Here is a 72,089-nt window from a genome sequence, read left to right on the forward strand (position 1 = left end):
GTATTTCTTTATATTGTAGGGGTTCGGCATAATTTTGTGTGTAGCGTATTTGGGCTTGCAATTATAGGTATATACTTTAACTAACTTTTTCTTATTATATAATTAATGATTAATGCATGTTAGTTGAGTTTGAATATCTTAAATATTCATCCGTAGTGAAGTAGGTTCTGCGAATACATGTACTGCGGTCGGATGGGTGGATAAATTTTGTATTGTTTATCTGTTTTGTTTGTTATTTTAGGCACTTGTAAAAATTTTGGGAACGTCCAATTACAGCCGTTATGCTGCCGAAATTTCGGTAGAATTAGGATAAATCTTACTAAAACCATTAATAATATTTACATAACACAAATAACTAGTTAATTATAACATAGTGATAACAAGTTAGGTCACATAAAAAATAATAATATTCACATTTATGTAAACTTTTTAATTTTACCAACATTCTAATCAACTAAACAACCTAATCACATGAACTAATCTAAAACGAAAATTTGAGTAATTTATAAATTAATATGAATAAATTGTGTGAGAAACTTAGTTAGTTACATTGTGTAATTAGTAACTGGCTATAATTAGTTACTAAATACATTAACAAAATAAACATATAAAATCCTTCTTTTTTTCTTTTTTCTTTCTTTCATTTGAGAGGTTCAATGTGGATTTTTATTTTTCAAAGAAAATAAAGAGCAAAAGTTAATTAAAAGGGGAAAATATTAGTTAATACCCTTATTGCTTTACCAAAAACTTTTCCCCTCAACTTTTTTTATTAAAAATATTTAACATTTTACCAACATTTTAATCAACAAAACAACTCAATAATATGAACTAATCTAAAACGAGAATTTGAGTAATTTATAAATTAATATGAATAAATTGTGAGAAACTTAGTTAGTTACATTGTGTAATTAGTAACTAGCTATAATTAGTTACTAAATACTGATTTTTTTATGGATAGGATTTTGTTATGGATAAATCATGGATGCGTGAGGAGAGTGACACACTGCGATTTCAAGTAGGGTTCGATGCATTTTTAGAGTTTGCCTTAAAGAATTCTAAAAATCACGATCGTATTCATTGTCCGTGTGTAGATTGTTGTAATGTATCTAAAGGGAATATTACAATGATTAAGGACCATGTGTATTTACGAGGTTTCAATAGAAGTTATACTAATTGGTATTACCATGGCGAACATTTACCTAATGATCCATATCCATTAAGAAAGCGAGGGGTAGATGATATCGAGGGTAATGATTTCAATGATTATCCATTGGACTTGCTTAACGAAGCACAGGAGGAATTTCTTAATGATCTTGAGAAATTCGATAATTTTCTTAGTGATGCTGATGAACCTCTGTTCGATAGTTGTAAAAAACTAAGATTACCAACAATGGTAAAGTTTTACAACATAAAAGCAGAAAATGGAGTGAGCGATAAATGTTTTACTCAATTTTTAGCTGCTTTTAAAGATATCTTACCATTTGGCAACTGCTTCCCGGAATCTACTTATGAAGTGAAAAAAACGTTAAATTCTATAGGATTGAAGTATGAAAAAATTAATGCATGTCCGAACGATTGCATTTTATATCGTAAGGAATATGCAGACATGAATTATTGCCCGACTTGCGGTTTATCCCGCCATAAAGTAAACAAGAGTAAGGAGAATAGGAAAGTTATCCCCCAGAAAGTGATGTGGTACATGCCTTTGATTCCGCGACTGAAACGATTATATCGTAGTGCAGAACATTCTGAAAATTTGATTTGGCATGAGACCAAGAGAGTGAAAGATGGAAAACTCACACATCCTGCAGATTCCCAAGCTTGGAAAAAAGTAAACTACATAAATCCTGAATTCAAATCTGAACCAAGACACATTCGTCTCGGTCTGTCTGCGGATGGAGTAAATCCACATAGATCTCTAAGTAGTCGTCATAGTTCATGGCCTATCTTCCTAGTTATGTACAATCTTCCTCCCTGGTTAGTGATGAAGAGGAAATTTAACATGCTTTCTTTAATGATATCAGGCCCGCAACAACCTGGACATAATATCGATGTATATTTGGAACCATTGATTGACGATTTAATAGAATTGTATGAGAACGGGGTTCAGGTCTATGATGGTTTTAAAAAAGAATTCTTTAATCTGAAAGCTGTGTTGTTGTGGACTGTCAGTGATTTCCCTGCTTATAGTAATTTATCAGGCTTAAGCACAAAAGGTTACGAAGGTTGTCCGATTTGTTGCACTAACACATCGGCTCGTCGCTTGGAAAATGGACACAAGATGTGTTATATGGGTCACAGACGGTACTTGCCTGCAAATCATCCTGATAGACGGAAGAAGAAAGCATTCGATGGTACTGAAGAGGGTGATATGGCTCCTTTGCCACTGTCTGGGGAACAAATTCTCCAACAAGTTCAACTTGTAGATTTTAAGTATGGAAAGACGCAAAAAAATAAAAAAACTAATGGTTGTTTTCAAAGAAAGTCAATCTTCTTTCGTCTTCCATATTGGAAAAGTCTACTAGTTCGACATTGTTTGGATGTCATGCATATTGGAAAAAATGTGTGTGAGAGTATTATTGGTACCTTACTTGATATTCCCGGTAAAACTAAGGACGGTCTAAATAGTCGTTTAGATCTCGTTGAAATGGGTATACGACAATTTCTGGCACCTGAGAAGAAAGGTGAACGTTTATATTTGCCTCCTGCTTGTTTCACTTTGTCCAAAAAAGAGAAACAAACAGTTTGCAAATCACTTGCAAATATGAAAGTACCCGATGGTTACTCGTCTAACATCAAAAACTTGGTGAATGACACTGAATTGAAACTAATGGGTCTGAAATCACATGACTGTCATGCGTTAATGCAACATCTACTTCCAATTGCCATTAGATCAGTCTTGCCAAAAAATGTTCGAGAGTGTTTGATACATGTTTGCATTTTCTTTAATAGGCTGTGCGGGAAGGAATTAGAATTGGATAAGTTAGATGCATTACATGAACATGTAGTCAAAACATTGTGCAACCGGGAAAAGGGCTTAAAAACCGACGCCATAGGGGTACATATGACGTCGGTTCTTTAGCGTCGCCCTGATCAGCGTCGGTAGCGAATTTCACGAAAATCGACGCTGAAAGGGCTAAAAAACCACCTCTAAAGGGGGTTTTTGTAGTAGTGATACACTTCTTAATGGGTAATAACCATTGATGGGAACTAAAAAAATTAATAAGGTAATAATCTAATAACCTTTTTATGGCAAGTTTCTAAAAATAATTTTTTATAAAATTGAAAATAATAATTACAACTAATATATAATTTGAAAAAAAATTATAAATTATTTTTAAAAATTAATTAAAATTACTACTTTATTATTTTATGAAATTATGAGTTTATTAATAATTTATTATTGTAAAACTAAAAATCATTTACATGTATATTAATGTGTTTTTTTTTATTAGAAGAATAAGAGCTTGATTATGGAATCCAATTGTCTTAATATTATTCATATTCTTAAAAATAAAACGCTACAATACTTCTTAGTTCTTACTTAGGCTATCATTGTTAGAAAAATATTATTACCATCCAATGATTTTTTTGATATTACCATGAATCATTCTCCTAGAATAAATAATGAGGTGTTGTTCATTATTTATATTTTTAAGATTGGAAGATGATAATCTTGTCTAGGGGTCAAATATAATTTTTTGTGCTGAAATTCTTGTATTGGCAATTGCCATTATTCAATATAATATTTATGACACTTTTTTCTTCCTTCATTTTTTTTTTGTTAAAATTTTCTTCATTGGTTTTGTTCTTATAGATTTGGTAAGCTCGAGTATTTTAAAAAAAAATAAAAACATATAAATAATTGTTAATTATTATAAAATTAAAAATCTTAGGTTTAAAAAAAAATCTTATACATTTTATGTGTATTACAGTTTAAAGTTTAAAATTATTATTTTTTTTATTTTCAGTAATGCAATTTAGAATTCTAGTATGAAGAAATTTTATAAAAAGATAAATATACACTTTTTTTTTTCTTTTTAATCTTTAAAATGATTTTTATTAAAAAAATAGTTTGTTAATTTTTTTAGTGTGTTTTATTTTTTAAATAACAATTCCATTTATAAATTTTTCTATTTCTATTAATAGTTTTATCTATTTTAGGAATATAGAGAATAACAAAATAGGAAACATTAATTTTTTAATATTTAATTAATAATTATAAATATCAACCATTAGATATTTGATCCAATGGTCAACAATAAAATATCCATACATGGGTAATACCCATTAAGAGCATACCCATATATATATATATATATATCGACATCTATAAAAGTTTTTTAGTCTAATCATTTTTTTTCTTTATGATCGTGTATGTTGTAGCTATTTAGAACTACATATAAATTTTTAAAAATTTTCGAGTAGTTTAAACAACTACTTACTACACACATAAAAACATAGATACGTGTGTAACAAAATATTTAAACTTTATTTTCTGTATTGTAAACTATTTAAAGAAATTTAAAATTGTTTACAAGTAGTCTTAAATAATTATAACGTACTTAATTGTTAAAAAACATAAATTAATAAAAAAGCTCTCTTCGATGCCGCAATAAATAGGAAGTATACTCAAATATCATTTAGAGGCTGTTATATGTATTTATCCTAAGAATATATTTTCTTTGAAAAATCAACATTGATCCATTATTTCAATAATTTTTTATTCATTTTTTTTTAAATATTTTTATTTATTTTTATATCAAAATAAATATATTTTATAAACAGTTTTCCTTAATATTTTATTATCGGTAGTTTCTATATATATTTTTTTGAAATCAGAAAAATAAAATTTTAATAAAAAAAAATAACCACAAAACCAAACAAACAACAACAACAAACTTACAAAGGCTTTACATTTGGCTTAAAATCTCAATTCTTACTTGATCCCTAGGACTCAAAGTATCACTTTTATGGCACATTTACTATAAACTGTAACTGGAATCAGAATAATCAATGTGAATTATGAATTAATTTAAATTGAAACATAATCAGAAATAATATTTTATCATACTTTTTACTAACCTGTCCGGAACAAAAACCAAAATCATATTATTTTGTTTACATAACTAGAAAAAATAATCGAAATGCTTTAATTTGAAAAAATTACAATTATTAGAGCATGTAATTATTTTTTATTTATAGATTTTTAAAAGACATATTTGTCTTTTTTATTTTAATTAATAAAATTAAAATTAAAATAAAATAAGTGAGGAAAGGAAAAGGAATTCCCTATCAAAATGGGGGGAGAACCTTTCTCTTTATTCTCTCCCTAATTTGTGTGGGCTCACTACTTTCTCTCTTTCCAAAATTTAGTAAACAATTGTATGAGAATTAATATCATACCATTGATTCCCATCCCTTTAAGTAAACATGCCTTTTCTTATCAAAGCTCTAGCTTTAACATCTCTCTGAATCTTCTTATTTACAAATTAAACTGAATTATGTCTGATATCCGAATTTTTATCCGCTTGACGTGGGATGTCCACATAGGCAAAATAGAGGTCATGTGAAATACAACATGTCAATAGATGATCAAAGTCACCATGCACAATATGTCAATTAACAAGAGTTCCAAATAATCAGACAAGGCCAAATTGAAGGAAATGGCCAGCCAAGGAGGTCTTGCTAGACTATACACTGGCTAGCCAATGAAGTCTATGTGCCAACGAGGCCTTAGTAAAAGGGTAGGCCGACTAGCACAAGTAGAGAGCATCAAGGGGGAGTCTAATTGAATGGTGGGGTCCACAAATATCTTTCTAGACAGTTCACAATTTGGTTTCAGTTAGTAGACAACTCCAACAACCCACAAAGTTAAGAATTCAACCTCATATTATCTACCTATCTTTCATGGATATTACTGAGTTATTTTTGTAAGTTAAATATATGATAAAGGAGTTGTTTTCCCTATTTTGAAGGGATATTTACTTATTTGAATACTGATCTTTTGTAAGCCCTAAAATTATACAAAGGGTCTTAAGCATTTAGAAAAGGGGGACTTGAATTATGATCTCTTAAGCTCTATAGCTCTCTCACTGCCTCTCTCTCATGTCACTTTCTCTTCATTAGACACTCAGTCTATTTTCTCATCTCATTTATTTAGAATTTGTAATACATCGGTTCTCACAAGTATAACATTCAAAGAGAGCCATAACTATAAATTACAAGGTTTAAGCCTGTAATCTACATGGTATTATCTCTAAAATTAATACAACTAAAAAGAGAGTAGGTCATTACTCGCTAAACAAGGGGGTCAAACCTCTATAAATTGCCGTGCCAATTTTATTATTTTCTTTTACACTTTACACGTGGTGATTATTAGTAATAAATAAGGCTCCGTTGTGAATTGACCAAATCCAAGGTCAACTTAGTGGTTCAGTCAGATCACAGTCTGCTTAGTCCACTGTTGCAAGGGTTTTCTATCTTATTTATTTCATGTTGGATAACTCATTTATATACAAAGAAAGTGTTCTTTGATTACACAGAGATTGACTTAATTATCAATTCGTTTTTACATTGAACATCAATTAAATGAAGAACAATTTCGGCCCAATTCACTAACTACAGCAATGTATGCAATCTTTGTAGTGCGAGTTGTCTGTTCATATTCCCACATAAGGTCGTAGGCTCAAGATGTGTACAAGAATAATCGGGTCTCACATGCATGCATAAGATATCTACATCCTGTTCGAGTCACATATACTGATATCTTGTAAAAGGTCGATAACTTAGGACATGCGAGTCCTTATCGGGTTATCGAGCACGTTTGGTAATCCGGACCAGCTCGCTGAGTAAGAATTGATCTTTACTAACTCGCAGGAAGATCTTTATAGTTCTCGCATATATCCCGGTATATGCGAGTCTTAAATCCGATCTTCAATCCTGCATCATGCGAGGCATAATAATGGGACTAGACTCTGTCAGGGTAACATCATCCCGTTGAGTCTGGTTCAGGCGAGGTTTACACTCAAGAGATCTCCTTTGTGACATCTCAGCCCTCCTCGAGGAGAGTGAGTCTACATGTCACATTTATGGGAGCCTGGTCTCAAGTTTCTAGGTGAAAAATTCACACTATAACATTTTCAAAATTTTAAATACCTACATTTAAAAAAAATTAAATGCATATCGATTTTTTTCTAAAAAAAATAATTATTAAAATAAAATAAAATATATTTTGAAAATTATTCTAATTCAAGTTGATATGAAATTAAAAAATTTCTAAATTAAATATAATTTTCTATTTAATAAAATGTATAAAAATAGAAACAAATGATTAAGTATCTTGAATAAAATTAAATTAATTATTAATTCTAGTTGAATATCTAAGAAAAATATTCTAATTAAAGTTGGTCTAAAATTTTTAAAATTAATTTTCAACGTTAATATATTTTTCTACTTAATTATTTTTTTTAAAAAAAAATTAGTTTTCTAAAAATTACTATCTAGAATTTATTTCATTAAACTAAGTTTATTTTTCTAAATTAATTTTAAAATAATCTAATGAAAATTAATTTCATTTATTTTAAAATTAATTATGTTGCTAATCAGTTAAACTAATATAATTAATTAGCCTAATACAATTATTTAAATGAGATAAATGAGCCTTTACTGGTGGTTCATGTAATTGGACCTAAATAAAACTATCATAATGATTAATATTATTTTGCTTATTACGATTAGATCAATATATTTTTTTTTTTTTTTTTTAGTTATTTTTTTGTTGTTTTATAGTTATTCTCTTGTTGTTTGTTAAGTTATTCTAATTTTGTTTTCTAGTTATTTATTTATTTTTTTTTATTTTACTTATATACAGTATTTTTGTAATTTTAAAATTTTAACATAGTGTTTTTATAAACTTAGTACAGTAAGAATATAAAAATCTGTCCCAATAATTTTGTAAATTTTTCTCCATTTTATGTATGAATTTTATAAGTCCCTAGGTATAACTCCTCATGAGTCATATTATGATTGGGACTCATTAAATTATTATTTTATAGAATATTACATCATGAAAACCCATTCCATGATCAATTTTCCTACTACTGAATAACTTCATTGACAGTACACTGTAAAGATTTAACAGTAACCATATACATTCCCTCTAGAATCTCACAACATAAACCATAATATCTATACAAGTTATTTTTGTCTATTTTATATATTTCACATGTTAATTAGTCACCTTGGGTAATGAAACTACTTACTGTTTGTGTTTTCTCAAGGTTCAGCGAATTGGACGATGAGGATATGCATGCATAGAGTCGCGTTGATATGATATGCAACTCACTAGGTTGAATGAGTATGTATGTTTCGATCCCTTTTCCCCATATATATGTATTGAATAATATTATTATATGATCAAGATCCAAAGCAATATTCTACTTAATTGGTTTATTATTAACTACTCCCATGCACATCATACGTGCCTGATATATTATGTTAATTATAGAAACGTTCCAGGCATAGATTGTAAAAAATTGTGCTTTCTTGATTTCAGTTTATACACTTGTTGGTACAAGGAATACAAAGAGAAATTGCTAAAAGCCAAAGTAGGAGAAAATCATTCTTTTAGGGCTCGTTTGGATCCCTGTATAAGGGTTCTGTATTGTATTAAATTATAAGAGTACAATGTTTGGGTAGGACCTTGTATTGTAATAGATATTACAGTCTTAATTTTTAATACAATCTATCCTGTATTATTCTATGCTGAATAAAAACAGTGTATAAGATTGTATTGTATTATTTTGGACGGTGTTAGCCAGTACTCTCCCTCTCACCCAAACTTCTTCGTTTTCCCGTTCAGCCATCGATTCTCTGGCCGATTTAGCCTGGATTTCTCGGTGAAGAGGTTCTCCGGCAGATCGATCTCTCAGATTCATTTCTCAGTGAAAAGCAACTTCATCTTCTCTAGCATATCAATGGCTCAGATTCATTTGGTATTCTCTCTCTCTCTCTCTCTCTCTCTCTCTCTCTCTCTCTCTCTCTCTCTCTCTCTCTCTAATTCTTCTGGTATGTGTGTGTATCTCTTTCCCTAATTTACCATTGTCATCATTCCCTTTTCCCCTTCATAGACCAGGTGTGCTGTCCGCTGCTAGCACTCAATTCTTCTCTGTACAACCCAGAAAGAGCCGAGGTTCTGCTATTTTGCTTTAGGTGAGTTATCAATTTTTCGTATTTGTAGTTTATTCTACTTTTGATATTTCATTGTATTAATTGTAATGTTGTTGGGACTTGTTTCAATTTTGTTCTGGTTTTCTCTTTGACCCAAAGCCATATTATTAATTAGCCAATCTAAGCCTTAGTGGGTTTGAATTTGACTATACTGTTCAAATTTCGTATGAATCTCAGATTTCGTAGTTTGTGAATTCATCTTCTTTTTCCTACGGTTTTGATATCTGATTTGATAGAGTTTGAAATTGAATCCCTTTTATTTATTTATTTATTTTTTGGGAATCAAACTATTTATATGGGAGTGTCTAGAACCATAGAAATTATCTCTGTTGTCATGTTGGCTATGCTATTAGTACACATCCTTTTGAACCTTAATTAAATAAGGTCACTCTGAGTTTGAACATATTTGTGCTAAATCTCCTGCACTGCAGTCAATCTAGAGTAAGAATGAAAATGGTAATAATCTATTTTCCATCCAAGTAATGTGGTTTTCTAAGGGCTCAGTAATAATAACTTTATTATTTGGTGTAATTTATTTAATAGAGTTTGGGTTCTCCTATCCTGTAATAGCTAGTTGTTAATCTATTCTTTTTTGTTGTTTATTGTTTACTTCAAACAAAAGGTGGGTTGGGTTGGGCAATGCCATGTCAGTATTTGTCCCCAAAAGCTTTTTTTAGCTTTTGGTTATGGTAATTAGAGGTTAAGTTTGATCATTTTTAGAGGGTAAAATGTTGTTCCCTGGTATTTATTGTAAAGGGGCTTACTACTGGCTTTGTAGGAGAATGAATGGGGTTATGAGAAATAGGTTAATGATTCTTTGTTTTGAGATGTGTGATGAGAAATTTGGTGTTATATCAATACCAATACCATGTTCCAATGAAGAAGAGTTTATATTGGGAGAATGGAATGAATCAGTTGTAATGTTCATGTAAGAAAAATTGAGCCTGAAAGATGTGAGCCTAAATCTCCATTGGCCATATATTCATAGATAAGTGCCAATTCGTTCCCTTCGTTGAAATAACCAACAAGGCTAGTCAAGTTTCTGTGATAAACTTTCATAACAAGTTGAACCAACAATGAAAGTGGTCGATGTTGATGGTGTTTATGTCAAACCTTTTGAAACTGATGTTGTTATCATAGCCTCAGGACAATCCACAAATGTTATTCTCAACACCAAATTTGAGTACCCAAATGCCACATTCCTCATGATTATTAGGCTATTTTCACCAGGTCACCCTTTTGACAATACCACATCTGCAGGAATCTTAGAATATGAATTTACTAACCCAAACCTTACAATCCCATGGCAGAAACTTCAACTCATGAATCCATCAGTCTTGCATGACCAAAATGACACTTCATTCGCAACAAAATTTAGCAATAAACTTCGTAGTTTAGCCAATTCACAGTTCCCAACTAATGTACCTAAAAAAATTGATAAATATTTTCTCTTCACAGTTGGGCTTGGAACTAGTCCATGTTAACATAACAAAACATGTCAAGGCCCAAATGGGGCCAAATTTGCTTCATCAGTGAATAATATTTCTTTTGTACTCCCAACCACTACTTCACTCCTTCAAGCTCATTTTTTAGGTCAATCTAAAGGGGTTTATAGTCCTGATTTTCCTAGTGTTCCCCTTTTCCCATTTAATTATACAGGAAATCCACCAAGTACTGATGCTAAAATTGGAACAATACTCCTCTTTTTCTTCTCCGTATTCTCACACTTAGATGAGACACATAGATGTGGATTTTCTCCCACACTATAGATTATTATAATATTAATGTAGAAAAATTAATAATAAACTATATAGTATTGTAGTTCTAGCTCATTATTCATACACTAATGATACATCTTATTGTTTGCTAATAAACTGTATAGTACTGTAATTTTTCATGATAATATAGTTTTTGCTTTAGTGTCTATGGTTGTTATATGACATTTTATATGTACATGGAATGCTATTAATAGATATGGATATGCAACATTAACTTGGAGTTGGCTAAGGAGTTGAAATCGATGGGACTTTCGGTTGATGATCAACTTGATGCATTGACGTACATGTTGAAGAAGCCAGAATATGTAGCAACCTTCAAGTCAATAGATGGAGAAATTCGAGAGCCTTTTGTGACAAGAGTTCTCAGAGAAGTTAGATCAAGTCGTTGATAGAGAACTTTGGTTTTATTGGTTGAACTTTAATGTGGTCGGTTGAACTTTGATTTGGTCGGTTGAACTTTAGTTTTATTGGTTGAACTTTGATTTGGTCAGTTGAACTTTGGTTTTATTGGTTGAACTTTGATTTGGTCGGTTGAACTTTGACGGTGCTACAAGGTTTATTTTAGTTATGTAAACTTTATTTTTTTAAAAAAAAAAAATTGGTTACTTTTTTATGACAATTTATTTAGAATTGACATTAATATTCGGGTTATAATCACGTTTTTTTTTTTTAAAAAAAAAGTTAATATTTTTAGTTGATTTATTTTTTTTTTAATTTTTTTCAATATTTCAACATTTTTAATTTCTTTTTTTTTTTTTGAAAAAAATAGTGTCTTTAATTTTTTTTTAGTTATTAATTTTTTTTTTTAAGTTCTTATTTGATTTTTTTAAGTTTTGCAAAATTTTTAACTAATACAATACAATACAAATGTGATCCAAACATTGTATAATTTAATACAACACTAATACAATTCAATGCCAAACATAGTATTGTATTAAAATTATACAATCCAATCCAATGCAATACAACCCAATACATTACAATACAATACAATACGGCGTACCAAACGAGCCCTTATTGAATAATTTTGGATTGGTTACAAGAGTGTTACTTATACACACTGGGAAACCAGGCTCCTCTTTAAGGAGGGCCAATTATAAAGTTTTTTTTTACAAAAAAAAATAATTTGGTATGTATTGTACACCTATATTTTGAGTGGTCCTTTATCTTTTTTAACATTCAAAAAAAATGTTTTAGTCTATTTTTTTTTTCAATAATAATATACGTTCTAGTTATTTACAACTACCAATAAATATTTAGAAATTGAATAGTTTATAATCATGACGATGATAAAGTTTGAATATTTTACTGCAATCATGATAATTTTTTCATATATACGTAGTAAACAATTGTTTGAACAATATTTTTGACAATATAAATAATTTAAATTTTTTAAAATTTATAAATAATCCTAAATAACTACAACATACACAATTATAAAAAAAAAAAAAACTACAACGTACAACTAATCCTAAATAACTACAACATATCCAGTTAAAATCTACCAAGTAGTAAAATTTTAGAAAATATAAAGTAAGTACTTCAAATAATTAACTTTTAAATATATGTATAATAATCAATACCATATATATTTTTTACCAGAAAAATACTATATATAAACCACAAATTAAGTTACAAGTATGCAAGTGGCAAGAACTAGTAACTAGTTGTAAGATTCAACTATCTCTTATGACAACAAAAACTAGTTCGTGTATTCAATTGTAACTAACAACTAAAATTTAACTAACTCTTATAACAACCGAAATCATTTTAGCTTAATTATTTTGATTCTCTCTCTCAAGATGAAGTGTATATACTTTGCAACCCCATTAAAAAATTATATTTTTGCATATATAATTTTATTTCTTTAAAATCTGCAATAAAAATGCGATTGTAGCGACTTCGAGCAACAGATTAAAAACTTGTTACTGTAGAACACAGACTTGCTGTAAAAGAACAAAATAAAAATAAACTATGCAGAATTTAAAACTTGACACAAGAAATTATACGTGATATTACGGGGCCATGCCTACAGAGTATAATCAATTAGTAAAGTATCAAATATTACAAAAGCAACTATCTTGAATAAAATTAAACTTTGTCTTACACTACAAGAAAAGACATTTTTACCGGCGCAGTTCGTCAAATGCGCCGGTAAAGGTTGTCGAGATAAAACAAAATCTGAAATCTCACTTCCATTTAGGCTTTACTTTTGCCGGCGCATTATTGCGCCGGTAAAAGTCTGGTTTTACCGGCGCAATACTGAATATGCGCCGGTAAAAGTTACCAAATGAAGCGCCAACAGGCGCGAGAAGTTTGCCGCCTTTCATTCATTTATTGTGGCGTTTGTTTACTTTTACCGGCGCATAATTGCGCCGGTAAAAGTCTCAAAAAAAGAGAGGGAAACTTCCCGCGTGGATTTCCTTGGTAGGTGGGAATCCTTTTACCGGCGCACCATTGCGCCGGTAAAAGTGTTAAAGGAAACGTGTGGATTTTGATGTGATAAGTGAGAATACTTTTAGCGGCGCAATTGTGCGCCGGTAAAAGTATTTATTGCGCCGGTAAAAGTATTTACTTAAACGCTCGTTTTTGGCTACTTAGGTCAGATTTTAAAAACACTTTTACCGGCGCAATTGGATGCGCCGGTAAAAGTATATATATGAATCAGGAGCACGAAGCCCCCTTCTTCTCCTCCATTTTTCATCTTTTTGCCTAGGTTTTCTCTGAAAACCTCTCAGCCCCCCTCTCTCAATCTCTCTTTGATTCTCTCTCATTCTCTATCAATCTCTCTCAATTTCTAACCCCCCCTCTCAATCCCTCTCAATCCCTCTCTTTTTCTCTTCAAAAAAACCACCACCACCACCTCCAACACCACCACCACCGTCGGCCACCACCACCATCGACGGCGGCGGAGCTACGCCAGCCACTACCGCAGACCACCAAGCCCCACCTCCTCCAATTTATTTAAGGTATTTTTAATTTTTTTTTTAATGTTTATATGTATAGATTTGTGTATGTATGTGTGTATTAGTATATGTATGTGTATATGTATGTATTTCTGTATGTATGTGTATGTATATTTATGTGGGTATAAATGTATGTATGTGTATAAATACATGTATGTATGTATATGTATGTGTATGTGGGATTATGTATATATATGTGTATGTATGTGTATGTGGGTGTGTATATATATATGTGTATATGTATGTATGTATGTATGTATGTATGTATGTATGTATGTATGTATGTATGTGTGTATGTATTTATGTGTATGTGTATGTGTATGTGGGTGTGGGTGTGTATATATAAGTATGCATGTATTTGTATGTGTATATTGGTGTATGTATATATATATATATGTATGTATGTATATATATATGTATGTATGTAAATAAGTATGCATATATATGTGTGTGTATGTATGTAAATATATATGTATATGTGTGTGTATAAGTGTATGTGAGTGTGTGTGAGTGTATGTGTATGTGTATGTGTATGTGTATGTGTATGTATATGTGTATGTGTATGTGTATGTGTAGGGTAATGGATATGTGATAAAATTTTTAAATTTTTATAGGTATTAAATTTTTAATTTGGTTTTACTTTTTTATGGAATTAGGTCCGTGTTCGACCGCTCGGGATTACCGCTAGCTGCCTGCAGTTGTCATTTTTGCACTCGATTCAGGTATGTTTTTTTGCTTTCGCTTAGTATACGTAGCAGTGTTTGTTATTAGTTAATATGTATATGCATGTTAGAGAAGTAGGTTCTGTGATAAAATTGACTGCTGTTGGATGGGTGGATTATTTGTTTGTGTATATATTGTATGGAAATATTTGTTTGTGTTATTTATAGGTATTAAAAATTTTGGGTTTACACTTTTAAGCTGTTATGCTGCCGAAATTTTAGTAGGAAAAATGTAAAATTAATTGAATGTTGAAATTGAAATTGAAAATATGTAATTAAAAAGTTTGTAAAATAATAATTTTTTTAGGTATTAAAAAAAAACATTTTCAATTTAAATAATAAATAATTAAGAAAATATTTAATTATTAAATGTAATATATAATTTTAAATATAATAAAATGATATTATTAGTTTTAATAAGTTAGTAATTTTAATTTAAATAAAAAATAATTAAAAATTCATAAATGATTGAAAAAAAATTAAAAAATGTAATATATAATTTAAAATGTAATAAAGTGGTATTAATTTTTTTAAAAAAGTTAGTAATTTTAATTTAAATAAAAAATGATTTAAAAAATAATAAAAGTGAAAAATGTAATATATAATTTAAAATATGATAAAGTGATATTATAAATTTGAAAAAGTTAGTAATTTTAATTTAATAATAAATTATTAAAAAAATAATAAAAGTGAAAAATGTAATATATAATTTAAAATATAATAAAATGATATAATAAATTTTAAGAAGTTTGTAATTTTAATTTAAATAATATAGGATTAAACAAATAATAAAAGTGAAAAATGTAATATATAATTTAAAATATAATAAAGTGATATAATAAATTTTAAGAAGTTTGTAATTTTAATTTAAATAATAAAAGTGAAAATGTAATAAAATGATATTATAATAAGTATAAATGAGCATAAGATATTGTAAAGTATATGATAAGATATTGTAAAATAGCATAAAATTAAATTTGTATTATCTTTTCTTGATCTCTTTGGTTATACACCAAAGATAGGATTTAACAAATGTATTTGTATTATCACATAGTGATAATTTTTTTAAAAATTTTACACATGCACGAAATACCTTAGACCCGTTTAGAGAGGCGGAGTCAGTAAGGACTCTTAAAAACGCTTCTCCAAATTATAATAAAGTGTTGTATATGTAGTATGTCTACACCAGGTGGCAGCAGTTCGAAAAAGAAAGGGGTCGGAGGTAAATACAAAGGCAAGAATGTTGAGGAGGAGCTCTCCAAAACACAATCTGCCAAGTTACAGATTGAGCTGCACGCAGAGACTGGCACCCCCGTCGGCAAAAACGGAAAAAAATTCAACAATATGGCAAAATGGATGACTCGGATGTCTATCCCCATTAATAAATTCAAATGGGAAGATGTCAGTAGAGCTGACATCAATGCCCTCTGGGATAGACTTGAGGTATGTCTTAATAATTTTTTTAATTTCTAAATTACTATACTCTTATTAAATTGTAATTAATGTATTAATGTGTAACTTTTTGCAGACCAAGTTTGTCCTCCCACGAGATAACCCTACATTCGTAGACTACGGTGAGTACGAGATGTCAAAGGGTTTACGTGACTGGAGGGCAGACTGCAAGAAAAAGTGGATACAAAATATTGAGGAGCTTGGACAGGAGAGGGCCGACATGTCACCTCCTGAGGGAGTAACTCAAGAGGTGTGGAGTGACTGCATCGCTTATTGGAGCACAGACAAACAAAAGGTATATTTTTTTTTAAAATTTCTAATTTTAGTAATGTTTAATTTATATAGTCAATAATAAATAATTAATTGTTAGAAAAATTATTAATTTCAGGCGAGAGCAGCGAAAAATAAAGAAAGTCGGGGTAAGATGAAATTTCTAGGAGGCTGGGGCTCCAAGCCTATTGTTTCACATGTTGTCGAGGGGGTAAGTTTATATTTAACTATCATTCATTTAAATTTTTCTAGTAAAATAACAATACTAATATATTTTCTCTTGAAAATAGGCTAACCCCGACACAGGAGAACTGCCAACTGCGGTGGAAACTTTTCAAAAGTTTCACCATAAAGGCAACAATTGGCGCAACGAGTACGCACAACAAGCTTACGTAAGTTTACATTTTAATTCAATTTTTATTTATTTCTTTCAATTTATTTTGTATTAAAATTAACTATTTAACTTATTTGTTTGTTTTAGGAGCAAAGGGTTGAAATAGCGGCAACTCAACCAGCACCCACTGAAGATGAGCCCGATGAGCCTGCTGTCGATCCTACACAGTACCCCCGAGACTTACCTGTTATGACGCAAGTACTCGGGGAACGATCTCGACATCTTAGAGGCTTTGGCCATCTCCCCAGACTGAAGGGAGTTGGGGCCAAAAGAGCACCTGCCACGCATCCTTCAGCCCCACCGACTGTTACAATGGAACAGTACGAGGCTTTACAGAAAAAAGTGGAGGAAGCGGAGCAGACAACTCAACATACGAGGCAGCAGTATGAGACACAACAACTCTACCTCAGACGATTCCAAGATCAGTTTGAGTATCTTTCTCGAGCTGTGTCGGGTTTCAACTTGCCTCCCATGGATCTTCCACCATTGCCCACTCCTGGTGCTGGATCGTCGGCTGCTCCTGGTGTTGGATCGTCATCGCAGCCTCCCGAGACTCAGAGAAACAACGATGACGACATTACCCGCCTATAGAACTGTACTTTTTTTTATTATCCGGTTCGAACATTTAACATTTTGTTTATATACTGATTTTAGTAGAACATAATATAATTAATGTTCGTTTATCTTTTAATGTAAATTATGTTGGTTTTTTTGTTAATATAATATTATAATTATTTAAAAAAATTAATTAATTATATTTAATTAATTAATATTATAATTAATTAAATGTAATTAATTAATTTTTTTTAAAAATATATATTAATACTTTTGCCGGCGCATTTCTGCGCCGGTAAAAGTAGCCAAAAACTATTGGCGCCAACCGTCAGATTGGCGCCAATAGTTTTGCCGGCGCACTATTGCGCCGACAAAACTTTATCAAAGCAGGTTCATAGCGGATAAGGGCATTTTTTAACACCGGCGCTTATTTTTTACCGGCGTGATTTCTCGCCGGTAAAAGGAAGTTTTACCGGCGCATTTACTCTACGCGCCGGTAAAAAGTTTTTTACCGACCAAGCTTCCCAGATAAGCTTTGCCGGCGCAGTTAGTGTACTTTTGCCGGCGCAAAAATGCGCCGGCAAAAGTTGGTTTTCTTGTAGTGTTACTATTTGTTGCAGCCTTTTGTAGTTCACCTTGCTAATATTGATCTCTGAAACACACGAAGTAGTGAACTTCCTTAAGCTATTAATGCATCCTCACTTCCTCCCGAAATAAGTCTTTGACAAATCTTCTCACGAAGATATATGCTCACTTCCTCCCGAAATGAGACTAAGAAAAGTCTTCTTTTAAGACCCACACTTATTTAAAGCTTCTCTTCAACCTATTCTATGAAAACTAAAACCTAGTTGAATGCTCTAGGTTTTTACAAAAGAAACACTCTTCTCAATAAATTAAGATATAAAAATATGAGACTAGACTAGAAGGGATGAGGACATTCGGCTGCTCTGTATGTCCTATTTATAACATATACAAACCTAAAGACAACCACAACTCGTACTTTTATACCTACACAAAACTTTCCTAAAATATACCTTGATTTGCAATGACAGAATCTCGCTTTTCAGTGACAAATTGAGAAAATTTTCAAATAAGTCCAAGATAATGATTTGGACTTTAATACTTGTCATGTAAAGATTATACAATATTCTACATTCATAGCAAAACCGAAAAGAGCGACTAGCAAAAGGGAAAGTATATTTTTCTAAAAATAACTCATTTAATCAAATTTTTCATAAAAATGTTACTTTTCTTTTATGAAGACTTTTCTAAATTAAAAGGACAACCATAAAAACGAAATTACACAAAAGAAAAAAAAAATTTACTTCACAATAAATTAATTAATATTTTGAAAACTAAATTACTAAAAAAGGACCATATTTGGTACTTTAGATAATCAAAATATGTTTGAATTTTTAAATATCTGCAAAATAAAGTTAGCAAGATCATAGAAATAGACTCCCCCTAGAAAGCACAATTAACATATAATACAATGCTAACTTTAACAAAAATTTAACACATAAACCAAACTCAACTCTCCCTGAAAAAATGGCCCAGAGTTGAACACACAAACCAAAAAATTAAAACCTTTACTACCACCCCTTTTAGTTTATCTCAAAGGCCAAAGAACTCAAAGATAAAAGAAATAGAACATGTTATTATCCAATCAGCTGCAAAGCAAACCACCTCTTTTAAAGAACATGTTATCAACATGAATTTACTCAATTTGGAGTAGCTGAATATCAACTCAATTAAACTCAAAAGAACTATTTCCAAGCAAGTTAAGATAAACTGCACCTTTCAGGATGGAAAAAGTTCAGCTCAGCCGAGTCACTTGAGAATTGTATTTTTGATTTTTGAACGGCTTGCCAATGGAGTTAAAGATTTCCAAGTAGATCCAAAATTATTAAACTAAGCTTTATAAAGGAGAAGAAAAAAAACATTTCGAAAAAAACAAAAAATTTGGGAAGAAATTACCTAAAAAAATTGGTGAACACCTAAAGAACACTAGAAAGATTGATGAAGAAAGATTCTCAAGCTCTCAATCTCTATTTTGGGAGTGTTAAGCCGTGTGAAAAGAGAATAGAAGAGTTCTGTAATGCCCTGATACTTAGGCGCGCTAGAGTGATTTTTAAATAATTGTCCTCAATTTTGCTAATCAAAGGGTTTTCTTAAAAATCGTGCAAAATTAAGATTTTTATTTATACTTTTAAACTTTATAAACACACATATATATATATTAATCGGGATCCCGTGTTTAAACTTTACAATCATATTCAAAATAACTTATTACAAACATGTCGCACAACGACTACAAAATATAGCCCAACTCGTCCCGAGACCGAACTCTCTGGGTCGCACCGTTTCGATTTGTACAATCATCCCTTGAGCTCAGAAGTCACTACTTTTCATCTTTGACCTTTCCTTGACCTACACATGAAAGTAATATCTGTGTGTCAACAGACTCAGTAAGAAAAGTATTATAATATACAATATATTATCGACTTGTATCTAGGTGTCCATATACCTATCCACAAGGCTTAATAGATGAGTAAGAATATTCTTTACTAAGGTACGACCACTGTACCACATGCATTACGTACCGCTACTATATGAGTGTTGGTAGGGTTTACACAGTACCTCGAGTACCACTAAGTGTTGTACCACATACACTACGTACTCAACCGTACTAGTGTTGGTAACAACGTATTGTACTTGTTGAACATCATACACTATACCAATGCACTTAGTATCGCTATCGTACTAGTGTTGGTAGTATACGAATCACAAATAGCATGCATATAATACACATACACATATTCATATATAATTACATTCTATGCTAGTTTTACCTTGTTTCCAAATTAAAGTGTGTTGATTTTCCTGAACAAAGAATCACGTGCTGGATAGATGCCATATGTCACATTCACGTAAATGGGTAAATAACTTGTTAAAACTCGATCCGAGGACCTAAACTTACAACTAACAATTCTTTGTCGATAACTAACAAGTCAATACCGTAATTATTGAGGAAACATTAAAACTAAGGCTCTAAGAATAGCCCAAGTTGATAAATTGGATTTTTTGGGATCCTGCCAGTGAAACGATTAACCGATTCTAGAGTACCTGTAGAACTGGTTAACTGGTTCATATTAGAAATCCCAAATCAGTTCAAAATTCAACCAATTCTTCTCCAAACTCTGTCAAACTTTCCAGAACACCTTCACTAACATCCAATAATAGTTTCCAAGTAGTAATAACAAGAAGAACACACAAACTAAAAGTGCCATTAATGAATCAAGTCTGAGTTTTCAAACTCAAACTTGCTCATTCTCCTCTCAAACCAACCTTACCAGCAACAAGCAACCTAATTCTATTCAAAACAACCTGAGAAATAACACTAGAACAATGTTAAACCTAAACAGCCATTAATTCTTAGAAATTACATGATAAAACCAAACTTAAAGCTTAAACAACATAAAGGCTAAAGATCTAGGGTTTACCTTGATAAAATCCTTCCAAAACTGCTAAGTAACACTCTGAATTCCAGCAAGAATTAATCAGAGCAAAAGAGAAGAACCCTAGGTTCTTGGCTCCTTCTTGGTTCACAAAAAGAGGGAGAGAGGGTAAGAATTTCTAATTGTTTCTTTTCTTAATTGGTTAATTCCAAAAATCAACAAACTTAGGCTGAAATAATAAGTGGCCAGGTGTCAAGCCAAAAACTAGCCACCTCCCTCTAGCTAAAATACCCAAAATGCCCTTACTTACACTTTAAGTAACCTATAGGCGTAGGGGTGAAATGATCCAAAACTATAACTCCGCCTAAACCTGACATTCTTATCTCTTATGTTTGTATCACTAAGAATAAGGTTCTAAACTAACCCATGTGACTCTAATGGCCATCCGTCATTGTCGTCGAGCAAAAATCATAAAAATTGCATAATTCATATTTAGCATAAATTATACTCTTAGAGTTTAATGAAATCTCTAGAATTGAGAAATTATAACTCTAATGTCCTTTTCTAGAAATGGGCCCACAACAAATATAAAATCATATATACTTATAAAATACCAATAATTAATACTAATCGCCTTTACTAATCCATAATCTAACATGCGATCATTACAATTATCCCCTGTTAAAAGGATTTTGTCCTCGAAATCTAACCTAAATAACTCTGGATATTGAACCCTCATGCCGGACTCTAATTCCTAGGTGGTTTCTTCCACCTTAATGTTCTTCTAGAGTACCTTGAACAAAGCTATGGCCTTGTTTCGAATAACTTTTTCTTTCCTATCGAGGATTTGAACTAGTTGTTCCTTATAGGATAAGTCAGACTGTAGTTCTAGGGCTTCATAACTCAAGACATGAGTCCGGTCTAAAACATATTTCTTCAGCATGGAAATATGAAATACATTATGAACATTTGATAACGCTGATGGTAAGGCTAGCCGATATGCTACCTGCCCGACCTTCTTGAGTATCTCAAATGGCCCTATAAACCTTGGGCCTAGTTTTCCACTCTTTCCTATGAGCCTGATACATCTCATTGGTGAAACTCGTAGGAAAATATGTTTTCCTGCCTGAAATGTAATATCTCTACGCTTAGATCAGCACAATTTTTCTGTCTACTTTGCAAAGCAAGCATCCGAGCCTTGATCTTTTCTATCACTTCATTGGTCCTCTAAACAACTCAAGACCCAAATACTTCCTTTCTCCTATTTTGTCCCAATGAATTTGGGATTAATATTTCCTACCATACAACATTTCAGTCTAAGAATGAAAAGCTATACTGAACTTTAGCTTCATACCCATAGCTCTTTGAAGACTTACCTAGAATTTCAATGTAAATTTTGGATCCCTATCTGAAACAATAGATTTTGGAGCTCCATGGAGACGAACTATCTATTTCACATACAACTCTGCATACTGATCTACTGTATAAGTTATTTTCACGGGCAAGAAATGTGTTGACTTCGTGAAACGGTCCACTATGACCCATAATGAGTCATAGATCCATTCCGTGGTTCTAGGAAAACAACCACGAAATCCATTGTTATATCCTTCCATTTCCATTGAAGAAGTGTTAGTGGTTGTAATAACCCTGTCGACCTCTGATATTCTGCTTTGATTTGTTGACATGTTAAACATTTAAACATGTATTCCACTACATCCTTCTTCATTCCACAACACCAATTATAGGGTTTTAGGTCCTGATACATTTTGGTGGTTCCCGAGTGCAATGAATAAGGTGTAGTATGAGCCTAATCAAATATCTCTTTTCTGAGCTCATCACTGTTTGGAACACAAACGTGAGCTTTGTAAAGCAACATTCTATTATTTGACATCGAGAAATATTTAGGCCGACCTGCTAATACATCATCCCGAATCTTAATTAGCTCAACATCTTCCAATTGTGTCTTTCTAATTATTTCCAAAAAATCTGACTAGAGTGTCAAGTCATGTAATTTTCTGACCACAAACTCAATTCCAGCCTTAACCATATCCAAAGCCAACAGAGGTGCTATCATTACGATACTAAAGACTTGTCCGGGACCTTTTCTGCTCAAAGCATCTGCAACTATATTGGCTTTCCCGAGATGATACAGAATCTCAAAATCATAATCCTTGACTAATTCTAGCCACCACCTCTGCCTGATATTCAAATCCTTCTATGTGAAGAAATACTTGAGGCCCTTGTGGTGTTTATAGATCTCGCATTTTTCTCCATATAGGTAATGTCGCCATATTTTTAGAGCGAATACAGCAACAACAAGTTTTAAATCATGTGTTAGATAACGCTGTTCATATTCCTTCAACTGATGGGAGGCATAGGCTATAACCCTGTCAGCTTGCATCATAACACATCCAAGTCCTTGTCTGGATGCATCATAGTAAGCAATAAACTTTTCTTGGTCTAATGGCAAAGCTAACACCGGTGCTGTGATAAACTGCTACTTCAATTCTTGAAAACTTGTTTCACACTTGTCAGACAATACAATCTTTTGGTTCTTCTTTGTCAATCTCTTTAGTTTCATTGAAATCTTTGAGAAACCTTCAACATAATGTCGATAATACCCTCCTAATCTGAGAAAACTTCGTCCTTCTGTAACAGTTCTTAGCCTTGGCCAACTTTTAATTGACTCCATCTTTTCCGAATCGACCATAATTCCATCTTTTCCAATAATATGCCATAAAAGGGACACTTCTGACAACCAGAATTCACACTTTTAAAACTTTGCAAACAACTTATGATCCCTGAGTCTTTGTAAAACCATTCAAAGATGTTGCTCATGCTCCTGTTTCGTCTGAGAGTACACAAGGATGTCGTCGATGAACATTATAACACAGTTATCAAGGAAATCCTTGAATACTCTGTTCATAAGATCCATAAAGGTTGCTGGAGCATTTGTCAACCCAAAAAATATCACCAAAAACTCATAATGACCCTACCTGGTCGGAAATGCGGTCTTCAGAATATCTTCCTCAAGAATTCTCAGATGATGATAACTGGAATGCAAGTCAATCTTTAAGAATACAATCTTTCCCTAGAGCTGATCGAAAAAATCATCAATCATGGGGAATGGATATTTGTTCTTGATTGTCAGCTTGTTTAATTCCTGATAATTAATGCACATTCGGAGGAATCCATCCTTCTTTCTCACAAATCAAACCAGGGCTCTCTAGGGCAATACACTAGGTCGAGTAAATCCTAGATCTAGCATCCCTTGAAGTTGTATTTTTGGCTCCTTAAGTTCTGTTGGAGCCATCCTATATGGTGCCTTCGAAACAAGTTTTACCCCAGGTGCCAAATTAATTACAAAGTCTATCTCTTGCTATTGTGGCAGTCACGGTAACTCCTCAAAAAATACATCAAGAAATTCTCATACAACTCTGACATCCTCATGCCCAAATGTTTCAGGTCTGCTGGGGTCAATTACAACTGCTAAAAATTCTACACATCCACTGTGTAATAAATCTTTAGCCTTTAAAACTGAAATAATCGGGATTCGAGAACCTTGAACAGATCAAACATAAATAAATGGATCTTTGCCCTGGCTGAAAAGTTACCATCTTACGTTTGCAGTCAATGCTGGCCGAATACTTGGACAGAAATCTATTCCAAGTATAATTAGATTTTCCATTATAAAACTAAGTATTTATCTAAAAAAAAAGTTTAATTTTATTATTTTTAATTTTTTGAAATAATTAGATTTTAATTTGATATTTTTTTAAAAAATTTATTTAATATTTAAGTTTTATTATAAACATATTAAAATTGAATGCATTTAATTTTAAAACTACGTAATTTAACTAAAAAAGTTTAATTTTGTTTTTTTTAATCTTTTTAAATAATTAAATTTTAATTTTAAATTTTTTTAAAAAAATTATTTAATATCTAAATTTTACTATAAACATATTAAAATTCAATGTGTCTAATTTTTAAACTAAGTAATTTAACTAAAAAAAAATTAATTTTGTTTTTCTTAAAAAAGTTATTAAATAATTAGTTTTTTAATTTAATAAATTTTTGAAATTTATATAATATCTAAGTTTTATTAAAAGAAAGATAAATATTATAGATTTAAATATCTAAATATTTCATTTAGAATTATCAAAATACTATTTCAAATAAAAGTTTAAAACTTTCATGAAATGATATAAAAGCACCATTATTTTAACTTGTACATAAATCATAAAATTTATGTCACACAAATAATTTGAATTATAATTTATTTATTGTAAATTTTTGGTAGATGACAATCGATAAGACTTGTGTGATCATGAAAAATAGTAAGGATCCAGCTTATTGGGAAGGTCTCCAAGTCTTTATGGCACTTGCGTCTAATCACAAAGATTATGACAGAAGAATGTTCTATCCTTGTGTTAGATGTAAGAAGACCAGACTGCATCCTTTGAACACTGTGCAAACACATATCTTTACAAAGGGTTTTAAAAGTAGTTATGAGAGGTGAATTTACCATGGGGAGTCAAATGAACCAGTCGAGGCTAACAACAATGTTGATGTCGATGAGATGGTTGATGTAATTAAAGATTTCTTCCCTCTTATAAACGATGAAGAAAGAGCCACCAATGATGGCATTAAGAAGGGTCAATTTTATGATGAGATGTTTGAGGAGATCGAGACAGAGTTGTACCCCAGTTGAGATTGGATATCCTCCCTCAACTTTATAGCAAAGTTAATGCACTTGAAAATTTTGGAGAAAATACCAAATTATATTTTTGATGAATTGTTGAAATTTTTGAAATTTGCATTTCCAAAGGATAAGAAAATTCTTACAACACACTATGAGGCAAAGAAGAAATTAGATAAATTAGGCCCAGGGTACGAATCTATTCATGTGTGCAAGAATAATTGTTGCTTATTTTACTGTTAGCATGCATTGAAAGATTTCTACCTGGTGTGTGGGACCAATAGATGGATTAATATGAACACAAGGGGAAAACAGTAGCACATAAGGTGATGCGTTCCTTTTCGTTGACTCCTCGATTAAAAAGATTATATAGTTAAAGACATACAACCAAAGAGGTGGTATGGCATCGTACTGGGCGCGTGAAAGAAAATAGTGCTATGCGTCATCCTGTCGATTCTGCTGCATGGAAAAACTTTGAGCAGACATCCTGATTTTGCAAGAGATTTGGGAAATGTTTGATTAGGTTTAGCTGATGATGGATTTAATCCTTTTAGAAACATATGAGCCAATCGTATAGTATGTGGCCTGTAGTGTTGATAAATTACAATTCGCCACAATGGATGTGTATGAAGGATAACAATTTCTTGTTGACTCTCCTTATTCTTGGACCTAAATCACCTGGTAAGGACATGGATGTATTTTTGAGGCCACTGGTAGACTAGCTGAATGAACTGGAGGAAAAAAAAGCATGTTTTATGAACTTGAGTATTGGAGTACAAATGAGTTAAAACGCAACTTAGATTTTATGCATGTGGAAAAGAATGTTTGTGATAGTATCCTTGGCACCCTCTTAGATAATGACAAGTCTAAAGACGCCACTAGTGCAATACAAGATTTACAAAATATGGTAGTTTGTCAATCCTTATGGATTTACGAAGACACTCAGAAAAGATTGCTGAAACCCCATGCCCCTTATGTGTTGACTGCTGAAGATAAGCAAGTGTTTTGTAAATTTCTGAAGGAAGCTAAATTGCGAGATGGGTTTTTTTCGACTTTGAAGAAGAGAGTAACTAATAACAATATTGTTGGATTGAAATCCCATGACTGTCATGTCATAATGCAGAGGTTACTTCTAGTTTGTATTGACAAGTTTTTGTCGAAGGAAGTATCAAGCACCATAATAGAATTATGCAATTTTTTTTAGAATTTTATGTTCTAGGACATTGAATGTTAAAGATATGTGGAAGGCACAAGGAGATCTCATTCACATTATGTGCAAACTTGAGAGGATCTATCCTCCAACATTTTTTGATATCATGATACACTTGGTGCTACATTGGCCTGAGGAAGCCATATTACGTGGGCCAGTTTTTATGAGATGGATGTATCCATATGAAAGATACATGGAAAAGTTAAAAAATTATGTTAGGAATAAAGCACACACAGAAGGATCTATTGCTGAAGGATATGTTATAGATGAGGCACTAACATTTTGTTCTATGTACTTCAAAGGTGTGCATACAAAATTTAACTGTCTTGAGTGCAATGAATATGCTCCTCTTCTATTTTGATACTTAACAGTTTTCAAATCTCAATGTCTTTCACTCAAAAAGCAAACAATAACAACTCTCGACGAGAAGACTCACAAAAGAGCTGAGTGGTACGTATTAGGGAATTGTATCGAGATCGCTCTTATATGACGTAAGTTAATCAAATGATTACATGGTGCTTAATGAATAAAATTATATTATTCTTTTTAGCTAAATTTGTAATAACTTTTTTGTTTAATAGAGAGCACCTCGAAATAATTAGACGAAGGAACCCGAACGCTAACCATAACGTTTTACATGAAAAGAAATTTCCTTCGTGGTTTCATAAGAAGGTGTGAAATTTCTTTCCCTAATATTTACTTATTCCTAATCATCAAATCTCTCAAATTCTAAGTGTTACATTTCTTTTTTTAGATTTTTGTTTTGTATAAGCTCGGGTCATTAGAACATAGTGATCAATTACTAGTTTTATTGGCATCTAGGTCTGATCTCGTTGTGTATTCATATCTAGCATGTATAGTTAATGGTGTTAAATTTGTTGTACACAGTCGAGATAAAGTTCGCAATACTCAAAATAGTGGGGTGTCTATTGCAGGGATAGAAGGTTTTGACTATTATGGGAAACTTGAAGAAATATTGTATTTGTCTTTTATTGGTGCATATTCGGTAGTATTATTTCAATGTAAATAGTTCAACACAGATTCAAGAAAGAAAAAATTAATTACCGAAAATAACATCACTAGCATAAATGTCAGTGGTGTATGGTACAAAGATGACTTGTACATTCTTGCTAATCAAGCTAAGCAAGTTATTTTTATTGCCACATGATCTTGTTAGAGTTCAAAACTAGAGAGTTGTTCATAATGTACATCATCGCCAAATTTAGGAAAATATTTTTACAGAAGGTTCTAATGAGACTGATGATGTTGATGTTTTACATGATGATAACTCATCAAATTTTACATTGTTTGTGGATTTGGAGGAATTGATTGTGCAACAATCTAATCAATCGCCAAAGATTGTCGATGTCCCTCAAAGTTCCAAGATGGTTCCAGATGTTGATGATATTAGATATGATAAAGATGAAAAAATTGTAAAAGATGTGGATGATAAATTGCTTGTTGATCGTCTTGAAGATGAAATTGAAGATGCGCCCCCAACAAATTCAAATTCGATTAGTGATGATGATTATGATTAATGTATTTAATATTGTTTGTATTGATGACTAATTTTTGTAATGTTATTATGTTTCGAGGAATGACTAATTGTACTATTATTGTTTAATCTAAGTTGATTAGTTGTTTTGATTCTCTTAAAGTAAGGGCTCATATGATTTTGTTATTCCTTTTAGCATGAAATGTTGGCAGGTTATCATGTTGGAGATGGTGGAGGGGTTGACCCATTAAATCCTACTAGTGTACCTACTTTGTGCGAGACTTTTGGTGAATCGAGAAAAGGTCGTGGGAGGAATGTTTTGGCTAACTTGAAAGATAGAAGAAAAAAAGTTGGGACGTCGTTGCCATTAGCATTTGACAACGTCTCTAACAGAATTGTAGGGTTGGAGAGTAAAGCCTTTCCTCATTTGGTAAGGAGAGAATTACATTGCATGTTCCTAGACATTTTCCTAGTTGGGGAAATATCCTGGAGCAGTACGAACACCTCATTTTAACCAAACTTTGGGTAATTTTTTTTGAAATTTATATCTAAATTAACAAATTATATCATTAGTATGTTATTACACCATTTTTTTTTGTCAAATGCAGTATTATTATCAAATTGACAGTGATAAAAAATTACTAGATATTTCGTTAGTTAAAATGGCCGAAAAATATAAGACGAGAAAGAACATTAAACTCGTACATTTCAAATTAGAATTTTACAAAAATCTAGAAGACTTTGAAATTGCAGTTAGGAACCCCCTAATGAACTCAATGAAGAACAATGACAGCTACTATATAAGTTCTTCACATCTCCTGAGTTTATTACTCGTTCTAAACAAAATGCTCTTAATCGACAGAAGATGAAATATCCTTCAACACAAGGGTCGATAACTTTGGCTGAGACCCTTCATAAAAATGTAAGTTAATATATATATATACTATTTATTTTATGAAGTTTAATTTAATTGTAATTTTCTTACAATTTATATTTATCAGCAAAACATAGGTCGCATTGAGAATTGGAAGGTTTGTCACACAAATAAGGGCACATACGAGTTTGTCAACGAGTATGCCAAAAATCAGTATGTAAGATTATGTAAACTAATTACTTTTTAATATATTCAAATAATTGTAAGTTTGTTTGGTTTCTAACTTATTCATAAAATAGGTACAGATGAAGACAAAATACGACAATCAATCTAGTCCTTCTGATTGTACACAAGATTTTGAGATTGAGATACTTCGTGAGACTCTTGGAGAGAGGTGTGGCCACGAGCGAGGAGTGGGTTGCAAATTGAAAGGGCAATCATCAAAGCGGAGCTCACAACTTGCTGCAGCTACTAAACAACCTGACTTAAGGCAAACCGTAACTCAGATGTAAAGACAACTTTAGGTGATGACTCAAATAATGACACCTGAACAACGTGCACAAATGGAAGCAATGATGACTGAGGCTGCTCCAACGCAACCAACGCAACCAATGCGTCCACAACCGTCTCACTTTTACATGCTTGGAGATGGATCTGGTCCATCTTCTCAGCCAATGGGTTTTCGGCATCAACAGTCGCAATAGGCTCCACTTTCATTTCAGCAATTGCTATAGTAGCCTCAACAACTCCCTGAACAAATGGTTCACCAATTTTAACAATTTTAAATGTTTCAAACATTCATGCAAATGATGTCACAGTTGCTGTCGCCAAATAGCCCACAAGTAATGATATAGATGATGATCCAGTCGCCTCAAACATCTCAAGTCTCATAATCTCAGATACCACAAATGATGCTGACTGAACAAATATCACAGATGTCGTAGACTTTTCAAATGATGCCGTCACCACAAGGGCAACAATATGAGACGCAAACATTACATGTGCTGACACCACATGGTCAACAGACTTCTCAGATGATGATGAGTTCGCAGATGTCTCCATACGACCCACAGATGTCGGATGTTCCTCAACAACAAATTCTGAGAGATGCTAATGATGATGACGCTACTACGAATTTCTTTTTCGTATTTTTATTTTAGTTATATGAACAATTAGTTTTATGTTTATTTATGTTTTATGCACATTTACTTTTAGTAAATATTATTTTTGTTTAACGATATTGTTATATTTGACTTTTGATATTTGATATAAAAATATTTAGTTTGTTATTACATTTTACTTTTAATTTAATTATTTTGTATATTGTTAAATTTAAAAAATATTTAATAGAAATTGATTAGTAAAAAAAATTAATGTTTAATATAAATAATTTTTTATTTATCATTTTTTTTAAAAAAATAAATATATGAATGGCGATTTTTTTATCAATAAAAAAAAATAAAAAGATGCATATTATTGACAATGACAAAGTCATTGGTAATTCTTTTTTTTTTTTACTAACGACTTTAAATATCGTCAGTAATAGCACCTATCACCGACGAGGTATCACCAACGACTTTTTACCAATAACATGTCGCCATTGATAATCATTACTGACAAAATAACCATCTTTTACTGACAAAATTCGTTCTCATTAAAGGGCATGATTCTTGTAGTGTGTTGGAATTTGACAAAAAAAAAGGAAAAAATTTAAAAATACATTTATTTTATGTTTTATTTACAATTTTAAGGCTTAAAAGTTTTAATTACAAAATTACGTTAGTAAAATTTTAAAATTATAAAAATACACATTGTTCAGTAAAAGTAAAAAAAAAAATAATTAAAAAACAACGAGAAATCAATCTCAAGACAATTATAAATCAATCATAAATAAACTATAAAATAACCAAAAACAACTAGAAAAATAATCTTATATAAGACAACTATAATACAAACTATAAATAAACTATAAAATAATCAAGAAAACAGTTTATTATTATTTTTATAGAAGAGGAATTTTTGTAAATAAAAAAGTTTAATGAGTAAACATTAAAATTTTTCCGTGCTAGTGTATTTTATAATTTTTTTTTTCAAATTTTTGATTTATTATATATAAATTTTTCAAAAAGAAAAAAAACAAAAAAACCAACTCACCTAAAATGGTAGAATTCGAACTAGTATGGAATTCCAACCTTGAACCTTATTTATTTATTGTTTATATGGTTTATAATGTGTACTAAAAATGTGTTAATTTTGTTAAAAAAATTTAATGTAGACAACCTTAAACACATGTCTTATATCTATTGCTTGAGTTATATTTTTTCAAATCTCTTTTTTTTTTTTTTTTTTTTGAAAAGTCATAATTCTATATATTCACAACAAATCTGTTACAACTTTAAACATTTTTTTGCTCATCAATAATTTACCAAGAAGACTAAATACTAGGTACATTTTCTTGGCCTAAAAGATTATTATTAATCAATGCGTTATATGAAACACTTCACACACAACATAAAATAGAGTTTATGATAATGGCACTACCCCATTATTTTGATCAACAATACTAATAATATACTCAATCTCTTCCGCAACGTGCTTCATCGAAGGCCGATTTTGTCTCCGCTCATCCAAACAAGCCACAGCCAAAGACCCCAAAGCCTTGATAGTCTCCAACACCAACTTATCAGCTCCTTCCTTAAGCTCCGAATCTATAGCCTCCAACAACCTCTCTTCCCTCAAAAGTTTCTTAGCATAAACCACCAAGTTCACGTCCTCTTCTTCTCTATTAAAATCAATGGCTTTCTTCGAAGTCAAAAGCTCCAACAACACCACCCCAAAACTATAAACATCACTCTTATCCGTCAATTGAAAATTAATATAGTATTCAGGGTCTAGGTACCCTAATGTCCCCTGAGCACAAGTAGTGATATGACTCGTTTCCGTTACCACAAGCCTAGAGAGCCCAAAATCAGCCACTTTTGCATCAAACTTTTCATTTAAAAGAATGTTGCTCGATTTCACATCACGGTGGTAGATTCGTGGTATGGCCGAGGTGTGCAGGTATGCGAGACCTTCAGCAGTTTGGTATGCAATGGCGAGCCGTCTCCTCCAGCTGAGCGGGTCTGTCTTAGCGTGACGGTTGTGAATGTGATCGAAAAGGGTTCCATTTGGTACGAATTCGTAGACTAAAATGGGCTGCAAGTCAAGTTCGACGCAGCAGCCTAGGAGCTGGACTAGGCTTCGGTGGTTCACTTGGCAAAGAATGCGAACCTCATTGATTATTTGCGCGGCGCCCTTGGTGCTGCCTGGCTTGGCGCGCTTCACTGCGGTGACTCTGCCGTCGTCCAGGACGGCCTTGAAGACCTCCCCGAAGCCGCCCGAGCCAAGGAGGTTTTGTTTGGAGAAGTTGTTTGTTGCTTTTGTTATTTCTCGGGTGTTGAATATCTTGGCTACTGCCATTCCATTGTTGCTGATGTAGTTTGCGTTTAGCTTCAAGTCTTCTCTCATTGATATATTTGCTTTGGATTCCCTTTGAATATTGTGCTCTCGTCGCTTGTAAACCATAATCATTGTTGTCATGATTCCGATAAGAATTGCAACCCCAGCAAAAGCTAAGCCTATATATCAATTCACAATATTAATCAGTTAATTTAAGATCATTAATTTTGTTATGTATTGTTGTAGTCTAACCCTCTAGTACAAATAATTAATAATGAAGTTAATTAGGTCATTATGATAATATTATTATGCTTGAATGTTTTTTTTTTAAGTTTTAATTACAGTGAAATATATATTAACCTCGAGTAATTTATAACTTCCTTCCTAGATCCTAGTTTATGCACTAGTGGTGCTAAAGACACCTTTCGTCTTACAAATGGGCGGTAATTAAATTTTTATAATAAATATGAATTTAATATATGTGATATACATGCTATACTTAATTAGTAGATCTAGTAATTATTAATATAAGATTTAGTACTTAGTAGTAGTAATAAGATTCTGGTGCCTTCTCAGCATTTCTCATAATTTAACTAATAGAGAATGAGAATGTAAAAGGCAATACTTGTGGTACTGGTATCTAATACCAATTCTGATATTTAAATTTAATTATTATAAAAAAAGTGTATTAACTATATATATTATTAAATGCCACACCTTAATTAATTATTCTGTAGTTAATGGCAATAATAATAATAATAACATAAATAATTTATGACACTGTGTACTGAGCTAGCATACCTCCAATTAACGAGGTTTTGATTTTTGTCTTATTCTTGCAATAACTACTTCTTCCTTTCGAACACCTTAGATCTGCAATAAAAGAAGACAAAATTGATTAATTAATAATGAAAGTTAAACAGTGACGAAGATCCTCATGCAGGTGTACGCCAAGATCTTTTCTTTATAAATTCCTAACTTATTATTCTATCATGAGTATTTGTTTGTTAATATTAAAGTGTCTGAAAATTTTGAGAGTCAAAATTAGTCCAACCTCATATAATTGCGGGCCTGGTTGACCGTTAGTTGGAAATTTATAATTATTGTTTAACAAAGATCTCGGCACAACCTTGGCTGCGCAACTAGCTATTATATGCATTCTTTTACTTGTGAAAGTAATTAATCATAATTGCAATAAACATATACAGTCATAAATTATGAGGTCAACTTCATTAATAAATTTAATTTTTTTATATGATCACTTGTGAAAATTAATAAATTAGTAGATCCTCTTTTTGTATTTATTTGGTAATTAATCTCTAAAGTATAACATGTTATTTTAAGTAACGTGTTATACATTCAATGTTTATTAAATTACTTTACAGATTCCATATATTTTCTATGTTTAAGCACATAAAATGAAAAATAATACAACAAATATCTAATGATTGAGATGCACTGAAATAACACATATTTTCTATATAAAAAAAAACATATTGTAACTAAACTGTACAATTAAAAATTAAAAATTACATAATCCCTTCTTGAAAATATAAATAACTAATATTTAATGTATATTATTGTAAGTAATAAATGTATACAATTTAATTGTAAAGCAAAAAAAAAAGCTATAATTTTCTGTTAAAAGAATATAATACCGTAAAATTCAACTGCACTTTAAGAAATAATGTTAAAAGGTTCTAGTAATGCCTAATATCAATCTGCATGTTACTATTGTTGTTGGTACAATTAAGTATTGAGTGTCATATAATTTAATATAATAATTTTTAGAGAGTATCATTAGCCAATTATAAAGTAACACATTTAGAAGGTATTAGACACTACTGATGCCTAATAACAATGCTCATGTAAAAATAGTCTTTATGAAAAATTTTCATTAGTAAAATAACGTTACAAAAAAATTTATTAACAAAATTACTTTGTATGGTCGTGGAAATAATCATGAATTACATTGTGATTATAAATAATCATTATAGTTGCAAAACTACAGTATAGTGCGACCATGGTCATTTAGTGTAAATTCATTCAGGTAATTTTAAAAATTATAGTATTTGACATTATTGATTTGACAAATTTCAGCAATTGGAGTTTATACAATATCTAATCACCTACATGGCATTGAAGAAAAGCAACTTTCATATTAAAATACATTTTTGGAACCTATGAAGAAAGATTATATAAGTATGTAAAGTATAGCTTAGAAAATTTTAATTATGTTTGAAGAGAAATGCTGATGGGTACAGTAAGATTATTAATATCAAGTTATTAATATTAATAAATAATAAATATTAATAATATAAAAACCTTAACCAATCTTTATTTTATAAGCCATTTACTCAAATAATAACAAGAAGAAACTAATTAAGAATAGTTTTGCACTCACTTTGACAAACACCATTAATGGGGTCCCATCGAAATCCGGCCTTGCATAAACATCTTCTCTGTCCAACTTGATCCGCCAAGCACTCTGAATTGGCCCAAGCCTGGCAATCCATTGACGTTTTGCACATCGATTCTCCCGGCGGAACCCACTCGATCTCCACGCCAGGCATCGGCCACTTAGTCACGGGCATCGAACTATCCAAATTCACAAATACTTCATAGGCCGAGCAACGCTGCTCTCTGGCTCTAATCCTAAACTCATTAACCGACCCACCTGTCCTGTAAACACAGCAAATTGGCAAACTCCCACACTCTTTCATTGCCTTGCTTCGAATGTAATCGTGACATGGGCTATTGGACGAACAGTTCCATGAAATTTCGAGAACTTCGGATGAACAGTTCATCCCCACCACCGTGTTGCTCCCCGAAATGTTGAAAGGAAGAGTGTCGTTCAGCTGAATCCCGTGGCTTCGGAAATCGGCCGCCATGCACGTTTTAATACTGTCTTTCGCCAGCCCTGGAGGCCGAACCACTAGACGATGAGCCGGGGGGTCGATGAGAGTAATCTCGTATGAGGAGCTGTTTAGTGCGTCGAACCAGAGCTTGCCCATCTCGCATCGGACCTTGTATTGCTGGTCCCCGCACTCTGGTTCGGTGCTCAGTGGGAAGGGAACTACTGTACGGCCACAGTTTGGGCAAGGCTTAGTTGTAGATACTAACTCTGTGCGCCATAACAGAGTCACTAGTGAAAGAACTGTACTTATTGTAAATTGCATATTCATGTTTGTTAATTATGAACTGTTTCTGCTTCTTTAGCTTAGCCAGTTATATATTATAAAAGTGTGTATAGAATTTCTTTATTTATTTTACTGAATTGTGAGATCAAGAAAGGTGGTGAGACAGCTTTTAATCTCGTATGAAACAAATTAAAAAGAAAAAGGTTTGTGTATTCAATGCATGAAAATAGTGATGCATGTGTGAATATATAAATTAAGCATATGGAGTTGGGGTGTTCGAGAACGTACATTTGTTTGTTAAGGTTAATTTTCCTAAGACTCCGGACATTGTCGACAGGAAAATGATTCGGGTGCTCATTTTTATTTATTATATTAATATCATACTATGAATACGACAAATTCCATTTTTCTCATATTAGAATACTTTTAATATGAATTTAGGGCTAAATAATTCGTGAGAATCAAATAATTCAATAATCAAAGATTAGCCGAATCACATAGAATTGATTATACAAAGGTATGATCTTTCAACAGTATGACATGGATGATATTGCAAATTGTCTACCTTTACAAGTAACTAGTTAGAAGTTAATTACGTCGGCACTAAATATTAATTTTATTTAAAGTTTAATTTTGTATTTTTTATTTAGATTGTATCAAAATGTATAATCATGCGAATGATTTGTTTTATTATAGTAACATGTGCGCTATTATATTTGGTTAGTAAAAGATAATTGGATATATTTAAGTGATCATAACAAAATAATACTTATTATTTACTTATAGAAAATTTAGAGGAACAAGATATAAGTTTTACAAAATTTAAAACAAACATTATGTAACTAAAATTAAAGAAAATGTGCGATCTTAAAATAGAAGAAAAAATTATTAAAAAAGTCTTAATATATGAAATATTATTTGAAAAACTAAAAGAGTATAGTGAAACTTCTTCCTAATCTTCCATTAGTTCATCTGCTTGAATGGTGAATTGATTGTACTTTGAACTCATCGTTCGTTTTGGATCTACATACAACTGAACTCTCCATTTAAAAAACCTACTCAATTTAAAAAAATACAAGTTGAGAAATTCTCAGCATTATTCTACTAATCAAGGTCATTTGAAATTACTTCATGTTGTGGAGAACATTGGACTACTCCTCATGCTTCTTCTCCCTCTTGTGGGTTCCGAGCTTCCACTTAACTACTTTAAATGCACGCTTATCCTATCCAACTTTTAGAACCTCAATAATCTTCTTATCATATGGTGCTAATCTAACAACTTTTCCAATCAAATTTCTGGCAAAATGTACTCTATTACTGGCCAGTTTCAACACCAGAAAATAAAATCAATTAAAAAACTCAAGTAGATATACATAAGAACTCAAGTAGATCCTGTCAATACAAAATGTCATCAGCTAAAGTTCCATACAAGCGTCCTAAATTCGAGTAGATATGATCCACTTATCAATAATAAGCTAAGTTATGGATATGAATTAATATTTATATGTATATATTTTTACCATTGACAAAAGTCTAAAAGATAGATTACCTGTAGCTGTGTAAGTCCAATACTAAATAAAAAAGCTTCTGGTGATGCAATAATGGATGTAATATATAAGTTGAACTGTAAGCATTTCTTGGTATTGCTTAGTAGCAACAAATGCATCAAATAACAGTAAATTACCCAACTTATAGAAATAAATAGGTTATTTCAAATAATTCCTTAATATCTTCAAAGCTAAACATACAAAAAATAGCATTATTCAAAAGTTTAATAAGATCCAAAAAAAACCCAATTCAATAAAAATAATTAAAGATCAAATAAAATAATCAAACCAGGTACATTGAAGGTTAGTTATCTTCAAAAATTCATTCTTTATTCAATAGCTCAAAATGTAAAAGAAAAACAAAGCGCAAACAATCATTTGATTCAACATTAGAACATTTATAAATGTTATCTATTCTTAAAAGGAAAATAAATTCTATAGCATCAATGTTTAATCAACAAGAGAAAAACCTAATTAAATCCAACAACTGAACTGATCAAAGAGAAAGAAAGAAACAAAGAAAACACAACCAATACAACATCACAATGTTGCATATACCCAGCAAAATAATTTAAAATTAGAACAACCTTCAGAAACGTGGAATCTCAAATCATGCAATGAACCATAACAAATCAAAACGAAAATCATAAGAATAAAAAAAAAATAATGAGAAAGCAGAAAATTTTACATTAAAAAATGCATTTGAAAACATAAGCAATAACAAAAATCAAAATGAAGAGAAACCCAAATTAAATTAAGCTAAACAATTAAGAACAAAAGTTCAGATCAAAAAATTAACAATTTAATTAAAAAAAATCTCAAGAACTTGACAGGATACAAGGATTCAAATATTAATAATCCCACAAAACGAGAGAAAAAGAGTCGAAAGAAAAAATAAAGGAGTTAAAGGAATGGAGTCTGACTTGGAGCCATAACGGAAGGTGGAGGCCATGGAGAACTTGGGAGATCTGAGGCTAGCCATGGGTGAAAGAGCAAAAGCTAGTAACTTTTTGGAGATTGAGCGATAGTGGGGTTGAGTTTGAGAGCCATTTTTGTGCGAGTATGATGATCTCTGTGGTTGGTTTTGTGTGTGTGAGTTGTCGAACCAGTCTCCTCCACAGCACCAAAAACCTTGAGAAGTGAGAAAGGTGAAAGGAAGCTTTAGTTCGTCGGGGTTCGTCGGGCTGTTGGTTTCGACGATCTGCGATTGGGAGTGAGAATAGAAGGAAAGAGTGAAGAGATTGGCGTGACAAAGAAACGATTGAGATTATAAGGATGGTTATTTTGGGGTTAAATTTAACATAATATTCTTTTATTTGTAAAGTATATTCTGTTAAACCAAGAAATGTCGTTAGATAAGAACTTTTAATATATAAAGATTCTGTTAAACCAAGAAATGTCGTTAGATAAGAACTTTTAATATATAAAGATTCTGTTAAACCAAGAAATGTCGTTAGATAAGAACTTTTAATATATAAAGATATTACTAATTTTATCAAAATAGTTAGCAACATTTAATGAATATATCTAATTTGGCCCTGCATTTAATTAGAAATTGTCTTAATGGTATTCACATATTAAAATTATGATAATTATACCCTTAAGAGTTAAATTTTATTTTAAAATAGACCACATAAATTTAACTTATTTATATTGTGACGGTCAGTAGTCCCGTGATCCGTAAGGGGAAATACTGGGTAAACTGTACAATCTCACATCGTTTGGAAAATGTCAAGTGGGATGATTCTAATGGAACTACAGAGTTGAAGAGGGCTTAAATGAATTGATTGGTACTACCTATATCAACAAGCTGCATCTTGTGTTTCAGTAGCTTATCACAAAAGAACTCCACAGTTAAGCATGCTTAACTTGGAGTAATTTCAGGATGGGTGACCTTAAGTTGATTTTATTCAAGATATAAATATTTGATATTTTTCTTAAGAGTTTTAATTAAATAAGAAATTATATTTATGTTGAAAATTAATTTATTTATTGATTTTAGAACAACATAAATTAGAATAATTTTTCCAATTTTATTTTATTTTATTTTAAGAATATCGAAATTGTATTACTTTAAATACACTGGATTTCAAATTTAGTTATATATATTTATATATAAAATTAAATTTGAGTTGAAAATTAATTAATTAATTAATTTTCGACCAACTTCAATTAAGTAATTTTCATAATATTTATTGCAAAATTAATACTAAGGATGGAAAATAAATTTTATTTTTTAGATCTTTCTAGGCTATTATTTTATAAATATTAAATTAAAATTTATATTTAGAGTTATCTAAATTAGTAATTTTAATTAAATAAATATATATTAAAATTATAAAATAAGTATCAAATGAAAATACAACTCCCTTAATAAAATGAGCTTTAGTTATAAAGATGTTCGATCTCTATTGTTGGTCTTACATAGTTGATATTTTAATGGGACCTCGAGACGCTAGACTTCGTTCCCCATATGGATGGTCTTATATTGAACATTTAACACCGTAAAGATCTCAAAAGATAAATATTTTGTAAGTTTTCGTCTTTATTAGACTTTCCCCTACGGTGACTACTTAGAGATAAATTTATAAAGTATGAAACAATGGTGGAAGCTCATAAAATAAGAATAACCTTGACTCCTGTTTACCGAAACAACGTATTCTTATTTTGATCGAATAAAAGGTTGCTTAGAATGGTGTCCATTTTAGATGAGCTGACTTCTCTATTCAATAAATGATATCTTTGACTCTCGTCTACCGAGAAACTGTATCAGTTTGTTGAAAACCTTATAAATTATTTAAGATATGTTTATTTTTGTATTTTTACATGTCTTTGTTACGTGCTAAATGCTTAATTATTTCTGAATTGTGTTGAATTTATATTGAACCATCATGTTATTTTCTATTATTAATTATTGTAGTATAAATTTTGGGTCTTTATTGTTGGTCTAACTTAATTTATTGTTTTAACGGAATAAATCCCAAAGGATTGTCATCTGTTAGACAAATAAAATAATGTTAGATCTCGACAGATAAATATTTGTGAATGCAACATCTAGTTGTACATCCAAAGATGACAACTTAGATTAATGTTTACAACATGAACAATGAAGAAATTTGTAAAATAAGAATAACCTTGACTCTCGCCTACTGGGACATCGTTGGATTCTAATTTTAATCGAAATTATCCTTTATTTTTCCTCTTAGCTTTTTCATTAAGAATTTACTTAGATATTAATGGTTTATAAATCATTTGCTTATGATGTTATCTATTTTCTTCTATCAAATTGAAGGTCGCAGATGACTATATTCTAGACTTTTGATCCTGAAATGATATAAATCCTCGATCTTAGAAAATCTCATACTTGTAAATGCTTACTAGAGGCAACCTAGACAAAGAGTTAGATTATTAGTGGTGGTCTAAGAAAAAATTATTACTCAAGAAATATTTGGTATAAATTTAAGTCTTTGACTTTAAATTTTAGATTCCAAATAGGAAATTTAAATTTTAGTTTCCAAAATACATTGGACATTACAGAATAACTTTCACAAGTTCAATATCCATTTTCTGTTAATTGATCAAAACTGTATATTTATGTATGGATTATGAGTTTTTTTGTATACTGTGACTAGAATCCACTTGGACTATCGTAAGAACTCTTTGTTTTAACTAGACCCAGGATTCATCAAACCACATTAATATATCTATGGTATTTGTATCTTGTTCATAGTGGTTTTGACAAGATCATTCTCTGTAAGGAAAAAATATGTCAGTATCCACTTGAAAGTTAGATCATCTGTATTCAAACATATGGATGTACTTTCAAGGGTTGATATGAGTTATCGTTAAATTCTTAAGACGACAACTCTAGATTTTATCTTATACAAAAAGATTTCAAATGATTGATAAATTTCATGAATTTTTAACAATGTTGAAAAATATTAAGGTAAATGGTTAAAGATCTTGCAAATTGATAGGGGTCGAGAAATATTTTGTGGATATGTAGTTCAAAGATCATTAAGTTGAACTTCAAATTGTATCCAATCTTACCTCCCCAAAAATTCGATTTGCATATTGATGAAAGTGAAAGGTCTATGATTAGTTACTAGTAGCTGCCTAAGTCCTTCTAGGAAAATACCCTGGTGATAGGAAATTTTCCAAATGATGGAATAGTTGTGTACTTAGTGTAAACCGTTACTAGATTCATAGATGTCCTGATCATGAACTTAAGAAAAGCTAGAACTACTAACTAAGTTTGCATGTTTGATAGCTATTCTAATGATTAGGGGTGGACCATCCTATGGTCATTAAGATAAAAAAGTGTTTGTTTCAAGAAATACTACTTTCTTATGAATATGACTCAATCTAAAAAATAAAAGTAGCAAAGTAGAGGAGATACTATTTTTTGATTCCAATGGTGTTCTATCATCTTTTCTATATAAGATGGTCCCACTACCTCTATTGTATTGACACAACTGATGTGGACAATACCATTAATGTTTCTAGAAAGTCACGATACCTTGTCATAGTGGGAGGGTTTTAAGGAACTCACCCTGTTATGACTTGGAAGAAACTTGTGATAAAAATAAGTTTAAACAAGTAATGGATAGTCAGAATAGTGTACTAAGAACTAAAGCCAAAAGAACTATGGTTAAAAACATTCATATGGAGTAACCAAAAGTTTTCTATTACAAGGACAAGAAAGGAAATTTTGAAAATAAGTCTATTCAATGGACTTAACAAAACTTCCTGATCCTAGTATTATAGGTTTGAGATTATCTAAACCCGTGGCTTGGGGTATGCCTGGTGATTTAATTACTCTAGCGTAAGCAACTTAGTTTAGTAAGATGCTAATGTATTTTTCTAATGGCTATCTATAGGAAGTCTTTTGAATCCTAGATATAGATTTTATTTAAGGAAAAGTTTCAACTATTCTAGAATAGATAAAGGGCCAAAGAAAAAAAATCCTTAAGATCAACAGTGAGAGGTCTCATGTATGTTTTAAATGCATTAGACCAAACTCCTACTATTGAGTGGGAGTAATGAGTAGGTATCAAATTAATGCAGGAAAGGAACATTGGAAGACAATCAAGTAAGATTTAAGATCAAGAAGAAGAACTATATGTTAGTTGATAAGGGTGGTATTTTAATATTCTTAGACTACACCAAATTAGGTTTCTAGACTTGCGTTAATGCTAGAAAGTCTACGGATAAGATGGTGATTACTCTGGGATTGGAGCAGTGATTTTGGAAAAGTGTAAAAACCTCTCCGAAATCTTTAATCTAGTAATGAGACTGAATGTTAAAATTGTAGGAAAGATACTTATTCAGCCTATAGAATGTTCTATATAGTTTTTGGCATTGTACCGATTTCGAATTAACTACTAGTGTTACTTCCTGACTAACACAGAAGTAGTTGCCAAAAATTAAAGAATCTAATATCCTTAGAGGAGTAGACATATAGAGAGAAATTTCACAATATCAAGAATTTTATGACTAAGGATATGCAATAGTGGAGAATGCTTGTATTGAATAAAACTTGTCAGATCCTATTACAAAAACTTGATCTAGATATCAAGGTGTTGAGATTATTTGAAATGCACTTTTAGTTTTATATTAGTGCAAGTGGGAGTTTATTGGGTTTTCTGCCCTAAATAAAACATATTTTAGTATAGTCAGATTCACTAATTAATATAAGATCGAAAATTATTTTATATTGCATGGTTCACTTGATTTATTTCATGATTATATTTAATGTATAAATTCTATTAAGTCCAGATCATGTATATATTTGTTCATGATTATAGTGTTGTCAGCATAGTGGAATATAATCATGATTATATGTTCAAAAGCTTAATTTTCATGATTTGTCATTACACTGAATTTAGACTGACATGATAATCGGCGATAAGGTATACTTACACCTTGGATAAGTGTTAAATCCTTTTCAGGGCATTGGCAAAGTTTACCAGTATAAGATGTATGGAGTATACATTTGATTGGACCGATATTGATCTTGGATTAGATATCATAAACTTACCGTTATATCTTTCTAAGTCAATATCACTAGTTGATCTTAGGTCCATGGATCTTAATCCTGATATGGTTAGGTTCAACTCAACTATATTATTTATGTTCTTCAAGTTGTTCGTAAAAGCTAACCAATTGTTTGCATGGATACTTACATCTTGGTAACATGATAGTGTAGTTGAGTGGGAGTATTGATCATAGATATGGAATCTATAGCTTCTATAAGTATTTAGAAGTGAAAGGATGATTTCCTTCGAGCTTAGCTGAATAAAGATAAATGATTGAGATCTCATTTCAGTGATTATATTAGTTTACTAAAATATCATTTATATGTAGCTAATTGTTTTAAGGATAAAATACCTTGAAGGGTAGAACGGTAAATTTTTTCCTAGTCGATGTAGATCATCTATAGAGATTCTTTGACTATTAGGATTGTAATAATGGATAATCATAACGTATCTATATCTTAGTAAATATAGTGTTCTATATAATTGAGAGTGCAATTCCAAATCTATAGTGGCATAAGGAGGAATTAATAAGTTAGGGAATTTACTTTGTAAATTCTAGTTCTACTTATTGGAAGCTCTGTTATATAGGCCCATGGTTCCCTCACTAGTTGAGATACTTCTTGAAGACTCAGTTAATTGGTTGCAATTAATCAATTATAATTCTAATATTAGACTATGTCTTATTTATGTATTTTCACTGAGCAAGGACTTAATTGTAAAGAAAAGAGGTTTTGGGGTCTATTTATTAATTAAGCGACTTTTCATGGTCTAATTAATAAATAATATAAATTGTAATTATATTTGATAATTAATTATAATTATTAAATAAATAGTTGTGGCATTTGTAGGATTGAAATTGGAAATATGGTATTATCGAAAGAAGAATAAGTGGTTGAAATAAAGTGGCAAAATTGTAACTAGAAAGTGGTCCTTTAGTGACCAACCTTAGTGTGTGATTTTTGCCCAATATTTTATTCTTTTTTAATCTATATAATTCAACCCTAAGCCCTAATTGAAACACTATATAAGGAACATGATGCTCTCATGTCATCCAACTATTCACTTCAACCAAATCAAACCTAGTTCTCATTCTCTGACAACTAGTAGATGAGAGACACCTTCTATAGTGATTCGAACCCTCCTTCATTGTTCTTCAACTAATTCGCCGTTAGTGATAGAGTGCCATGCTCACACATAGCAAGTCAATTGTACTCAATCATAGTGCAGATGACGGTTGTAACCAACCCAAAGGAGAGAAAGAGATCCATGCTCAGATCTTGATAACACTCTGCGATAAAAGGGACAAGGGTTAGGGTTATTCCGCTACAATTAATGTAAGGTTTTCTAAACTCTTATGTGTTTCATTTCATCGTATTAGAGATATTCATATTTAGGATGTTAATTCAACATACTTGTTAATAAATATAGATCCTAAAAATATTCCTAACACTAATATCAATAAAGATATGACTGCTGCTGTTTCGACCGAGATGTAGAACATTGCACAAGGCTCGAAATCATTAAACCTTGGTGTTATCTTCTCCTTGATTTACTACTTTAATTCTTTATCTGGTTCTTGTGATTCTTTGGGAGTATTGTTTTTCATTGCGTGTTTGTTGGTCCAGTATAATTACATCGTAAGTTATTGAGTGGTTCACAACAGATTTCTCAACCCCATTTGGCTGTCTTGAATCTTATTAAAGTCTTAGGTTTGACTTTTTAATTTTTTGAAAATAGAGTATAACAAGCTTAATAAAAGTAACTCGTAGATTAGGTCTAGTTAGTGTTCCAATCACGTAAAATTTTTTATTTTATTATTCTTTTCTAATCTTACTTTTTGACTTAATTCTTACTATAATCTGTTTCTAAAAATCTCAATAAACAGTCATTATATTAGTTAGCAAATTTTTTTAACACACTACATATATTGGTTCCCACTAAGGTGTCTACATCTTTAACACTTCTCAAAACGTTATTGCCCATTAGTTTAATACCTTAGTCTAACAAGTATTTCTAATCGAAATTGTGTGCCATGTTCCACAATATTTTATAACAAAATCTTTGGCAGAGAATCCTACAAGCTATCTTCCATCCACAATATATAATGTATTTTGTTTTTTTGTTGTTCGTAAGATCAAATAATTAAATTAGAGTATTTCTGCTATGCATAAATATTTATAATATTCTGTTAAATCCAAAGTCTAAACTTGTGGATCTTAGCCACAGATTGCACAAGCTGTTTTTAATATATGCGATCTACATTGCGCATATTTTTTTTATCATTATTAATATTTAAAAAAAAAATCATGTCATGCATATCTCTTTCTACTTTTTCAGCTATAGGAATTTTATATCTCACAACCACAACAAATTTGTTTATTAAAAGAGAATGAAAATTAATTGTATATGATTGATTCTCATTCATTTATTTACTCAATTTTGGAATGGAAGAAACTAGCGGAGTCCACACAAATTAAGTAGAAAACAAAAGAAAAAGTTCTCCCACTATTTTTATAAAGAGTAGCTTAGCTTACTAACTTTATATTAATTATACTAATACCTTTCATAAAGAATATCTTTCCCTTTTCTTAACTTACTTTATATTAATTATATTTTTATTAATTAAAAATAAAAAAAATAAATATGCCCTTCAAAAATATATAAATAAAAAATAATTACATATTCTAACAATGATAATTTAGTCAAATTAAGTCATTCCAATTACATATCTTGATTATGTAAACAAAATAAAATACATTTTGATTTCTTTTCCGATCAGTTTTGTAAACAATAAAATAAAATATTGTTTCCGATTATTTTATATTTTAGTCCGATTAATTTTTTCTATTGATTATTCTAATTTCAATTACAATTTAATAAACGTGCCATTAAAAGACACAAACATAATTCCTCCTAATGAGATGACTCAAACAAGGAAAAATAACAATAAATGATTTCCTACCACTATACTACACAACATACATGTAATCATATTGCGCATACTTATAATGGGAAGTCTGTTTTTTGTTTTTTTTTGTTATAAAAAATAAATATTCATAGTTTTTTCCTAAGAGCAATAATTATATTAAAAGAAATAATGTGTGTGACATTATATTACGTCATTGCATTATCCTTATAAGAGAATAATTAAATGATGCGATCAAAGACTAAGAACATGAAGTAGTAGGTAAACACCAAAGGATTAATGAAAGAGGTTAGGTTCAGTCATGCCATTCGGTCTCTTATTTATTTGGTAATTTGAGTCTATTATTTATTCTATATATATAACCTTTACTCAATAAGGATAATTTATTTCAAACATAAAGTAAACTTTGCGTAAATACAATATGAACCAATTAAAGTACTATATTAGTATGATGTTTTGAATGTAATTTTTTTCGAATAATTTTCCTAAAAGAATTTGCAAAGCAATCTTATTTTTTTTATATTTACGGCGATTATGTTACATTAAAAATATAACTATAATAATTATATTTTTTATGACTAGTTATAACAAGTTACTAATTAGTAGAAAAATTATTATTAAACTCAAATTAATTATATACTTAAAATAAATTAATTTATAATTAAAATATTTTATAACACATTTTTCACAATTAATATTTATAAATATTTTTTTTTTATTATTTATAAGGAAATAAATAAAACTAGGTTAGCATAAGGTTAAAAGTAATTTATTAATTATTTTTATTTAATTTTTAAATTAATCACAATCGTTTAATAATGATTCAACAACTAAAACAAATGTAAACATCGTGGTTACATATTTGATATAACCATTGAAACTTTTTTCATATATGTATAAATATATATTTAATTTCAAACTCAAAAAATGTGTAGCGTAAAATAAAATTATCTTACTAATGATTAATTGTACGATAACTATGCATATTATATATATATATATATAAATATATATTTTATATTTAATGCGGCTATCTAATGAGAATTATTTGTTTAATAGTTTTTTTAATTTTTTTCGTTAAGGTTAGCTATAAAAACTAACACCATTAAATCAATCACTTAAATATATATATTTTTTTTTTAAAAAAAAAAATAGTTTGAAATATTTAAATCTTTATATATTAAAAGTGCCTATCTAACGGCATTTCTTGGTTTAACATTCTTGGTTTAACAGAATATACTTAAAAATAAAAGAATATTCTGTTAAATTTAACGATTAGGTTTTATCCCCCGTTAAAAAATAAACCCAATAATTAAACCAAAAAATTAAACAATCTTTTAAATAAAGAATCTTTTAAATATTAATAATCTCTTTTTAAATTAAAAAAATCATCTTAGCCACATATCTCTCTAACAAACCTATTTGGGAGAATATTAATAATTTTTTTATTTATTTTTTAAAAAATAAAAATATAGATAAAATATCTAGAAAAGATAATATAAAAGAAGATTGATTGTGTTGGCTTAGAGATTTTTGGGCTTGGGCTTAAAAAAATAATTAAAAAAAAAAATGAAATGGGCTGTAATTAGTATTTACGTTTGTGCTTATTTTTAGTTTTATTTTTAATTTTACCACCAAGAGGAGAAGGTTGAAAAATATTAGAATATGAAAATATTATTGGTGCTTATTAGTAATTTGCAAAGAATGTGAAAGTCTATAAATATAAAGTTGTGTAGCTATTATTAGATATGAAATGAGATAATAGAACTTTTTTCAATTAGAAGATTAATGTACATTTTACTATTAATAACATACATTATTATAACACAACTATGTTTTACTTACTAAATATACTGACACATATTTTATTTTTATAAAACAAATCCTTCAAATAATTATACAATTTTAATTATTAATTAAAATAAAAAACTAAAATATTAAATAAAACTAACACTACGTGGCTTGGCACGTAACAATCACCTAGTTAAATTTAAAAGTATCAACAAAATTGGATAATTATTTTTTTATATAAATTTTAATTCAAATTTAAATTTGAGGTTAATTGAATTAATTAATCATATTTTATAATAAATTTATTAATTATATTATTTAAAATATCTGAACTTATTTACTTATTTTATTGTTTAATAAGATTAGTTATATATATTTTTTATTAATAAATATAAATTTGGATTAAATTTTTTATATTTAAAAAAATATAATTAAAATAAATTAGATTTAATTTTATTAATATTATTATTTAAATTATTAATAATTAGATAATAGCAACTCTAATATAAGTATCAACAAACATAAATTGCATGTTATTAATACCTAATATATTAATATATATATATAATATTTTTAAAACATATATGCGGTAATTCTCCAGTAAAATTTAGAAGTTTAATTGATAAATAAATGGGAAATTTAACAGTTCATTATCTTTTAGTATGCCACATTAAAATGCACAAGAATTTAATACTCTAAAATTAATTAAATCCCAAAATACCCTCCTCATACCTTCTCTCTTTGTCTTTGCCCTCTCTCCCTCTCCCTCTTTAACTCTCACCAACCCAACCGATACCCACGACCACAAAACCAGACCGAACCAGACCCAGACCAAACCCACGACCACCACACCACCTCTGGCAAAACCCAGTCCGAAGACGAAACATAGGACAAAATCGAGGAGGATATCGCGAAACTACAAAGAGAAATCGTGAAACCCAAAGCTCCAAAATCTTTAACTTCTCAACTCACTTGGTTTTTGTACTTTTTTCTAGTTTTTGACGATGTCGCGAAACATCACAAAATCATGAAACATACTAAATGTCTCCAATCCACAATATCGCAAAACACATCGCTAATATCATCGCTAAATATTATAAATCATCACTAAACTTCATCCCTAACCTCAGATTTGTTCTATCATTACAAATACATCGCCAAATATCGTAAAATATTATAAAAAACTGATAAACTAGGAGAAAGAAATGAAAAAAACGAGAGAGGCGTGAGAGAAGATGACGGTGAGGCCTTGCAACCAGGGTTCTAGGTCTGTGTGTTCGATAGTGGGGGTTCGTGGTCGGGGTTAACACTGTAGAGTGAGAGAGAGAAGTTTTTTTTTTTTTGAAATATAAGGGTATTTTTGGGAGGAAAAAATATTAAAAGTATAGATATACTATTTCTAATTTGGTGGTATATTAAAACAACATATTTTACATTTAACCATACTAAACAAAATTTCTCTGAATAAATTGAGGACTAATTTTAAATTATAATTTTTGTCAAAAGGTTTTAAAATTATTATTACATGTTACTTTTATTTTATTTTACCAAAATTTAAGATTTTATTTAAAGATATTTCATCATAAAACAATATTGGAGAATTACTCTATATACCATTTTCTAACTTTTTTTTTTTTTTTCAAATTTACGGTTTGGGTTGTTTTGGTAGTTTCTATGTGGGTTGTTATGTGGATTTTTGTTGCGATTTAGGTTGCTCCGTTGGTTGCTATATGATGTTTGTAAAAATACCAAAAAAATTGTTTTAAAGTTTAAAAATAAAATAAAGTATTCTAGACGGGGTTTTAAATCCTAAACTTAAAATTTTATAAAACAAATCTGACTAAAATCTATCACGTATGCATAAGGAGAGTTGTATTTGTACCCCATAAAATGAAAAGTACATCCCAATATTAAAAAAAAATTAAAATAATTTTTAAAAATTACTGTCAATATTTTTTCAAAAAAAAAATCTCAAATTACTTTGTGCTAATTTCAATGCTTATTTTAATATTAGTTTCGTAATTATTTTTGAAACATCTATATGTTATACCCATATTTCGAGCTAACAATATAGTGAGGACACGTATTAAAAGACTAAAAAATAAACTAGCTCGTGTTACGGAGCAATAATTACGTTTAATAAACTCACCTCTGATAATATAATTGATAGAAATATTCTATCTCGTCCTTCCGAAGATAGGGGTGAGTCGTGAATAATAACTACCATTTTGTGAAACCAACGAGATAAATAATCAATGTAGAAGGTCTATCTCAGGATACTCAGAATATACAACAGAACAACTACATGTTGGAAAGGGTAGATAATGAATTCTTTAAGAGCTTGCAGCCTATTAATCCACATACACGTGAGTATGTTCAAAGACTAAGGCAATTACATACGATATAATTCATCTCAGAATTATCGCATTATGACAGTGCCTCGTGTTTGCTTCTCTCAACATTACAGAAGGACGGGAGAAGTACTTCTCAGATTATACTTAAGCGTAAAAAGTTATCTTCAAAGTAAAACATCATAAGATAATCATCTACGTTGCGAGGAGAAAAAGCACACTCAACACAACCACTTATAGATAAAGATAAGAGCAGTTATAGCAGTTATCTATTTTTATCCATGTGATGTAAATATGAAACGTGGAGATTGTCCACGTGTCATGAGCGGTTACAAAGATAAGATATCGAGGGAATAATTGTAACCCTACAATTCCTATGAATAGGGAGAAAATCCAAGGGAAAACAGGGACAATCAATTGGAGAAATTGAGAGAATTATACAAATATTATCTTATATTATGTAAACATTCTATAAAATCCCAGAAATAAGATGGACTCGTGGAGTATGAAGAATTTACTTTAAACCCACGTAAGAACCTTCTGGTTATTTATAGTCATTAATTATTATTCTTGAGTTTATTTATTACTTTAAGGCTCGGTTATTGGTTATTAACGAAAAATCTACATCAACAGTTTAGTGCTTTCATTGAGAGCCTTGTGAGAATAAAACTCAAGAAAAAAAAGCTTCCTTAAAATATATTCAAATCTTCCATCCATGGCAAATGACACTCCTTAAAACGAAGATAATCAACCGGGAGAGACAACTCAACGTCCGAGGAAAGAACACAAGAATTCCCATAGGACAAATGCGACTGAGACTCCTCACTTGGGAGGAGGAAATGGAGAAGGAGGATTTAAACAAATTGGGGGTGGAATCCCAAAAACACATAGTGAGGAAGCGTACGATCCCATAAGATACGTGTCATTAGTGAGAAAATAGACAACTCCGACAATCATTTGCATAATCAAATTAGAGGAATGCTGAGTTAGAATGCGAGGCTATGACTGCATGGGCTGCACGCGACGATGCACCTCCTAACAAACCAAACACATCCACTAGGAAACCTTGGTAGAGACCTAAAGGCTTAAGAACCAAGAGACATGGGGAAACTCCTAGAGGCGATAACCACGCAAATCCCACGAATCCCCATGATGACCTACCACGGAATACAAGGGATATTCTAGTTGACGAAGGAGGCCCCCAATGTCAGGGAAACACCGGCAATAGAGAAACTCTACCCAATGAACTAGGAACCTCTTGCAGAAACACAGCTCGTGGGAATGTGCAACCTGACAACCCAGAGTCGTCTCGCATGAACGCAGATGCCAAGCAAACACGACCTAAGGACTAGGGGTTCACTCAACATGATGTGAGGGGTGTGGGAGGATGACGCATGTCAGGCCGTCTGCCAAGACACTCATAGAGACCAAACCAAAATGATAGAGATAGCACGTAAACCTAATTTAGTAGGGGACGTGTGTCAAATCTCTTTTGAAGATGTAGGCCTATGCGAAAGGAACCCCAAGAAATAGGATCAAGTACTGGTCCCAGTGGGTTGAGGTCAAGGACTCGTGGTCAGAGTAGATCGACCAGAACTCATGCACATGAAAGAAAAACACGGAGTGAGGAGGATACAAGTTGCCATTATCACGATGAACAGGAGAGCATAAGCGATTCTCAGAGTTATTAATCGAAAAGTTACTCTACAATAAGGTCAATTTGTAATTACGACCAAATGATTAAAAGGCGATGCTATCCTGATCTTCGTGAACAATTAATTAAACTTTAGACAGCCTGACTTACATGAGCATTTGAACTGTAATGTTCTAGATCTCTAAATTGGCTAAATCAGAATACATCTCGTGTAGCAACAAGTCGAGCACCCAACCTTGGAGCAAATTAAACTGAGAGTAATTCAGCTGGAAGATAAGTTCAAGCGACACCAAGATGGGGAATATGGGAAATTGAAAAGGTATGATTTAGATTAGGAGACAAAACCTTTTCACCCTAATATACTCAATTCCCAATTCCCTCAAGGATTCAAGAATCCACATGTCATGCAATATGATGGAACAACCTACATAGTTGCACATCTAAAGAATTTCAACAATATAATGCGAGCAAGCAATGTTTCCAACAACTTGTGTTGCATATTATCCCAACCACCTCTTACTGGGGCAGCGAGCATCTAGATTGATAAATTTACCAATACCTCTATTACCTCATGGGAGCAGTTATCCAATGAATTTAAGAAGGAATTCCATGTTGCGATTTACAAAAGATTAGAAGCATCCTCGTTGACGAATATTAAGCAACAGCCAGGGGATTTGTTAAAGGCTTATCTAAGTCATTTTAGTACAACAGCAGCAAAAGTAAGAAACTTGAATGATAGTATATTTAATTAACAACTCTCCAGGCGAATTGAGGGATGATCTTCAGGGTCGCCCAGTTAGAACAATCAATGAATTAAATGACAGAGCATTAGGCTTCGTGTGAGGAAGAAGCATAGAACTAGATAAAAATGCTTATATCGGGCTCGAGAGATAAACCTAGCTCGATTACAACTACTGTAAGTACTGTAATAGAAAAAGTGGGAAATTTGATCTAGAATGGGACGAATGGAAAAAGGAAAGATGAATCAAAAGATTCATCAAGATATAAGAAGAAACAAAAGAAACACGAGAAGTATGTTCCCATACTGTTTATACAGAATTAAATGAAACCTGTGAAATAATTTTTCTCACAAACGAGAATCTAGTCACTTTTCAAAGGCCCGAACCTATGAGGCACTCAAGAAGTAAGCGAGATCCAAACAAATATTGACAATTCCACAGAGACAATTGACATACTACTGATGAATGTCACCAATTAAAGGATAAGATCGAATGACTCATTTCCCGAGGCTATCTCAGACAGTACGTAAGAAACAAGGGGAATGAACAAAACTAGCCCAAGAACCAAAATCAAAACCAAGGTCTACAACCTTCCCAAATTGAGGGTGGGACATCGTTGTTATTTTTGGAGGGCCGCATCTTGCGGGAACCAGCAATAGTGCAAAAAAGGGTATATAAATCAAGTTAAAAATCAAGAATCTACTTTTGCACCAGAGCCCCTTAAGTGTGCGATGTCTGAGGAACCACCAATGATCTTCACAAATGTGGATGCAACATATGTACGGTTCCCACACTCAAATCCCTTGGTTATCACAGTCTAGCTCGCGAACAAAAGAATAAAAAGAGTTCTCATTGACAATTGGAGTTTTGTTAATATTATTTACACGGAAACACTGAGGAAGATGGGGCTAGAAGATGCCAAATTAAGACCATGTATGGTGAATTTATGTGGCTTCAAGAGGGATAGTGTTGCGAGCCTTGGCACCATTGAACTACAACTTACTATGGGAGAACCCCCATTTTCAGCGACCCAAATGCAAGAGTTCCTAGTGCTGGATATCTCTTAGGTATACAATATACTAATGGGTCGCCCTGCACTTACAGGGTTAGGGGCGGTCAACTAGATAAAGCACCTATCCTTGAAATTCTCAACTCACTTTGGAGTCGGGAGAGTGAAAGGTGACCAGCTGACAGCCAGATAGTGCTATGGTGTGGAATTAAATACACGAAGGGAAAATCACCAGCTCATAGTAATTTTAACAGACGAGAATAAGGAATGCGAGAAGGAAGACTTGGATCCTAAGATCCAAGATGAGTACAACCAACTCTAGGCGCAATTGAAGAGTTGGAAGAAGTGAATTTAGACCCAAATAGCCCGACTAAATGTGCTAACATTGGGAAGGATTTGGGAGAAGAGCTAAAATAGCAATTAATCACATTTCTAAAGGCAAACCAAGACCAAATTTCTTAGAGCCATTTAGACATGGTCGGGATCGACCTAAATTTTATTTGCCACCATCTCAACATTGATACATCTTACCCATCAAAGCACGAAGAGGTTGACAAATTATTAACCAGCAACTTCTTAAGAGAAGCATTTTACCCCTCGTGGATCTCGAATCCTATTCTCGTTCCTAAATTAAACGGGACATGGAGAACCTGCATAGACTTTTTCGACTTGAATAAAGCATGTCTGAAAGACTGTGTCCAGTTGCCAGGAATCGACCAGCTAGCTGATCCGTCAGCAGGATATGAGTTGATGACCTTTATGGACACATATTCTAGATACAAACAGATTAAAAAGCATGTGCCATATCAAGAACACACAAGCTTCGTTAAAAATATGAGGTTGTATTGTTATAAGGTCATGTCATTCGGACTCAAAAATGTTAGAGCAACATATCAACGTCTTATGAATGGTATGTTGGAAAAGAAAATAGGTCGGAACATGAAAGTATATGTAGATGATATACTAGTAAAGTCAGTCAAAAGCAAGAATCATGTAGAAGACCTCGTGGAATGCTTCACAATATTGAAAAAATTCAATATGAAGCTAAATCCAAAAAAATGTTCATTCAGGGTATCCTTAGGAAAGTTTCTTGGTTTTATTGTAAATGCCAGAGGAATTGAGGCTAACTCCGACAATATAAAGGCACTGTTCAAAATGCCTTCTCTAAAGAAGCCAAAGGAGGCTCAATCTCTAACTAACATAATGGCAACCTTCACTAGATTCTTCTCAAAATTAATTGATAAGTGTCTCCCATTTTTTAATGTTTTGCAAGGCAACAAAAAATTTGAGTGGAATGAAGAATGCAAGAAAACCTTTCAAGAAATCAAGAGACATCTTTCAACACCACCAGTACTAGCAAAACCGATAATTGGAGTAGTGTTTTACATTTACTTAGCCATCTCAAAAAATTCCATAAGTGAAGCACTAGTGCGAGAAGAGGGCATAAATCAGCAACCGATTTACTATATAAGTAAATGATTACTAGGGGTAGAATCATGGTACCCCCACTAGAGATGCTCACACTCAGCTTGGTACACACCTCGAGAAAATTACGACCTTATTATCAAGCACATCTCATCAAAGTTTTGATAGACCAGCCTTTGCGACAAGTATTATCAAAACCTAATGTATCTCATAAATTGATAAAGTGGTCGATCAAATTGGGTAAATTTGAAATAAAAGACCATCCTCGAGTTGCCATCAAGGGACATGCTTTAGTCGACTTCCTGGTAAAAGGAGTAAATTGAGGAGAAGACTCCAGATCAGGAACAAATCAGGAAGTGTGGAAACTATTTGTAGATGGTGCTTTGAATGAAGATGGCTCAAGGGTACGCGTTATAGTGGTATCTCTTAAAAAATTTAAGTTTTACTATGCATTAAGGTTCCAGTTTAATGCTTCAAATAATAAGGCAGAATACGATGCCTTAGTAGTAGGACTGGGCATCACTGAAGCCTTAAAAGCCATATCAGTTCAATGGTTCAGCGATTCACAACTGATCGTGAATCAAGTATTTGGTGAATACCAAGCAAAAGTTACCAAGATGGAAAAATATCTAGAGAAAGTTTGAAAGAACTTGGAAAAGTTCGATTACTTTAAAATCAAGCAAGTTCCCAGAGAAAAAAACTCTAATGTTCAAGCCTTAGCAAAGTTGGCGTTACAATTTGACTTATACAAATTGAATTTAGTTCCAGTAGAAGTGTTGTGCGAGCAAGTATCTGCAAAGCTGAAAAGTAAGACATAGAAATGATAGATACGAGTCCCACATGGTCGACTCCCATAATTAAGTACTTGGTGAATGGAGAACTTCTGACAGATAAAGATAAGACACGCAGACTCATATGAAATTCTGAGATACACACTTTCGATGTTAACTTTACAGACTAGGGTACTCCATGCATTTATTGCGATGTGTGCTCCCATTAAAAGTCTTGCAAATTATTAGAGAAATTTATGAGGCCTTTTGTGGAGATCATGCAGGATGGCAATGTCTATCTAAAATTATAAATTTGCATAGCTTAATGGCTCGCTGATAAAAATCACCTAGAACAACGAGCACTTGAAACCCTATTAGTAGTTATTGATTCTAGTGTATTGAATTATTTATGTAAAAGTAATTCATTTTTATAAATACATCTTATCTTAAGTAATCGTAAAGCATTTCTTTAAAATTACTTGGGGATATATGAATATACAATTACTAGGCTTGATAATGCCTAGAAATATATTCTAATTACTAACTAGGTTGGATAATGCATAGAAATAACTAGGCTCACTCAAAAATGACTAGAAATAACTAGGTTCACTCTATGATGCCTAGAAACAACAATAAAGAAAATTACAAAAAGATAAAAGAGATTGATTAAAGCTAGTTTAAAACAGTAGAAAGTCTTGTATCAATCTAATTGCGATATGAATAAATAACGGCTCACATATATAGCAAGTACTATAAAAAGAGATCTCATAGTGAGTCTTGATAAATAGTACACAAGCTAAGGTGCGGATAGAGGACTAACTTTTCGCACATGAGCAATCAAAAATGTTCAAAACAATCAAGTACTGTCCAAAACATTTAAGTTTGCTCTTTACTCGATATTAACTACTTGCACGTGAGTGATAAAAAATGTTCAAAATTAACCAACTGCTCAAAACATTTAAGTTCCTTCTTTACTCAATATTGAAAATTGAGAAAATGTGTTTTGATAAAGTTATGTAGGCAAAGCTTACTCAAGAGCTATAATGCATAATATAATCACAATAATTACAAGCTCGTATATTTTTTTTTTCAAAAGTAGATGAAATGTATATAAACAAAAAATGGCATAAAATTATGGTGTAATTAAAGCTAAGTTGGTCATCCAACAAAACAAAATGAAATTAATTACATAAATAAGAAATGCCACAAAGGACCAGGTAATGTCTCGACTAGAAGGCCATTGTTCAAAAGAAGATGTTATTTAAACTAAGTTTTCATGGTAGGAGACTTAGAGGGTACATTGTCTTCTTCCACATCAGCAACCTCGACCTCATTCTCCTTGTCGGAGCTAACATCCTCCTCTTCCTTAGTTTGCTTGAAATAGTCCATCATCACCCAAAAAACTGAGGTCCATGTCTTTATTTTCTAACGAAGCTTTATAAATGGTGTGTTTGCCATCAAAGTAACCCTTACGCAAGCATCTTCTCTTAGACTCATCAAGGTCTTTTGGGGCTTTTTAGGGGGATTCGAGTTGTTGTTTCAAGTTGTCAACTTCTGCCTTTAGTGCCTTCTCAAACTTCCCCAGATCTTCAACGTGTTTCTTGAAACAAGTAATCTCTATTCGAACATCATTCCACTGAGTGACTAGTAGCTAGTAGTGGTCATTGGCCTTACGAAGCTCCAGCCTTAAGTGGTTAAAGTTTTGAAGACTTTTTTGGTAAGCCATAAACATAAGAAAAGAAGCCTGTATGAAATATGAAGTTAGAGAGAGAAGTAGGAGAAGGTATAATGAAACTAAGAAGTCAAAAAACTAACTGACTACTTGAGATCAACACTTCATGCCAAGAGGTTGTTCTGGGCACTGTTATTGATCAGGTTCCAGTCATCTGATTGGAAAGTCCTAAAATGGTGACATGATTGAGTCACATATAACGAGAAAGCGTTAGAACCTTCAATACTAGCATTCGGTGGCAACAGACAAGTGGGGTCCAATATCATAACTTGTGGCTTGGCTGCAGAAAAAGTAACTTGGTGGACAGACCCCAAGGTTGGCTTGTCTGCGCTCGCATATTTATGGACCAGAGTAGAATTAGGTGGGGAAGATTATCCTTTTCAATAACAATGTCAAAGGAAGTAGTTTTCTTTTTGCTAGTTCCCTTCTTCTTCTTGGTAGCCTTGGGTTGCTTTTTAGAAGTGTCTGCTTCAGAGGCACTTCACTTTTTGCCTTGCTTGATCGAGACATTGGGGGTGTAAAAGAGATTTTCCAAGTCATGTCTACAAAAATAAAACAAAGGGAGGTTAAAATTTGTAAGGTGAGGATAAACGTAAAGTGGCGAGATCAAAACTCTCACCTAATTAATTTCTAGAAGTGCTAGGCGAGGAGGGATTGCTATTAGAATTACTAAACTCCCTAGAACCAGTGATCATAAAGAGATCAAGAGAATTAAGTGAAGACATGTCCTAATCCCATCTAGCAGCCCTATGCATATTTGTAACATATTGGTGATCAATTCCATAATAAGAACTATTACTAGTCAACTAGGCGTGGAACTTTGGTTACCAACTATCAAGCCTATGAGCAATCAAGTGAACACAGTTTCTAGATGAAAAAGTTAAAATGAATATTTTTAAATTGTACTAAAGTTGTTGGCTCATTCCTAAGGGCAGTAGGAGACAATCCGTAAAAGCAAGAAGTTTTACCTCATGCAGCCCTTTCTTAAACCTCAGTAACTTCCCGCGTGGTTATGTTATTTAAGTAGTGGGTAGTCGCTATCCTCTTCTTCTTCAGACACTGGGATCTGCTGCCAAGTCGGTTACTTGGGGTCCTTAAAATCCATGGTACACTGATCCTTTTTTAGAAGACCACATGACCTATAATTGTTGTCATGGAGTAAGAAATCTACCACTCGCAAACTAATGGGTAGGTTCACCAGGATTTAATGTCGCCTTTAAACTACTTGTGTTAGGATTGGTCTCTTTAAAGCAGCTAAAGATGAGAAATAAAAGAACAAGGAATTAGTTAAGATATCCAACCATGAAAATTCAAACTCTAAACCAACATTTTGGGAATGATAGATACTTACGTAAAATTCTAAACTAGATGGTATTTATTGGGTGAAGTCCTGTTGTCCAAAAGAATTCATTCTTAAACTCCTTCTTATTGGGAATAAAAATGATTTTATAATCATTGGAATGGGTGCCCAAATAGTAGAAGCCACATGAACAATTCTTCCTCACAGGGCATACTTTAGTTGCATAAAAGCATGTAATCTCAAAGGGGGTTGGACACTCCCACCCTAAGATATGATAAAGTTACTTTAGACATGCGAGGATCCTATAAGAATTTGGGGCGAGCTAAAAGGCGTGACCCCAAGGTAATTACAAAAGTCCTTGAAATGTTGCCTAAGGGAAAGGACAGCCCCTGCCTTAACCTGCTCGACACTCCAAGCTCCTATCCATGAAGAGTCACCGGTACTGCAACCTTCGTCATTCAAGAGGCGAGATGGGGGAAACAACTAAATTTGTCAGGCATGACAGAACTTATACGAGATACCTTCTCATTTTTAATACCACGACCTCAAAAATTAAGCCACGTAAGGGGCGATTGATCTAACTTTAGATTTAATTAATTCAGCCTTGAAGGTAACATTAGCGTTCTGAGGCATCTTGAACTTTTGAGCTTTAGGAGCCATGATGTCAAAATTATGATCACCTGGTTGAAAAGCAATAGTGACTTAGGGTAAAAATGATGGTCTTACTAAGGGGATTTTTCCTAAACTGAGCAATTTAGGCCAGGTTGCTTGTCATATAAAACAACACCTACCCTCAATAATTTCATCTATATATTGCCTATAGCAAGCTAATGTTTCTTCTTGACTAGCTCTAAGGGAGTGCTTCCTAATTTTTTTACCATTTATCTCAAGTATGGATTGAGGTTTATGGGTCTGGGGTTTAAAAATAACGACTTCAAATTTGAGATTATCGAGTTCTACATGGTTAGGGTGTTCGTAATCTTGATCAGAATGAGGCATTGTCTTGATTGAAAGAAAAAATATCTAAAAATTTTGGAAATACAGAACATAAAAGCTCAAGACCTATGAATCATCTAACCCTAAAATTTTAGCCTTAAGTTGTTAAGAAAAACCCTATTTAAAGACAATACCATACAAGAAATTGACAATAAAAAATATATACATATGGAATACAATAATGAAAGAACAATGGTGGAAAAATATACTTACTCGGCAGCTGGAAGGAAGAAAACCTCAAAGAATTCTCATTGAGAACTTCTGATGCTGAGGGTCTGGTTTGTAGCAATGCTGAGATTTAGAAGAAAAACTTCTAGAAATTTGAAGGAAGAATATGAGAGATAAAGAGGGCATGTAATTTTAGAGAGAATAAGGGTTGGAATTTAAATTTCAATGAAGCTTTGTAAAATGGAAATGGCTAAATACAAGGATGCTACTGACCATAAATCCACATAATGGTAATCGTTGAATCGCAATGATGACTGATCGAATGGACGGAAACTTTTGAAAAAAAAGGGCCAGGTCAATAAATGCTGAAATGATATTTTTCTCGAAGTACTAAACTGCCAAAATGAAGCATGCATTTTCTTTTCAAAAGGAAAATAAGATTGTACCCTCTGTTAATTAAGAAGTCCTTTTTTTAAAAGTACGTACTTTTCAGGGGACAATAGTTATACTCATATTTTGAGCAAGCAATATGGTGATGACACGTAGTGAAAGGCTGGAAAATAAACCAGCTCAAGTTATGGAGCAATAAATGTGTTTAAAAACTTGCTTGAAAAAAATAATTGGTACAAATATTTGAACTTATTCTTTCAAAGATAGGGACGAGCAGTGGATAATAACTACAATTTTGTGAGACTAGGGAGATGAACAATCAATGAATTCTTTAAGAGCTTGCTGCTTCTTGACCCACAAACTTGTGAGTATGCTGAAAGACTAAAGTAATTACTTACGATATAATTTATCTCAGAATTATCGCATTATGGCAGTGCCTGCGTTTGCTTCTCTCAACATTACCGAAGGATGCGAGAAGTACTTTCCATATTACACTTAGGCGCAAAAATGTATCTTTAAAGTAAAGCATTATAAGATAATCATCTATGTTGCGAGGAGAAGAAGCACAATTAGCACAATTACTTATAGATAAAGACAAGAGCAGTTATAGCGGTTATCTATTTTTATTCCATGAGATGTAAATATGAAACATGAAGATTTTCCATGTTTCACAAGCAATTACAAAGATAAGATCTCGAGGAAATAACTGTCAACCTAAAAATCTTATAAACAGGGAAAAAAACCTAGAAAATAACGGGGACGATCAATTGAAGAAACAGAGAGAATTATAAAAAAATTATGTTGTATTCTATAAACATTCGATAAAATCTCATAAATAAGATAGACTCGTAGAGTATGAAGAATTAACTTCAAAACTACGTAAAAAACTTCTTATTATTTACAATCATTTATTATTAATAATTATTATAAAATTTATTTATTACTTTAAGACTCATTTATTGGTTAACAAAAATCTGCGTTAACAATAAAATATTTTAAATTTTTTTCTAGTAAAATTTTATATAATTTTTCATTGAATTTTTGTCATAATATTTAAAATATATGTTATTTTTGTTTGATAGATATATTTTTTATGAATATAAATTTGAAAAAAAAAATTAAAAGAACTACTATAATTAAAGATATATATTTTATAAAAATAAAAATTATTAACTTCGGGTGAATATTTTTGGTGCAAATAAAACTCTCTTATGCATAATCGTATTTATATCTATTTCTATGTTATATTAAATGTAAAAAATGTTGTTCTTTTCTTAAAATATTACAATTTAAATTTAAACTCACTACACACATCTCTTTTATTTTATATCTTATTTTAAATTGAATGTGATTATATAACATAAAATATATTTTGTTAACATTGTAATTCAAATTTATCACTTCACATATCTAAAAAATATTTTTATCTTATTATTTTTTTACCCAATTTATATATCTGAAAAAATACCTTTTTGTTGTTGTTTTCTTTTTACACCATAAAATAGAAAAAGTGTTTATGTTTTTTAAAGAGCATTATGTGATGTCATTACTTATTGCAATTATCAAAAAAAATCTTTCATTTACCATTTTTTTAAAAAAATTGAAAAAGTGTATGATATTTATCAAAAAAATAAAAAATTTAAGTATTATATGATTAAATTAAAATTATAATGAACATCAAATTTTTATAAATAACACTTATATTAGACATTTTTTTTATAAAAAATATGTTGTTTATTGAATAACATAAAAAAAAAAATAATAATTATACATGCTAAATATATACATAAAAAAATAAAAATTAAGAACTAAATATTGCACGTAATATTAACCTAATTATATTAAATTTGACTATTACAAAAAGTGATCTTTTTTTCAAGTATTATAATTTAAAGGAGAATTACCCTGTATACTATTTTCTTAACTTTTTTTTTTTTTTTTCAAATTTTGCGGTTTGGATTTTTAAAATAGTTGCAGCGTTAGTTGCAATAGAGGTTTCTTTATAGAATTCCGTAAAAATACAAAAAAAAAATATTTAGAAGTGTAAAAATGAAAAAGGCCCTAATTTAAATTTAAACTCACTGCACATATCTTTCTTATCTTTTATCTTATATTAAATGTGAATCTATAACATAAAATTATTTTTTTAAAAAAAAAACATTGCAATTCAAATTTAAACTCATTGCACACATGTAAAAAAAAATATCTTTCTTTACCGATCAGTCATTATTATTTTTAAAAAAAAAGTGTATGATATTTCTAAAAAATAAAAAGTATTATAAAACTAATAGTATATTGATACTAAAATTATAATTAACGATAAATTTTAAATATTTTATATTTTTTTTATAAATAGCACTTAAATTAAATATTTTTAATAAAAATGATATTTATTCAATAATACCCCACACAAAAAAAATATTAATTATACAACTAAAAATATATATAACAAAAATAAAAATTAAGGCTATAAAACATGCATTACACAAGATATTAACCAAGTAAATGAATATATAGTATGAAGGTTGAAAGGGTAAAAATATTAAGTTAAGATGAAACCGTGGGGCAATAAAGTGATAGCTACAAGAGGCTTGTATTTGGGTCTTTATTGATCACCTAAATGACTTGTTTTGCTTTTGCTTGGGACATTTCAGATATATTTGATCACTACTTTGAAGCTAAAATTTAAATTGGAGAAAGAAAATGACAACAAGATTGATTCTAGACCGTTGGATTGGGCGATGATGCACCTAATGACTTCATCTACGACAGAGACAGTGGAGTGGTTATTGTTGATGAATAATGATGACAAAGCCAACCACGCCTTTTATTATTTATTATTTTTAACATGATTTAATTAATAAGTAATTATAATTTATTATTTATAAACTATAATTAATTTTAATATTTTTATTTTATGACTTCTAAGGAGGCTTTGTATTAATCTCTACCTTGAGTACACGGTAGTGAATGGTCTTATCCTATTGAAGTATATATGACAAATACACTAATGTATTATATCATATATAAAATAATAATTTGCTGAGGATACAATTTATTTATATTTAATTGCTTTTGGACTAAGGGATAGAGTACTTTAATTAAGATTAAGTGTGCAGTTTGGAGTCTGCATTTTTGGTAATTACATTATATATCATTTTCTAAGCTAAATGGATAGTCAATATATAAATATGAACCTCATGATATATATTTTTATAAATAAAGTGATTATTGATTTTTGTTAGTTTAACAAAATATAAAATCTAACGGTATTAATTTTATAAATATACAAAAATGTTAATATTATATTTTTGATTAATTTAAATATATCTAAGTATTAATATTATTTATTTTAAATTAATTACAATACAAATGTTAAATTAATTTAAATATATATTGTAATATGATTATTTTTAGTAATAGTAGTATATGGTCAATTTTAGTATATATTCTTAAACTTTATATTTATTTTCTTTAAATTGTTTCTTTAAACAAATTAAAAAATTAATAAGTAGTTTCTTTTAATTTATAAAATTTTAAAAATACACATAATAAAAATAAAAATAAAAAATATAGCTAAATATATATACAAACTGCAATTTAGTGTATATATATATATATCAATATTTTTAGATAATTAATTAATTATTTTTCAGTAATAATTAGTTGACTTATTTGAAAGATGTCTAAATCAAATTCTGGATCAAAATAATTTTTTTTTTTAATTTTTTTTCTACACCATCCTATATATTATTTGTATACTTTTATTGACTGAAATGTTATACTTATTAGAGGACTTTTTATTTTTCATTTTTATACATATATGTTACAAATTATAATAATCACTTATATTTTTAGAACATATATTTTGTGTTTTGTCAATTATTTGAGATATGTACATATCAATATTAATTAATAAGGTATTTAGTTTTATGGAATTATTAGAAAAAAATAAGAGAAAATTATACTAAAGTATTACATCAAAGTCATAGATAATAAATTGTCTTTCTTTGTAGAAGCCAATCAATGGCAATGGTCAAGGTACAAAACAAGAGGTACAAACCAAGAAAAGAGAGAAGAATAACAAATTGCCAAATAAAGCTTAACCAATTGGTTAGCTCAATAGCTTTTACTTATATTGATTAAATTAAAATAGTACAGTACAAGCTGCCAAATAGGAAATTAACTATTAACTTAACATTCTTCTTTTGAGACTTTTGATACTTCTAAGGCAATCTCTTTGCGAAATATTTTTCGATTATACTCAAAATCTTTTAATTATTAAGAACGTATTGGTTAATAGCAGAAAATTACTAACTGCTAGCTAACTATTTAATCTAATACATCTTCCCTCAAACGGAATGGCTAGGTAGCCATATGAAGTTTGATTTTCATATAGTTCAATTTGTCTATAGTCAAATGTTTGGTGAGAGCATATGCAACTTGATCCAAAGATTGTACGTATAGCAGACTTAGACTTGTCTTGCCAGCATTTGATCTCGAAAATAATGGAGATCTATCTCTATGTGTTTGCAGGGTGCATGCATGAAACACATGGTTAGCAGTTAAAGAGGTGGCACTTTTGTTATTGACCCAAAGAATATGAGTCTGAGGAAGAGGAATCTAAATTTCAGATAAGAAAAAGGTGATCTATTTGACTTCAGCAGGAGCATGAGCCAAGGCTCAAAATTCACTCTTCGTGCTTGCACGAGCAACAACTTGTGGATTTTGGCAGACCAGGGATATGAGATTGCTGCCTAGAAACATAACACAATCACCAGTTGATCTTCGATCATTTATACAACTTACCCAATTGGCATCACTTAATATTGTAAGGAGCGAGAATTTTTTTGACACAACGACAAACCAATAAAAAACACCTACAATGCTTCAATATATAGTGTGATATCTCCAAACGGTTCCCCATCTGTGAGACTTGAGTTTGGTTGTGGAGCTAGTGGGATTAGGATAACTCTTCGCTCCATTCATGTGTAGCCATGTATGAATATACTTGCTTTGACTTAAGTACATACCTGTGGCATCTCTATAAATTTCTACACCAAGAAAATAGTGAACTAGTCCCAAGTCTTTCAATGTAAAAGCTTTGTATTCACATCAGAGATAAGTTGAGATATGATGGCAGTATTTGGTCCTGTCATGAGAATATCATCTTCATGTATCAAGAGATAAACTAGAGAGTTACTTATCCCACGAATAAAGAGAGAAGTATCAGACTTAGAGGCTTGAAAACCCACATTGAAAGAGTGCGTTTTTAAGCTTCTCATTCTAGGCCCTTGGAGCCTATTTCACCCATAAAAAGCCTTGTGTAATATCTCGGAAAAATAAAATGATATTTAAATAAACATATTTTATTAAATATGTAATAATTTTGGTAACGAAGTTAGATTATGATCTTACTTAGGGTAATTAGTAAGGATTTATTGAATGATTATACTAAGCGTAATTTATTAATTACGGATATTATATTGAGATATGTGGGTATCGAGGATTCTATTATTGAAATAAAAATATTTTATTGGGCCCGGCGACTGTGGAAATTTAGCAATGTAGTCAGAAATATCACGACATTAATGGGAGAATTACTTTGAAGATATTCCAGACTAGGTTAGAATTTTGAAAATGACAGTTTAATGGATTAGTAAAATTACCAAAGTGTCCCTAGGTTATTTTAAAAATTTTTGGAGGGGTAGATTAGTCTTTTAGTAATTATTGAATTTTGCCTTTTGACTTTTTAAGGCTGACCATTATTTTTTTTAAAAAAAAAAAGAAGGGAAAAAGGAAACTTATTTAATGAGATAACTTACAAAGCAAGGAATCAAACCAAGCTTCTCCTTTTCTTCTTCCTCTTCGTGCAAGCCTAAAAACCAGCAAGCTAAAGGATTTTCTTCAGCCAGTCTCTTTCCTTTCAAAGCTGGTTCTTGCCCCCAAGCTAGCCTAGAAGAGTTTTGAGGTAAGTTCTCAACCTTTTGGATTGAAAACTCTAGGTTTTAAGTTGGTTTTGAAGTAGGGTTTTGCTTCTTTATTGTTGTAGGACTTAAACTGAGTTTGGGTTATGTTTAGGCTAGGTTTTTGAGTATGTTAGAGATTGTTTGAGAGGTTTCCATGGCTGCTTGAATTGAGTTTGGATTGATGAAGTCAAGATTGAGTTTTCTTCACTTTAATGTGTGATTTTGAGTAAATGATTGAGTTGTTGTATTTTAAAGCTTGAGACATGTTGTATTATGGTTATTATACTGTTCTGGAAAGTTTGAGCAGGTTTGGCGAAGGTTCGATCGGTTTTTGGGGTGGATAACCAGAGTTCCCCATGGCTGCCCAGAAAATTGGTTGACCAGTTTTCCAGGCAACTAGCAAACCGGTCGACCAGTTTGGCCAGCAGGGGGAAATCTCGGGTTTTCTCCTCGAGTTTGATTTTGGTTTGAGGTATTTTTCCAGACTGTAATTCAGAGTAATTTAAGAAGGTTTAAGTTAGTATGATCATGGGTATTAGGGTTTTGTTCCAGAATTTCAGTTTAAGGTATTCATTGAGTTTTAGTTGTCGTGACATAGGACCGGGATCCCGTAGCTTGCTTTTCCACTCAGGTCGGCCCGTACACTTGAGTTCTGAATTAAGGTAAGAAAAGTGGTAAGCACCATATGTGGTTAAATGTTGATGGTTGAATGATTATATCTTGATTATTATCAAGATTCTGATTAAAAGTATGTTGAGCCTAATTTATGACCTAGGGATTGGGAATGGTTATTTCCGTTACGAGTAATTACTCTTGAAACTGCGGTTAGGTTTCTTACTTATCGTTTTCTTTGTCGTGAAAAAATAGTGACATATTCAGCTCGTGATTAACGAGTGGTAAAGGGGTACTTTATAAAGTACCAGAGTGGTGTTTGTAATATTGTGTAAATGTGTATGCAAGTTAATTTGAGATTGAATTGCTGAATATTACTGGTTATTATTTTATTCATTTTTCTTGCTGAGTCTCTATGACTCACATGTGTTTTTTGGTGCAGGTAAGGCGAAAGCAATGGTTGAGCAGCCATGAGTTCGAGGTTGTAGCAACAATGTACATATCAGCCGCAGTGGCACGACCCAGAGAACAGGATGCTCCATTTTGATTGTATTTTGGAATTGTAAAGTTTATGTTGCAAAAACACTAATAAACTAGTTTGTAATATTTTGAAAACAAGGGGATCCCGTAGTTCTCATTAATCATCTTTTACTATAAAGAATTTTTTTTATGTTTGATTTTTATTATCAAAAATTTAATTACCCACACTTTTGGTATAATTATATAGTATTTAAATAAGAATTTTATAAAAAAAAAACACACACATGTGGCGTCCCTATTGGACAGGGCGTTACTGTTGGGTTTTATGCCCTAAATAAAACTCATTTCAATATAATCAGATTTACTTATTAATAAAGATCAGAAATAACATTTTATGTTGCATGGTTCATATGATTTATTTCATGATTATATGTATATAATGTATGATTTTTTTTTAAGTCCAGAACATATGAGTTGGTTAAAGATTATAGTGTTGTCAGCACATTGGAATATAATCTTTATTATATGTTCAAAAGTTGATTCCCTGATTTGTCAGAACACTAGATTTAGACTGACATGGTATAATCAGCGATAGGTATTCTTACACCTTGGAAAAGTGTTATGTCCTTTCCAGGACATTGGCAAAGTTTACCAGTATCGGATGCATGGAGTATGCATTGGAATGGACCGATATCGAACTTTGATTAGATATGTTGAAACTTACCGTAATATCTATTCAATTCAATATCACCTGTTGATCCTAGATCACATGATCGAAATCCTGATATGGTTAGGCTCAATTTCAAGAGTGTTACTCGTGTTCTTTGATTTGTTAGTTAAGCCTACTTTTGGGTCAGGGTGATACTTACATTTTGGGAACACGGTAGTACAATTGAGTGGGGGAGCGCTAACATAAATATGGAATCTATAGCTTCTATTTGGCAAATAGAAGTAAAGGATGATTTCCTTCGAGCTTAACCAAACGAAGATAAATGGTGGAGATCTAATTTCACTTAGGTGAAATATCATTTATACAGGGTTAAGTGTTTTAAGGATAAAATACATTGTAGGGTGTTACGGTAATTTAATCCTGTACAGTGTAAATCATCTATATAGAGGATCATTGATCACATTAGGGTTATAACAATGGATAACTAATGACGTGTCTATATCGTGGAACATATAGAGCGTTTACATATATTTGAGAGTGCAATTCCAAGTTCTAAGTGTGGATTCAATGAGGAATTAATAAGTTAGGGAATTTACTTGGTAAATTCGGTTCGACTTATTGGAAGCTCGGTTATATAGACCCATGGTCCCCATACTAGTTGAGGCCATACTGCTTGTAAGACTCAGTTAATTGATTTTAATTAATCAATTATAATTCTAAAAGTTAGACTATGTCTACTTTATGAATTCTCACAGTTTAAGGATGAAATCGTAAAGAAAAGGGTTTCTAGGTTTAATTATTAATTAAGAGACTTTGTATGTCTAATTAATAATTATTTTAAATGACAATATTATTTAAGAATCTATTTTAGTTATTAAATAATTAGTTTTGGCATTTAAATGATTAGAAATTGAAAAGTGGCATTTTTGGAGAAATAGAAATAAAATTGAGGAAACTACAAAATCCAACTGAGGCCCATTTCCCTCTATGGCCGAGCACTCCCTTTGTGTTTCCCAATTATTATTTTTATTTTTTAATTGCCATGTAATTGCTAATCAAAGCCTAGCTATAATAGAAAAGTGGTGGATCACACTAAATAAGGCAGTTAATTGATTACACAGTAATTAAGGAAACTGTTTTATTTGGAAAGTTGTGCTCTCCCTTTTCCCTATATAAAGCAACCTTGCTCTCTTCTCTTGGATGGAGGATGAACCACGAAATTGAGAGAGAAAAGAGAGAGAATTTTCGAAATCCTTGTGAGATGAGTAGTGCCCACACACATCAAGTGGTATCTCAATCATAGTATGGAAGACTGTGGAATTTCTGCATCAAAGAAGGAGAAAAGAAGATCCAGGTTCAGATCTTGGTGATGCTCTGCTACAGAAAGGAATCAAGGGCTAGAGATCTGAACGGAAGGAGTCATATTATTCCGCTGCACCCACTGTAAGGTATTCTAACTTTATATGTGTTTATTTTCATTGTTTTAGAATTCATATTAGGTTGTTAATCCAACATACTTGTTAGTAAATCTAGATCCTGGTAAAATAATTTCCTACAACTGGCACCAGAGCCATGGTAATGATTTACTTTCATGTAATATGAATTAAAACGATGATTGCATGTTTCTGTGTTGATTTGGATGGTTTCATGTTGGTTTATGTGCTTATGTGATGAATGTTTATGTTGTACGAATTTTTCCATGAAATATATTTTTTCAATTTTTGAAAATATTTTATTTCGATTCCTTGTGAAAAATTAAGCAATTTTGTTTTTTACGGAACTCGATTCCGATAAAAATTGAGAAAGATATGAATTTTGGAAGATTAGAAATCATGGTTGCTGCATGCAGCCTATCCTAGCAGTTCCCTACAAATTGCGAATTTTTGAGGTTTTTTCCCAAAAATCCAATTTTTTCATGGGATTGTTTCCCAAAATTCATTTTTCCAATTTTAAATATTTCTAAATTGAAATGTTTCCAATGTTAAATATTTTCAATTTGGAATTTTTTTCTAATTTTAAATATTTCTATTTTGGATTGTTTCCAATTTTTAAATATTTCCTATTATGGTCAGATTTAAAAATTTGTTAACTTCTTTAATATTTATTTGTTATTTAATTATAAGATTGGATATTTTGATATTTAAGATATTTTAAATTAAAAGATAGCTTTGTCTTTTTATTTAAAATATTATATTAAAATTATCTTATATGACAAATTAAATAATTAATAAATTTGAAATTAACAAAGATATTTTTATAGATATACGTACCATAATGTTTTTCAAATTCAAAAATTTGTTATTTTGTTAAATATTTAATTATTTATAAATTCTAAGTATAAAAATGATATTTTTTCTATATATATATATATATCATTTTTTCCTTATTAGAAATTTATAAATCATATCTTAAATATTTAAATAACATAGATATTTTTGTAGAGATTTGAATATTGCTTAATTTAAGATATTTTGACATATAATTATGGTAATTATTATTTAACCAAATCTATTTTAAAATTGGTTTATTTTATTAAATTATAAGATCTGAAAGTGATATTGGAGATTCTTTCCTTTTAAATCATTGATCTTATTAGATATTTAATTTTATTTGATTCAAATAAACCTAGATATTTTAAAATTAGTTTCCTTTATTTGGTTAGTTTAAGAATAATAATTTAATTATATTAATATCTTGATTCACATCTGTTACATGGACAATGTTTGTTTATTAATATTGTTTATTCAAAATTTTTTTTAACAAACCTATTATTTATCTGATCTAAATTGGTATGATTAACTTGTTGACAGATCCTGATCCAATGATCTGATTTTAATCATAGTCCAATTGACGATAGATCTTATAAATAATTTGTAACAGGTAAATTTTGTACTTCTTTCATCTGTGTAAACCTAGTTACATGATAGGGTCCATCCAAATCATTTGACCTGTGTGAGCCTATATGTTTGCTTTTGGGCTTAGATACATATAGGGAGCCCATTTAAGTTTTTACTAAGTAAATGGACTAGGTTGCTAAAATAAATTTTGACATAAGGAAATTTATTTAGGCCCAATTAGATTTGGGCTTATTCAATGAATAACAATTGTTTATTTTAAGGTTAAATTTCTCTCTTTTGGGCCTTGTGTGAGAGTTGGGGGCCATAGAAGTGGATACGACATACTGAACCCAGCTCCCCCTCACATGAACTACCCCAATTGTGAAGGCCCATTTGCCTTATTTAAATAATTGTATTAGGTTAATTATATTAGTCTAACCTAATTAAAATTCAATTAGCAACATAATTAACTTTTAAAATATATGAAATTTATTTTTCATTGTAATATTTTAAAGTTAATTTTAGAAAAACACTTTGTCAATGATATATTCTAGATAGTTATTTCTAGTACTAGTTATTATTTCTAATATTAAATAGGAAAATATCATGGATTGTGAAATTAATTGTTTCCTAATTAATTTTGGTACAATCTAAGTTTAGTATATTTTCCTAGTATTAAACTAGAATTAATAATTAAGTTTCCTCTTTACTTAATTATTTATTTCTTGAATTTAATACATTTAATTAAATTGAAAATTTCAATATCTAAGTTGATTTTCATCATGATACTTTAATATTGTTATTTTCATGTTATTTAATTAAAGTTGAAAATTATTTTAAGTTTGGAATCTTATTTCAGAATAACTTAAGTTTGAATAATTTTCAGAATATATTTTATTTTATTTTATTAATCATTTCCCAAAATTTCGAAATTACATTTCTTTAATGTAGAAATTTCGAATTTTATTTGAAAAATAGATTAAAGTTGAAAATTATTTATTT

The 72,089-nt window shown here is 30.9% G+C and overlaps 1 protein-coding gene and 1 long non-coding RNA gene across 2 annotated transcripts; one reads left to right on the top strand and one right to left on the bottom strand.

Moving 5' to 3' along the window:
* The first annotated feature begins 7,752 nt into the window (after window positions 1–7,752).
* On the top strand, window positions 7,753–11,628 carry LOC115697991 (uncharacterized). Its single transcript, XR_009683462.1, has 3 exons — window positions 7,753–8,996; window positions 9,132–9,213; window positions 11,204–11,628. It is a non-coding gene; the product is annotated as an uncharacterized LOC115697991 (long non-coding RNA).
* A 19,939-nt stretch (window positions 11,629–31,567) lies between these two features.
* LOC115696413 (wall-associated receptor kinase-like 20) lies at window positions 31,568–35,749 on the bottom strand. The gene is made up of 3 exons (XM_030623315.2): window positions 34,947–35,749; window positions 33,344–33,415; window positions 31,568–32,721 (listed from the first exon to the last, which is right to left on the bottom strand). The coding sequence occupies exons 1-3, from the start codon at window positions 35,725–35,727 to the stop codon at window positions 31,628–31,630; spliced, it is 1,947 nt and encodes a 648-aa protein (XP_030479175.1). The 5' UTR covers window positions 35,728–35,749; the 3' UTR covers window positions 31,568–31,627.
* Between the last annotated feature and the right edge of the window lie 36,340 nt (window positions 35,750–72,089).

Source organism: Cannabis sativa, chromosome 7 (genome assembly GCF_029168945.1).
Source record: "Cannabis sativa cultivar Pink pepper isolate KNU-18-1 chromosome 7, ASM2916894v1, whole genome shotgun sequence".
Classification (NCBI taxonomy): domain Eukaryota; kingdom Viridiplantae; phylum Streptophyta; class Magnoliopsida; order Rosales; family Cannabaceae; genus Cannabis; species Cannabis sativa.

What these genes read in the sequence shown, in the direction of transcription:
- LOC115696413 (XM_030623315.2), bottom strand. Translation starts at nt 35,727, where the DNA reads ATGAATATGCAATTTACAATAAGTACAGTTCTTTCACTAGTGACTCTG. An exon ending in CATTAATGGTGTTTGTCAAA is followed by an intron (nt 33,416 to 34,946) that starts GTGAGTGCAAAA and finishes CTTTTATTGCAG; the next exon opens with ATCTAAGGTGTTCGAAAGGA. An exon ending in CAAAACCTCGTTAATTGGAG is followed by an intron (nt 32,722 to 33,343) that starts GTATGCTAGCTC and finishes ATTGATATATAG; the next exon opens with GCTTAGCTTTTGCTGGGGTT.